Here is a 72,089-nt window from a genome sequence, read left to right as displayed (position 1 = left end):
TCACCTTCGTCACGAATTCTCTGTATAAACATAAATTCGCCCAATCAAGATTTGCTTATACTTTTCTGACAAAACCTGTGTGGTCTAAAATTCAACACCCATGGCTTCTGTTTACAGTTGTGCTGAATGCAATAGAAACTTGAATTTACAAACAATCAATCTTTTTCCATCTGATTTCTATTTCGAGGCAGGTAACAAAGGAACTTTATCATTCGCAGTGATTGATGAATCAAAACTGAAGCTAGAAAAAGAAGACAAAATCAGACCCTTTTTTGAGACTGTTAATTACTGGGGAATTCAGAGGAAGAGAATCAAGATGAAGTGCAAAAACTGTAGATATCTACTTGGGTATGTTTATGATGATGGACCTCCACTTACAAACAGTACTGGACAGTTTCATATGGGACCTAGCCAGGTTATTGCAAGGGATCCAAGGTTTAGATTCAAGACCAAAGCTCTCAAGATTACAACTGAAACTTAGTTATTTCTTCTTCTTTTTCTTTCAGTTGTTTGGTATGGTGTATATATGGAAATACTACAGTTTCAGTTTGTTTTTTCCTCTCTCTGGTGTTATTTTTTTTGGTTGTGTACTCTGATTGCCATCTTTGTACTAGCAAATTGTTGAAATTTGCTATGGTATTTGAGGAATTTGCATTGAGATTTTGGTGCTAGCAAACACTTTTGGTATGATTCTGTGTTGATTCTCAAGTTTACATGGTTCCAACTTCCAACTTAGCTGCAAAATCTAGTAAAAATCTGAGTGTATGTAGGATAGAAGATCAGAAATTTTGGTTCAACCATATAGCCTTAGGTAATGAGATTTTTATCCCCCAGACGGGCCAGACCCAAACAAATTTGGCTCAAAACTACTCCACGCAGTTGTTTGCCCTGCAAACTTTTGGTAAAAGTAACAACTCCCATGAGAATGAGAGTAATTACTGGAATTAGCCCCAGGATTCAGGACAGTTCTCATGTTGGGGGAAAGAATCCGAATATAGCAATATCATTTACAGGACAAACTCATAATCATACTATCTGAAGTTATGACCTAATACTTGGTACAGATGTATAAAATGCAACACAACGTGCATGAGCCAAACCAACCAAACAAGCACCATACTGTTTGAATGTTAGGTTGGATCAGTAGGTTTGAAGATATGAAATCCCCACCATCAGCACCAAAGAAAATCTGGTGAACTTGAGAACGGAGACCAACATCTAGTTAACTAGTTTATTCACTAAGAAAGACAACAAATAGGTATAAACAGAACTGAACATCACAGTTCGGAGATATGAAGCAAAATCTTGAGAAGAAAACTAGCAAAGAGAGCACATGGATGAGTACACCACCACCACCTCCTCCACCACCACCAGTGCTAAGATACTACTGCTGGCGGACACCAGCATCTAGTACTTGGAGTGCCACGAACGAGGAGATTGCACGGTTTTGGAGGCAGAAGAAAATAAACGAGGAAGATCACTTCCTCGCTGCTATCAAAGCTGCTGCTCGTATTAGAGCTCGTAATCTGAATGTACCTATATTCCTTCCCTACTTGTTCCATGACTTCAAATTTCATTCTAGAACCATATTTCTCCTAGTTTATTTGGTTTCTAATAAACATTGGCTGTGTTAAGGTTCCATAAAAGTTGCAATCACCCAATTGATTATACTGTCCATAAACCAATAGTGAACACACTCACCAGCTATTCTACTGTGAATACTATGTAGGAAGAAGACTACAGAAAGTTTGAAGAGTCATTAAATGAGGAAGAGCACGACGAAGAAAACAAGATGAAAGAAAACAACAACAAAATGGAGGACGATTCAATGAACAAAGAGATACGCGTTGGAATAAAGGACTGGTAGGTTGCATTTGTCCTCTGTTTCATCGTTCTTTTAGCTGATGCGGGTTTCTAAGATCCAAATGATTATTAATTTTCTTATTTTTTTGCAGGTGGACAAAGAGTAAGTATGCTTATCTGAACCAACCAGCAGAGGAATCCATGAAAAAGCCGAAGAAAGTCTCAACTTATGTACCAAACAATTTGGTCTTCTATAAACCCCTTCAAACTCAACCTCTAGTTGCTTCCTTTGGCATATACTAGATATCTTTTCTTCAGCCACTGCTGTTTAAGATTGAGTGTCCTTTGTATCGGAATCCCACTGAGTTCCAATGGAGCTTGGTCTTGTCTGAATTTTAGTCCACCTGGACGTGATCCTGTTATTATTGTAATTTGTAAGAGTACTGTAATGTTGCTCTAGTGTTTGCCTAAAGCCCTGTAAGTGTGATATTAAGTTCTACCATGTTACAACCAATTCTTGCTATCAACAATTGCACTATGAATTTACGTAAGTGTTACTGTGATAATGGTGCTACTGTAATAATGGTGCTCTAGTGTTTGGCTAAAGCCCTATAAGTGTGATATTAAGTTCCATGTTACAACCAATCCTTGTTATCGACAATTGAACTATAAAATTTATGTAATAATGTTACTACTGTGTCTGATCTAGTTATTAGGAGGTTAGGATACTCTTAAATCTCCTAATACATGAAGAGAGAGATATGATATGCTGTATTTAATTTCCTTGCAGATATGATACACTTGAAAGCAGGTTTCACTATTCCTTACTATGCTAATGGTTTAAGATTTTCAGCTTCTTTGGGCTGAAAGACAATACAGGCATGAACTTCAGTTCATACCCTCAGGGCCTCAAGCACTCGAGGAAAACAAAGCCAGCTAAGCTTATCAATTAACACATCATATAACATCGAATCAAGAAGGGAAACTCACAATCTGAAAACTGAAAATTTTTAATTGCAGTGCAAGACAAGTTCCCTGAAACCATCTAAGAGAAATATGACCAAGACAATCTGAATTAACTCAAACTACACACAAACTTTTACAGGAAACAACAAAGCCAAATTTCTACTGCAGCAAACTGAATACCATACATTGCTTAAAATGAAAATTCTCTTTACTCTGTCAACGTGACCATGAACAGACTCAACCTGCCAACCATGTATCTGGAAATTGAATTAAGATCATTGATCAACTAGATTTCGTTCTTCCTCCAAAAAGAGGATAACAATCCAAATTTTTACATCAAGCTGAGATCTCATAAGAATTAAATTTCAAGATTCAAAATCCCTTTAGATAACTCCTATTCTACATTTCTGCTCCTTGTTGTTCCTTTATGTCTATTACAATGCTTTTCTGGTTTATATCACATAAATGAAACCTATACTAGAAAGAAGCAACCTAAACAGCCAAAAGCCTTGACTTAGCAGTTAGCACTCTACAAGTTATTGTTTTTCTAGAAAAATAGCAATGAAAAGGTTCTCTAATCTCTACCATTTACACATACCTAAACAAGAGTACTTAATTGCTCAAATCTTTTCCCAAATAGAAATCCCTAAACATCCAATTCCATAACTAAGAATTAACAATAACCCCAATGCAAAGAATTAACAATAACCCCAATGCAAAAATAAAATAAAATAGAATTCATATGTAACAAAAAAACCTAATTTCATTGAATTATGATATATCATTGAACAACATTACATAATATCTTTAACAAAAACATTTTACAGAAATCTGAAAGGAAAAAGAAGAAGAGGAAAACCATTACCTCTCAAAACGAGCTTCAGTTCTTAATTTATCCTTGAAGATCACGATTGCTCAAGCCTTCAATCCTCAACTGAAACCCCAATTGTATTATCAAAATTTATCTATCACGATTATTATAATTATTCTGATTTTGTTCCTGCTTCAAAACCTCTTGTCTTTGTTTCTCAGCAAGCTTCTCAAGAGCAGATTCAACAGCATCTCGACCACCAATCAACAACTTAGTAATAATTTCAGGATCATTTTCAAAACGAGATTCTTCAAATTCTTTTCTAGCATTTTCTCTAAGTACATCTCTCCATAATACACCTTTCTTATCAACCCAAGCGAAAAATCTTGTTGCTCTGATAATATCTCTGTATAAACTTAGAGCCTCTCTTTTCATACTTGTAACACGTTGTCTTGATATAGATTCTAGTTCATCATCACTAGCATAATTGTTTTTCACTTTCTTTACTACATGTCTATCTAATAACTCTTCTACTGTATCTGGACCTTCGTGTAGGAATCTTTCCTGAAAATTGAAGGACATACCGTTTTTGTTGATGATGTTGTTGCTGGGAGTTTTTACAGAGATTTGGATTAGTTTTCTGCATTTGTTCATCATCGCCATTTTTTAGTTCTCAGATTCTCTCTTTCTTTATTTTGGTGATGCCGTAGGACTTTTGTTTAGAACGATTTTTTTTTTTTTTTTTGGGACTATGGTTTTTTTGGGACCATAGTTTTATTCTCGGTAAAGACATTAGAAGTAAATCTAGGTCATTCTTTATCTGGATATTTATATTAATATCTAAATTACCCTCCTAATTAATTTTGGGTGATGATTAGTTAGTGTTAATAATAGTTAGTGTAATGATTAGTGAGATAATTAAGTTAAAGATAATTAGTGAGATTAAAAAATCAGATGGTTTTTTTTTTAAAGAAGTAGAATTATTGAGAGAGTAAAGTTAGAGAAGATGAAGAAGGAAAACATGAAAAACGATGGATTTTACCAACCACAACCGGAGGAAGGGTATTTGGGTACCCAGGTGTGCTTCAAACTTAGATAATGTTGGTTGAATTGCTCCAAACTTTCAAAAAAAAATGAAAAAATTTATGTAGATTTGGGTCAGTTCGGTTACCATATGTCAAGAACATGTAACCGAACACATCTGAAAGTGTAGTTCGGTTGCGTTTTCCAAACACGCAGGTTACCGAACTCGCTCGTTAATGGAGGTTTTGGTCGTACAATGTAATGTTCGGTTACCTAGGATAAAATGGTAGGTAACCGAACTTTGAACTTAACAATTTATTTGGGTATATCTTGTGTGTTCGGTTAGTTTGCAAACTTCAATGCAACCAAGTTTCCAACCGAACTGCAGGTTAAAAGTAACCTAGGGTTAGAAGTTCGGTTGGTTCTCAAACTTCAACATATTTTGCGAATCAACCGAACTGGGCTTATATATGCATATATGCAATTAGGCAAACGTTCGGTTATTACGAAAGTTCGGTGATATCCTTATTTTGTGAAGGAACCGAACTTATGGACTTATGTTGTTCTAATACAAGGAGTTCGGTTAAAAGTATTTTTTACGAATCAACCGAACTCTATTGGCTAAGTTCGGTTACTTTGTAGTTTTAAAATTTTTTGCGAAAAAAACGAACTCTATTGGCTAAGTTCGGTTATTTTGGAACTCAAGATAGTGGCCACAACAACACAGTTTGGTTAGACTGGATTTTTTTTCGGTTCTAAGGGTGGAGTTCGGTTACTTTGTAGTTTTAAAATTTTTTGCGAAACAACCGAACAGAGAGTTCGGTGACTTAGTTTTAAATCTAATAGCACCGAACTGTTCTTCGTGTTCTTCATTTTCAAGAAGTTCGGTTAGTAAAACCCTATTTTTGGAAAATCGTCCTAACCGAACATGGCTCTGTAACTCCTACTAAAACCCTATTTTGATGATTTCTATTTGATTGAAGCAATCAAAATCAAATTAAAGTGAAGGTTTGTTGGAAAATACCTCCGGAGTGATCCCATGGCAGAATCACGTTGCGGCTGGTGTCTTTTATACTCGATAAAATTATCATGTAACAAAACTTAATTGTGATTGCATTGATGTTGTTACATTTCTTAAATAGGCGGTGGTGGTGGTGGTGGTGGTGGGAGGAGGTGGTGGTGGTAATCGGTGGTTGGTGGTGGTGGTGGTAATCGGCAGTGGTGGTGGTAATCAGTGGTTGGTGGTGGTGATAATCGGAGGTGGTGGTGGTGGTAATCGGCGGTGGTGGGAGTGGTGGTGGGAGGAGGTGGTGGTTATATATATATAGGTGGTTATTAGGTTGGTTTTAAATTAAATTAGGTTAACGGTAGGTTAGTCATTTTAACGTTTTAGGACACCCCTTATCACTATAGGGAAGGTGGCCTAATAAAACCATGGTTCCCCCAAAAAAACCATGGTCCCCAAAAAATCGTTCTTTGTTTAACACCTGATGTTGTTGGACTTTAATTTGGGCCTATGTAGGCCTATTCCTAAAGGAAAAAAGAAATACATCTACATACCATGTGGCATGGTAAACCGGCTGCGCCATTATGGGGAAAGAATTGAGCAATAGTGTTTTTATCGAGCGATATTGACTATAGCACCAGCGATAAAGACTGTATTACTGGATTAATACACAATATCGCTCGATGAAAGTCTAGCGCCAACGATTAGTTCTCTGTCGCCTATAAAAAGGTAATATTTAAGCTTATACCAAAATTTCTACTAATTTTTTTTCTCTATTTCTCTCTTTCTCAATTTCTATCTTTTTTTCAAAATTTCTCATATGGAAGAATTTCAAACCCAACTTGATTCGGCAACCATCTTGATTTTTATGCAGTAGTACTTGAAGTTGTTAAGAAGATATGTGATAGTTATAAAGAAATAGGTTAAAAGCAAAGAAGTCTTTCAGTTTAGGATATTAACTAACTCAAACTTGCAGCTAAGAAAAGGAAAAGAAGACAAGGTAAGGAAATCGATGCAAACATTACAAAGTAAATCTGAAGGCAAAGAAGAGTACTAGTCACAGAAATAAAGGAAACTTCGTCCATTAGCGTATTGACCGGAAGTTATGAAATGAAGAAGATAAACAAGATGAAGAACATTGTCTCGGATTTTTATTTTTAAAGTCTTTATCTTAAATTATTATTTTCTAATTTGACTATTAATAATTATTTCGAAGTTTATATCAAAAAGTGCACTTTGTTTATGAATTCGAAAATTAGAGTAGTATTATCGAAACCTAAGCTTAAAATCTATTGTTAACTCAGTCTTATATTTTAAATAGACATACATTTTAATTTTAACTAATAAATTAAGAAAATATTAACACTTATATTTCATCTTAGGTTGACAATGAAGAAATTAAAACATAAATAATAGGTTATATTTGGGAAACACTCTTGAAATCTCAAAACAACTTCCATATTGGAGGTCTTTTCCGTTGATGGGGCGCCAGTCCGCCCTACACCTTCGTTCGATGTCCATCATGATTTCACCACTCCTCATATTTTGACGTTTGCATTACAAAAACAACATACTTTATAATTTCTTTAGTGATTGCACTGAAGCGGTGACTCAACCCGCGCACATCGCGATTGTTGAGGTTTATTATTTCTTCTTGAAATTGCCAAATATGTTTTGCCAAAATGGTTGGCCTTGGAGTGCACCACTAATGACAAGACTCTCAATAAAAAAAACATAGTTTCTACAAATAGATTCATCTTTCGCAGTAGTAAATTTTGGATTTCACATTCTTATTTGGTTAACGGCTCTTCGATTTTCGGCAGCATATTGATTTCCTATGAACTCAGCCATGTTCATATTTTGAAAAATTATAAGAGTTATAACAAGTATGGAATATGTATGTGTTTGAGAAATTCTAGAGAGATTTAGAAATTCTGGTGTGAGTTGAAATGAATTTGAAATTGAGTATTTACAGGGGTGGGAATTCCTGACCGTTGGATGAGAAATAACTGAGCAATGATCATAGCACCGCTGCGCTGGATTGACCATCGATGGCTGAAATGACCATCGAGCGATGAAATCTTTATTGCTCGGTAAAGACTCTATATTATATGCCTAAGAGGTATATTTGACACTTAAAAGCTTATGTTTGCCGCTTTGTTATGCTCATAGTGGTGTTAAAGTGGCAATCTACTTGATATGTCATATGCATATGATCAGTATTATATGGATTACTATATATAACGAGTATGGGTGAGCGTGGTTCGGTTTTAGCCCCATCTGCATTCAATCCAAGAAATAACGAATTTCAAGTTCAGCATTTGTGTCCGATTTAGCATCCAATGGAGATGCGGACAATAAATTTTATTTTCACACATACTAATATTAATAACCACGATAACAAAAAAATAAATCATCATTACAAAGGAAAAAATGCAGTTATTACATGTTTTCTCTGTGCCTCTCAATTTCAAGCCATAAGGAAGTAAATGATCAACAAATAAGATGAATATACAGTTATTAAGAGAGCATCCATATCAAATCCAAAATTCATTGGATCCCATAAGTTACATCCGCATCCAATCCATTAATGTAGGGCCAGATATCCACCGGCAAAAAATGGTTAGTCCAGATCGAATCCACGGATCCGATCTTAAATGCTCACCCCTAATAACGAAATAAAACACGTTAATAACGAGGTAAACCTTTAATACCTTTTTCCATCTGATTTTTTGACGCACAAAATACATTTTAGACTTTGCTAGGTTAGTAGGGATTTAACCTAGTTGATTACTTAAAAAACGTTAATCAAGTTTTTAAAAACCTAAATATAACGGGTCAAGAATAAAACCCAAAATAATTATGGTTCGTTAATAATCCTTCAAAGTACCTGAATCAACATGGTTTATTAAAATTTCTTATTGATTTTGATCAAATATTAAAAGTCTACTCATAAACGTTCAACTGTTATTCAATTTGAAAAGTCGAGAGTATCCAAATATACCACACTCTTTTAATATCAACCTATAAATCTTATAACTTGTGTGATTGTTTGTTGATACGCGTCGTTAACACAACAAATTAATTATCTTCTTTACACACTATTAACTGGTAATATAATGGCAAGGAGTTCGTTCCCACGAAGAGCAGGGAGTTTTTAGTTGTTAAAAGTAACCGAAAGGGGGGGTTTTAAATTTTAATCACAGTAGTTGACAAAAAAAAATATAAAAGATTTGTTGTAAATAATAAGAAGAAAGATGACTGGGGAATACTTCGCCGTCACTGAACTGAAACTTAATTGAATACAAGTTTATCTATTGTTGAATTTATATTGTTACCAACCGTAGAATAGCAATAAGCTCTGCTATCCCCCGGATTCCGGTTGTCACTGGATACGGAAGCGCTCGACTACCAGTTTCTATCCAACTAACCCACCAAGAATAATCTCTCAAGGTGTAGACTAACCGAATGTTTTACACTCTGTGAATCAGGTTGATCCTAGCATCAGACGCATAGGCTCAGCCTGCTTACTAGTGTTATCTTTATACACAATTTCTTAACAGAATCCCTCTATCAGCTCTTGCGATTTACTACTTGTGTAAAGAGTTGATGTGACAATTACACGTATCGCACAACCCTAAACTAGTAGAAGAAATATTGATTGGTTAATTTAATTGATCACTTTAAATAACCCTTCAATATTCTAAGACTTTAAAAATAATAAAGATAATCAACAAATAAATAAAACTTCAAATAAATTTGGTTTAAGAAATTAAAGCTTCATTATCAGGACTTTGAAATCATCCCTAATCAATAAGGAGTTTAGCTACTCATAGCTAATTAGTACTAAGATAAAGAAAGAAGAAATAAAGAAATTGAAACTAAAAATAAAAGCTCACAGGAAAAGCCAGGGAGCAAAACTTTATTTCTCTCTTTGTTTTTATCTCTAGCTACAAAGGAAATTATAAAAGAAGAAGTGATTTTCTCTCAAGTTTTTTGCTGCTATTTATAGATATCAAATACCCTAGACGATCCACAAAACTCGTACAGGATAGGTAACGAAAGTCGGTGGAGTTTATCCTGCTGATACTTCAGTGCAGCGCGGTGTATTCTAGTAACGTGCATATGGCTTCTAATCCGTCCGATCCTCTGAGGAACCATTTGTATCTTCATCTGCACCGTCGAACTATCCAGCCTCGATGATGCGCGGTACACATAATCATCACTAATCCTCAAAACGCGTCAAAGTTCTCCACCACGTGCTCTTCCTGTTCCCTCCTCTAACTTGTACGAGTTTATCACAACAAAAGTGGGTCCCTGGATGACGTCACTTCTTCCATCACCATTAATGGCAGCAGCAGCCACAGCCATGTTGTTTCAACGAGTAACCATAACTCCGCAAACTCGAGAACCGACAAAGCCCCTTCATCACTGCCATCCTTATTCCCTGCTCGACCCATCTTCCATCAAACACCATCGTCTCTTCTATGCTAGCAAACTTTATCGAGCAGCAATCATCAAGAACGTCTTTCTGCTTCAACTCGATCATCAGTCATGATCAATCTCTGATCAACACAACAGTAACTAATACTCGAGCTTTGCTGACTTGAATCCCTTCACTAAGCTCGATACTCTTCTCTGCGTCTTCTTCTCGATTCATTTCGTCATCCCAGCCAACAACTCCATCAATCGCCGGTGATTATAGCAGCAGCCATGTTCCACTGCCACGCTCTAGTTTCGCTGATTTATCGAAATCAGGTTAATACCCATGCTTTCTATCGTCCATAGAAACCCAATGGTTCCATTCGAATCCAAAAACCCTTCTTCTGAAATCCATCGCAATCATGATCATCATGATGACCACCATTAAGAACAGCTCACGTTCTTCATGTTCATATTAAGGAAGAGGAAGAGGTGCCCTGAGTAATTAGGTGTCTGCCTTAATCATATTTAAATTTCTTCCTTCCCCTTTGTAAAAGACCAAACTGCCTTTAGCAGTTCCTTTGAACTTGACTCCCCCTTAACAGAATGACTACCCCTTAACGTATCGTGGGGGTGCCAATAGCATTTGGTCCTGTAAAATGACCATTTTGCCCTTTTAGTCTTCTAAGTTCTTGTTTTGCTCATACGAACTCAGAATGACTTCGTTCTTTCGCCATTGTCTTGGTCTTCTCGTCCTCTACACAATGAAAAGTAGAAATCTTGTACTTGAGCGAGTTCCAATAATTGGTCTTTGGCCTTTCTCCACTTGTATCTAGCTTCTTTCCTTGCACAATTAAGTGCAAATTCACTTCTTTTGGATGATTTACCTAACAAAACACAAAACAAGAGAAAACAAGCGTAATATACAATAATTTTCAAGAAAACCAACAAGTACTAGCATGGAATTGACACCAAATATATATGAAATATGCACTTATCAAATTCCCCCACACTTACCTTTTGCTAGTCCTCGAGCAAACTAAACTAAAAACTACAACAACTCCATTTCGCCGAGGATACGGTCATACTTAGCATGTGTAACAAGACTTTAAACCCCTAGGTGTCCCTAGTGGACGAGTTATAGTCTCGTGAGGGCTTACGAGAGGTGTACCCCCAAAACCTACTCCAACTTCAAAGCGTTTCAGCGTCCCAAGTATCCAAAGAGCTATGAGGACATAGAGTTTCTTCATGCTAGTAATAAGAAGTTAGAAATACCAAAGAACATATTCATTCTTAAATCTTGAGTGAGAAATAACCACACCATAACGAGAGAATGCGTGTTTGAGAGCGATCAATAAGCATTTCGCCTCGACTTCTGCCTCACTTAAAAGGATTTTATGATAATTGCACTAAAAAAGACGGCTTTTTTTATGGGTCTCACATGTGTGCAGGTGAGAATGAAGAGAGAAATCCTACACACGTTGAATGGTGGGAAGGAAACCTTCTGAATTATTTCTGGAGACCCCACAAGGTCGTGGGAAATAAAAGACTTTTTCTGATGATCTCTAAGAAAGGAAATCAACCATTATTTTTAAAAATAGAGGATGAGAGTACTTACCACATTCACATCCGATTGCAGTGATGACAACACCACTCTCACATCATCCAATAGAAACGTCTTCGATTGGCTCGTCTTCTTCATCTTCTTGGTCTTCGTCTTCGGTCTTCAACTGCTGATGATAAACTCTTGAACTTCGTAGAACTTTGACAATTTGTAAATCTTTTCCTCAATTTCCTTGTTGCTTGAAACTTCTTTATATATTTTTCTTCCCCATGACCTTATTGAATAAATAATAACCTAAATGCAAATCTTTTTGTATTTTCTCTTTTTTTTCTTTTGTCTTTTTTTTTCTTTTTTTTTTTTGACAAAAAGATTGCAACTACAAAAATAATAACAAAATTAAAATAACATATAAAAGAAGTACTTTACCACTTTGTTCTTCACAACTTGTATTGTGTTTGTATCCTAAACTTCAATAACTCTCATCTTTTTATTTTCTTCGCTCGTGCAAATAAGTCTTCAACTTTGATATAGAATTCCGCTCCTTGTATTGTAAATCTTCAACATGTATTTAAAAATATGCTCATTGTATGTTGCTTTACTTGGATATGAAATATGCTCTTTCTTGTATTGTTGCTTGTAAACCTCAAACGTCTTCAACTTTCCTTGTAGATTTTGATATCGCTCCATTTGTTGATGATGATGTGTTTCTATGGACCTGTTGTTGGCGAGAGAGAGAATGGTGCTAACTGCAAATCAAACTACAAGAAGGTGGTTTTCATCCAATAGACGTCACCCTCATGATTGACAAAATAAGCACTCAAGAGATCAAAGAGTAGTGCTTCTATTGGTGGGAGGTTGGGTAGCTCACCATTCTACCCGGAATCAACGTACGGTGACACACACTCAAAAGAAAGCTCTTTAGTCAGCTACAAAGAAAATTTGGTCTGGTGCCTCAGTTGATATGAAAATAGGTAGTCTCCACTAATTGATCAACAACTCTAATAATGCATTTCTCCCTGCTCCTAATTTGCATCAGCGGCATGATTAAATCCATTATTTAACACTTCAATTCGTAAGAAATCCGAACATAGTTCCCTAACACTTCCAACTTCAGTTATGTCGGTCAGAATTCTCTATGTAAACATACTTAGAAGTATGCTAGTGACTCTAAAATCTCTAAAAGTTGGAGGTTTTATGCAAAAATTTTGAAAATTTTCAATCCAACTATATGCAAAATACTCCCCCACACTTAAACTTTACATTGTCCTCAATGTAATTGACTCATCCTAAGTAAAATCAAGGTGGTAAATCAAAATATGATATGAAAAGCTAAGAAAAATAAAATACAAAAGATAAAGATAGAAAACCGATGGGTTGCCTCCCATTTAGCGCTTAGTTTTATGTCCTCAGCCCGACTTGGCATTCTCCAAATTACTCTTCCAGAGGGAGAAAATAACGAATCTCAATCTCATCAACATCCACTATAGTGAAGTTCTCGTAGCATGGCTTCAGTCTATGGCCGTTGATCTTGAAAACTTTCCCAGTTTTAGGACTAGTTATTTCAACTACACCATGAGGAAAAACATTAGTAACAACAAACGGTCCCACCCATCGGGACCTTAGCTTGCCTGGAAATAACTTAAGACGAGAATTAAATAAAAGAACTTTTTGTCCCACAACGAAACTTTTTCGAGAAATCATTTTATCGTGGAATAACTTCGTCTTTTCCTTGTATATACGAGAGCTCTCATAAGCATCATTACGTATTTCCTCTAGCTCATTGATTTGTAGCTTCCTTTGTTTCCCAGCTTCCTCATACTCCATGTTGTATATTTTTACCGCCCAAAAAGCCTTATGCTCAAGTTCAACCGGGAGATGAAAATCTTTGCCATAAACCAACCGATATGGTGACATACCAATTGGTGTTTTATACGCCGTTCTATATGCCCAAAGTGCATCATTAAGCCTGAAGCTCCAATCTTTTCTTGTAGTATTGACAGTTTTCTCCAGAATGGACTTGATTTCACGATTTGAAATTTCAGCTTGCACACTAGTTTGTGGGTGATACAGCGTGCCAACCTTGTGAGTAATGTTGTACTTCTTGAGGAGAGCACGAAAGGATTTCTTGAAGTGCGATCCTCCATCACTGATAACCACTCTTGGTGTACCATGTCTAGAGAAAATATATTCCTTCACAAACTCACAAACAACTTTAGAATCATTAGTAGGGGTGGCTTTAGCTTCCACCCATTTAGAAACATAATCCACGGCAAGAAGTATATAATATTTTGCGTTCGAATTAACAAAAGGACCCATAAAATCAATACCCCACACATCAAAAATCTCTACATGAAGAATCGGTGTAAGTGGCATTTGATTTCGAGCACCTAGATTGCCCATTCGTTGACATCTATCATAAGATTTGCAAAAATCATATGCATCCTCAAATAGGGTAGGCCAATAAAAGTCACTCTTAAGCACTTTGAGAGCGGTACGTTTAGAACCAAAGTGACCACCACAAGCATAAGAATGACAAAAAGATAGAATTGATTGAAATTCAGAGTTTGGTACGCACCTGCGGATAATCTGATCAGCACAATATTTCCACAAGTAGGGATCATCCCGCACATACTGTTTGGCTATTTTTTTAAGCTTGAACTTTTGAAAATTAGACATCATACTAGGTACTTGCCTTGTAACCAAATAGTTCACTATATCAGCGTACCAAGGTGTTGATTCTTCAATTGAGAAAAGTTGTTCGTCCGGAAAACAATCTTGTAGGGGAAGTTCTTCTTCGGATACAACAAGTCTACTAAGATGATCCGCAACAGTATTCTCGACACCTTTCTTATCTCTGATTTCAATACTGAATTCTTATAGCAAAAGAATCCATCGTATGGGTCTTGGTTTGGCCTCTTTCTTTTTTAATAGGTACCAAAGTGCTGCATGATCAAAATATACAATCACTTTTGTACCCACTAAATAAGCTCTGAATTTTTCTAATGCAAATACTATAGCGAGCAACTCTTTCTCAGTGGTGGAATAATTGATTTGAGCCTCATTAAGGGTCCTTGATGCATAATAAATCACATGTGACCTCTTGTCCACTTTCTGACCCAAAACAGCTCCGACTGCATAATCACTTGCATCACACATTAACTCGAACGGAAAACTCCAGTCAGGTGACTTAATAATTGGCGCAGTAGTCAACATCTCCTTCAATTTGACAAAGGCATCCTTACACTCCTGATCGAAGTTAAAGGCAACCTCCTTTTGCAACAATTTGCACATCGGCATTGAGATTTTGGAGAAATCTTTGATAAACCGCCTGTAAAAACCTGCATGACCAAGAAACGAGCGAATCTCCCTTACCGAAGTGGGGTATTGTAAGTTTCTAACCAAGTCTATCTTTGCTTTGTCTACCTCGAGCCCTTGAGAGGACACGATGTGACCAAGCACTATACCATGGTTAACCACAAAGTGACATTTCTTCCAATTTAAAACAAGATTAGTGTCTACGCATCTTTTAAGAACAAGTTCAAGATTATTTAAACAAATATCAAATGAATCACCATAAACACTGAAATCATACATAAATACCTCAATGATGTTTTCTAGTCAGAAAATATACTGACCATACATCTCTGAAAAGTGGCGGGCGCATTGCAAAGACCAAACGATATTCTTCTATATGCAAATTTACCGAAAGGAGAAGTAAATGTAGTCTTCTCCTGATCCTCCGGTGCAATAACTATTTGATTGTAACCCGAATAACCGTCCAAAAAGCAATAATGTGATTGTCCCGCTAACCTCTCTAACATCTGATCAATGAAAGGCAAAGGAAAGTGATCCTTGCGGGTAGTCGAATTGAGCTTTCTATAGTCTATGCACACTCGCCATCATGTTTGAACTCTTGTAGGAACAAGTTCATCATCTTGATTTCTAACAACAGTGACACCCGATTTCTTAGGCACCACTTGTATCGGACTAACCCATTTGCTGTCAGAAATTGGGTAGATTACCCCCACACTTAATAATTTGAGGATCTATTTCTTTACGACCTCCATCATTAGGGGATTAAGCCTACGCTGAGCATCACGTACCGTCTTGATATCATCTTCCATAAGGATTCTATGCATGCACATTGATGGACTAATGCCTTTGATGTCAGCAATAGTCCAACCAATGGTCATTTTGTGCTCCTTCAGAACCCGAAGTAGACGTTCTTCTTGTATGGCAGTGAGGTTCTTTGCAATAATCACCGGAATCTCCTCTTTATCACCCAAGTAAGCATACTTTAAGTGGTCCGGAATAGGTTTCAATTCTAGCTTAGGTGCCTGCACAATAGAAGGTAAAGGAACCTCATTAGTTATGGGTAAAGAAATATAAGAGATATTACCCGTTCGAGCTTCTTGTAATGTTGTTAAAGCACCACACATCTCCACTAGCTCTTTGACTAATTCGATGTCCAAATTCGGCTGCCCATGAACGTTCAAATCAATGCTATTTCGCAACACAACTCCAAGTTCATCTTCATTGCTCAAATCAAATATTTGTTGTGCTAACGAATCAATAACATCAATAGAGAAAGCGGAGTGCACATCACTAGGATAACGCATGGCCTCAAATATGTTTAAGCGAATGATCTCCTTATCAAATTCCATAGTGAGTGTACCATTGTCCACATCAATTTTCGTCTTTGCTATTTTCATAACGGTCTCCCAAGTAATAACGAAGTAAATGAAAAATTATCTCCATTATGCATATCCACAATGTAGAAATCAACCGGAAAGATTAACTGATTCACTTGAACTAATACGTCCTCCACGACTCCCTTAGGATATATATTGGACTTGTTTGCCAATTTAATAGTAATCTTCGCCTCTTTCAAAGGTCCAAGATTCAAAGAATCATAAACATCGGCTGACATAACACTTATCGATGCTCCCAAATCAATCAAAGCACGCTCAAATCGCCGTTTACCAATAGTAATTGGCACTGTGAAGCCACCCGGATCTTCACACTTTGCAGGCATCTTATTTAGTAACATGTAGCACTTTCTCCTACCTGAGTAATTTGATTAACAATCAACATATCCTTCCTTTTACACAAATCCTTCAAAACCTTGGCATACCTGGGTACAGTTCTGATGGCCTCAATAAATGGAATGTTGATTTGTATCTTGCTGAAAATGTCCATAATTTCCTTGTCTTGAGCTTGCTTCTTTGACTTGGCAAAACGACTAGGGAAATGAGGTGGTGTGGTAAAAGTGGGAACCGTGTCCTTAGGTTGGTCGGTTGAGGTTGGATTTTCCTTAAGGACGGTTTCCTCCTCTACTTCCTTTTCAATGTCGTTATTAACCACTTGTTGTTTCTTTGGCTCTTCAGTTTGTCTCCCACTTCTTAGAGTTACTGCATTAACATGCTCTCTTGGGTTCACAAAAGGTTGTGATGGCAACTTTGTTGAAGATTGCGCTTTCATTTGATTCATATCTGTCGCCATTTGCCCCATCTGAGTTTGTAAATCTCTAATGGCGTTATCGGTTTTTAACTGATTCTGTTCGGCATTGTGTATGAATTGATCAGTTTTCTGTTGACCCTGTTATGGAGATGAGTGCTTCGACTTGGATTCATTATTCTGAGGTTTTTGTTGTTAGAAACCACCTTGCTGCCCATACGGATTAGGTATTGCTGCTTGCTTGTTGGCATAACTGAAATTAGGGTGATCTTTCCAACCAGGATTATAAGTATTATAATAGGGATCATACCTTTGTCTCTGATTAGGAAATATAGCATTTACCTCGGCATCCTCTTCATATGAAGGAACCACTGCAGATGTTATACGTTGTACCATTTTTTCCATATTACTCATTCGTTGTTCCATGTGTGAGGAATCTCCCATCTCGCTAACTCTTCTAACTGTTGAAGAATCTCGAGTGTAAAATTGTTGAGTGTTTGCAGCCATGCTTTCAATCAAACTAGTAGCTTCCTCGATAGTTTTATTATCCAATGCACCACTGCTAGCCGCATCAATCAAGTGTCTCTCATGCGGTAGTAACCCCTCATAGAAGTGAGTAATGATAAGTTGTGGTGGTATTTGATGGTGTGGGAAACTCGCCAACAATTTCTTGTACCTCTCCCAGTATTCGTACAAAGATTCTCCAGTAATCTGCACAATTCCACTGATTTCCTTACGAATAGCTGCAGATTTAGAAGCAGGAAAATACTTCTTTAAAAATAGCTTTTTTATTCCGGTCCATGTGGTAATACTTCCGGAAGGGAGATAATATAACCATGATTCTGCTTGGTCCGTTAATGAAAACGTAAAAGCTTGTAGAAAAGATGTATCATCATCATCATCGCTCTTTTTCATACTTTTTACTGTATTCTGAGACTGCTGCAGGTGTCGATTAGGATCTTCACCCGGTAGTCCCTTGAACTTTGGAACCCAATGAAGAAGGCTTGACTTAAGTTCCACTGTGTCAGTTAGAGTAATACACAGTGGTTGAGATTCTAAAGATGGTGATGTTAAATCTCTCAACGTCCTCCTTGTTGGAGGTGGAGGTTGATCATTCGCACCGCCCACCATCTCTGTTGTAGACGGTTCTGGTTGCAACTGCTGACGTGCTTGAAGTACCGTTCCTTTACGGGTTTGAATACCGCACCTCTGGTATTCCCAGTCTTTCGGTGCCAGATATTAAGTACCTAAAGCAAAAAAAATCTAGAAAACAAAGTTAAAAAACTAAAAAGAAATCTAAAAACAAAAAGAAAAATCTAAAGCTACCGACTGCTCCCCGGCAGCGGCGCCAAAATTTGATGCGCGTCGTTTACACAACAAATTAATTATCTTCTTTCCACACTATTAACTGGTAATATAATGACAAGGAGTTCGTTCCCACGAAGAGCAGGGGGTTTTTATTTGTTAAAAGTAACCGAAATGGGGTTTTTTAGATTTTAATCAAAGTAATTGACAAAAGAAAATATAAAAGATTTGTTGTAAATAATAAGAAGAAAGATAACTAGGGAATCCTTTGCCGTCACTGAACTGAAACTTAATTGAATACAAGTTTATCTATTGTTGAATTTATATTGTTACCAACCGTAGAATAGCAATAAGATCTGTTATCCCCCGGATTCCTGTTGTCACTGGATACAGAAGCGCTCGACTACCAGTTTCTATCCAACTAACCTACCAAGAATAAGCTCTCAAGGTGTAGATTAACCGAATGCTTTACACTCTGTGAATCAGTTTGATCCTAGCATCAGACCCATAGGCTCGGCCCGCTTACTAGTGTTATCTTTATACACAATTCCTTAACAGAATCCCTCTATCGGCTCTTGCGATTTACTACTTGTGTAAAGAGTTGATGTGACAATTACACGTATCACACAACCCTAAACTAGTAGAAGAAATATTGATTGGTTAATTTAATTGATCACTTTGAATAACCCTTCAATATTCTTAGACTTTAAAAATAATAAAGATAATCAACAAATAAATAAAACTTCAAATAAACTTGGTTTAAGAAATTAAAACTTCATTATCAGAACTTTGAAATCATCCCTAATAAATAAGGAGTTTAGATACTCATAGCTAATTAGTACTAAGAAATAAAGAAAGAAGAAATAAAGAAATTGAAACTAGAAGTAAAATCTCACAGGAAAAGCCAGGGAGCAAAACTTTATTTCTCTCTCTGTTTTTATCTCTAGCTACAAAGGAAATTATAAAAGAAGAAGTGATTTTCTCTCAAGTTTTTGGCTGCTATTTATAGCTATCAAATACCCTAGACGATCCACAAAACTCGTACAGGATAGGTAACGAAAGTCGGTGGAGTTTATCTTGCTGATACTTCAGTGCATCGTGGTGTATTCTAGTAACGTGCATATGTCTTCTAATCCGTCCGATCCTCTGAGGAACCATTTGTATCTTCATCTGCGCCGTCGAACTATCCAGCCTCGATGATGCGCGGTACACATAATCATCACTAATCCTCAAAACGCGTCAAAGTTCTCCACCACGTGCTCTTCATGTTCCCTCCTCTGACTTGTACGAGTTTATCACAACAGAAGTGGGTCCCCGGATGACGTTACTTCTTCCATCACCGTTGATGGCAGCAACATCCACGACCATGTTGTTTCAGTGAGTAACCATAACTCCGCAAACTCGAGAACCGACAAACCCCCTTCATCACTGCCATCCTTATTCCCTGCTCGACCCATATTCCATCAAACACCATCGTCTCTGCTATGCTAGCAAACTTTCTCGAGCAGCAATCATCAAGAACGGATTCCTGCTTCAACTCGATCATCAGTCATGATCAATCTTTGATCAACACAGCAGTAACTAATACTCGAGCTTTGCTGACTTGAATCCCTTCACTAAGCTCGATACTCTTCTCTGCGTCTTCTTCTCGATTCATTTCGTCATCCCAGCCAACAACTCCATCAATCATCGGTGATGATAGCAGCAGCCATGTTCCACTGCCACGCTTTAGTTTCGCTGATTTATCGAAATCAGGTTAATACCCATGCTTTCTATCATCATAGAAACCTAATGGTTTCATTCGAATCCAAAAACCCTTATTCTGAAATCCATCGCAATCATGAGCATCATGATGACCACCATTAAGAACAGCTCATGTTCTTCATGTTCATATTAAGGAAGAGGAAGAGGTGCCCTGAGTAATTTGGTGTCTGCCTTAATCATATTTAAATTCCTTCCTTCCCCTTTGTAGAAGACCAAACTGCCTTTAGCAGTTCCTTTGAACTTGACTTCCCCTTAACAGAATGACTACCCCTTAACAGAATGACTACCTCTTAACGTATCGTGGGGGTGCCAATAGCATTTGGTCCTGTAAAATGACCATTTTGCCTTTTTAGTCTTCTAAGTTCTTGTTTTGCTCATACGAACTCAGAATGACTTCGTTCTTTCGCCATTTCCTTGGTCTTCTCGTCCTTTACACAATTAAAAGTAGAAATCTTGTACTTGAGTGAGTTCCAATAATTGGTCTTTGGCCTTTTTCCACTTGTAGCTAGCTTCTTTCCTTGCACAATTAAGTGCAAATTCACTTCTTTTGGATGATTTACCTAACAAAACACAAAATAAGAGAAAACAAGCGTAATATACAATAATTTGCAAAAAAACCAACAAATACTAGCATGGAATTGACACCAAATATATATGAAATATGCACTTATCGTTTGTAGACAAAGTCGAGACAATACGACAACAAGATATTTACTTGACAATAGTTACGGTAATAAAACCGATTGACTATAGGATCAATGTCAAGTAATTCGGATTAACGCACAATAGTATCATTTACTTAATTATAGTAACAATTATAATGCGGAAGTAAAGTGAATAACACAACACAAGATTTTGTTAATGAGGAAACCGCAAATGCAGAAAAACCCTGGGACCCATGCCAATTTTGAATACTCTAATAATTAAGTTGTCATACAAAGAACAAAAGCCAACTTTGTATAGTTGACACCAAGTAAACTACCCCTAGTTACTTAGTTTTCTCAGTATCCCCCGCGTCTTCGACCTTTTGGTCACACACGTGGATCCACGACAGAAGTCACTATCTCAAGTTGCTTTACCCAGTAAAGTCTTTATGTACTCAACTTCTTTAGATCGTATTCCAAATAGTAAAGGAATAAATTATTTGGTAACCACTTCAATTATCTTTACTATTAAAGATATGTTGAGTACTCGACAAAGGCTATTCCGTTTAATCTAATAAACTCCTTTGTCGGGTAAAATCAATCTGAATCAGTATCTTAGATTCATATTCACAACTATCATATTCGGATATTGAAAAATACCACCAAACGATAGTTACCGATCTAAATGATTTTTTGATTAGATAAATCTAATATAAGTCGGATCCTAGCCGATCAAGATGTGTGCACAAATTCACAAGATACGAAAAATTAATAAGAAAATCTTCTTTGTCTTTAAATCTTCAATTGCCTTCTCGATAACCTGCACAACACAAACTTGAATCCTCTTGTGATCAATCACTCACAGAACGAAGTCTGTTAACAATTGATTATCATAAGATGTCTTTAGATCTATAAATAGTTCTAAAGATCTTGTCGATACTTTGATCTAGTTTGAGTGACCCTTATGTCAGAAGAAAAGGCTCTCAAGAATAATCAAACTAGGTGCAATCAAAGTTTCAACAATCGTTAGTTAATCAAATCAATAATCGAAAACTAAAATAACAATGCAATTATCTAGTTTCCCACCAACGGTACTCATAGAGATTCTTGATCCCACAACAGTATTTAAACGGGTCCAGAAGAAACAACACGAATGAAGTTTCCCTGGCTCTTAGGATAGTTTGCAAGAAATGCAAACTCAAGTATTTATAGACCAAGGATGTTTGGACAACAAGAAAATTCTAAAACCGAAAATGTTCTCAAGATATGCATTAAAGTACCCAATTTCGGTTTTCCTATTTCCAATTAAATGTCAACCAATATTTCCGAAATCTCTCTTAGAAAATTTATATTATTAGTTTTAGCACATTGACTAATAACCTTTTCAAGAGAATATGCTTTAATTGCTGGTAATTAAAACATATATATTTGAAAATCATAATTAAACGCTTTTCAATATTTCGGTTTGGGATCACTTTGAGCACCAAAGAATATCTTTATAATTAATGATAAGAGTTATGTACATATTCAAATAATGTCGACATCTAGAATTTTCCTATCTTAGCAAACCCTAATTCCAAATTCACACACAACATAGAGAAATATGTGAACATTGGAAACTTGGTTTTGCTCTCGGAATCGGTTATACCAAGACTCACAATATAGGTTATGATCGGTTATACCATGTTTCCCAATGTAGGTTGTGACCGGTTACACCTTGCTTCCCAAAGTAGGTTGTGATCGGTTACACCTTGCTTCCCAGTGTAGGTTATGACCGGTTATACCTTGATTCTCAACATAAGTTAAGATTGGTTCTACCTTGTCATCTTGCACTGTCATTGAAATATTATTCAGTCAAGAACTGGACCAATACACTTATGATTTCCCTTTCGATTGTGAAACAAGTTCATACATCTACTTCCTTAAACCAATGTAACAATACATAGTATATCCCGGACATAATCAAGTAACTAAATACTATGTTGATGTCGTATTTACGAAGTTCAAAAGATAAGTGTTATACTTCGTAGTTAGATATAATTCCTTGATACTTTGATCATAATGCTATTACCAAGTATAATCACTAGAGTGTCATAAATATAGCTTCGCATGTTATGTTTTCAATATAAAGAGACTTGAAAGATACGTTAGGAATGGAAACAAGATCAAGTCAATATACTAACCTCAAGTGGAAGGATGATGTCTTCGTTGTAGTCGTTACTTCTTCACATTCTTCAGGTCTTCAGAGTAATACTTGTAAGTCTCAACATTCCTAGACTTTCTAGTCTAACCTAAACGAAGTTGACTCTAGTAAATAATCAAGTGACTTTAGATAAGTTTTGATACTAAAATATGACAACCAAACTTGACATACCAACGCTTGGTGGGTTCAACCGAGCTATGCTCTAACACAATTCCTAACTGATTGTGGAGACTCGGATGGGTAACCTAGCAAATTATGATTCCGTGTTCTTCAACAGGCACATAAATTTTTTTTGGTGTGGGCGTTGTCTCAGACCACAAAACAAAAGTTAGCGCCTCCTAGGACCCCTTGTACTAGAAAACAAAATACGTAAAAACAAAAAGTAAATTACTACTCCCTCCGTTTCAGAAAGAATGTCCTCTATTCCATCTTCGTCAGTTTCAAAATCCTCCTAATAATTTTAGATAGGTTTTATTGCTAGTATTTTTATTAAAATAAAATAGATAAGTAACTAAGAGTAGTCAAGTAAAATACTATGGTCTCCTTAATATTTTTTGAAACGGATCGACTAAATTAGATTCTCAAAAATGTAAAGGGAGTAAGGTAATTTAAAAAAAGAAAAAAAGAAAACTTAGTCTTTTTGAAGCCACTATGACACGTCTTATCCCGTTATCCTAGAATAAATGTTAAACATCCCCTAAAATAACCCACTTAGAGCAAAGACAATGGAGCGAGCAAATGAAAAAAAATTCACGTTGCCTCTCCATAAAGGTATGAATAAAAGAACAAATATAATGGATAATTTGAGAATTTACACATCTCGTACAAGTTTGAATCGATCGGTTCAATCTTTGACACGCAGTTTAAACTCAACTGAGCGGCCAAATCCAAACCGATAACCGCTAGTTCATCCAACGGTCGTAGATCAATCACCTATATATATCATTTTTTTCTCATTTCAAAATCACACCTTCTACACCCGTAATCTCTAACAATTCTCTTACAATCTCAATATTTTTTCAGTTAATTTTATATTAAAAAGATTTATGTGAGCCTAAATCAGCAAAAAAAAAATGGCAGGTACGTCATAAAATGCTTAGTTTGGAAGAAGGTATTTCTATTTGCAGATTTTATGTTCTTTTTACACTTGATCCTATTAATGGTTTTCCATAACAACATAACACGCTTTGGAAGAATTTTTTTAATCAATTTTGTCGGGAAACTGAGAATCCATACAGCATGGTTGTCAAGTTGGTATGATACAATCAACAAAGACATGAATAGTTGGGTAGCTATGATGATGCAAATGAATCGTTGCAAAATGAGCCGTGAAACTAAGTCGATGTGGCAAATCGTATTTGCAGCAACGTAAAACTCGAGAGGTATGACAAAAACCAAAAAATACGGATTTCAAGTAAAAAACATATTTCCACGTCCTTACGAAGATGAACCGATATAACCCTGATTTGTTGAACGTATATTTGTACCAAACCAATTACCATACGAAGCTACAAATGTTTACCAACCACTTGGGTTTCCTTATTCTTCACCAGAAATAAATATATAAAGCAATCACGAGACTAACAATTAATCTGCTGAAAAGCTCAATAGTGAATATTTCAAATGAACATGAAAGTCAAACATATTGCAACGATTTTGAATTGTTTTATTGAGAAAATTCTTATAAAGTACTTGGGAATGCCAGTGGGGGCTACCTACAAAGCAAAAAGCATATGGGATGTGATAATTGAGAAGTTCCAGAAAAAGTTAGCCCGACCCATGGGGAAGAAGAATGTTTACCAAGGCATGTAAACTAGTCTTAATCAAGAGTGCATTGGCTACACTACCTGTCTACTTCATGTCCATATTACCCATGACAACATCAGTAGAGAAAAAAACTCCATCGAGAAAGGTGATTCATGGGAAGGTACAATGCGAGGAAATGAACATGTAGCCAAAAGATTCAACTGCTCCATATGATAGAGGTTTCTGGAGAGGGATATAACAATCCAATCTAATTATAAAACGGAACTCAACAATAACAATCAATAACGGGGCTTCAATAAAATTTGGAAAGGAAATACCAGCCCAAAAGAGCATTTCTCCGATGCTTTCGAAAGGCATTATACAAGAACATGAAATTGCAGGAGATGATTCAAAATGGAGTTTGGGATATACACTTTAAAGATCGTCGTCTCTGCTGGTTGAAATGCAAGATATAATGAACTTGATTCTGTTGATTGGCTCTCCACCAGATCTTACTCAGCTATAAGATGAAACAGTCTACAATTTGGGGATTTCTTTCCAGCAAAAGAAGGTTATAACTGGTTATGCACTCAAAACTCCTCCATATCGCATCATCCTCTATTCTCTCACATATGTATATGTATAAAGCATGTACCACCAAAGGTACAATTATTCATGTGGAAAGTCTTGCAAAATGCAGTTCCAATTATTGCTAATTAAAATAAAAGAAGATGCTTGATTCCTAATACCAAGTGCAGTTTATGTCTGCAAGAAGAAGAATCAATATATCACGTTTTTCTCCATTGTTCTTTATCCTCAAGTATTTGGAATTACTTCCTTGGAAACTTCAATGTCAAACGGGTTGCAAGCAGGGAACATGGAACAACAAATCTACTCCTGGAAACTTTGAAGAGATTTTGGTTTTGTGGAACGAGAGGGATAGAAGGGTAATGGCAAAAAAAAGAAAGGAAGAGGAGTGCAAGAGATTATAGATGAGATCAAGAGCTCGTTATTCTTTTGGGTTTCATCCACAAATTAGTTCAAAACTATACAGTTCAGATTTTTAATATCTTATTGGAAGATTCTATTAGAGGAAAAATGGAACTGATTTGTAAACATATTGGGAGAGTTTTTTGGTCTTTGAACCTCCTCTTTGTCTCTGTAACTCTTATTTTTATTTTCAATAAAATAATAACCTTTTACTTGCAAATTCTTTTTATATTTTCGATCTATAGGCTTAGAACTATTATTTTCAATCTTCATCAACGAAAAATTATATAAAAACATAGTTTGATTAGTCAAATCCCTTTTTTAAATACTAACTGGTTATTACATTGTCATTTTTTCATCAAAACTTAGCAAAGTGAAAGAGAAAAAAAAAAGAACAAAGAACAAAAACAGTTGTGACTCAACGTCGAGGACTGAAGTTCTTTTTAGCAAATAATCGAGGACCAAAGTTGTTTCACTCATTTTATTTTTTGAAACCTGTTTTGAGACATACTGATTTTTTTAGGCATACTAAATAATTCCAAAATAAGGTCACTAAATAAAAAACAACATCACCCCTTATCCACTCTTTTTGATAATGGCATAATTACCCTTACATAATTAGTGTTAATGATTATGATTAAATTTGATTAATTAGGAATTTTAAAAATTGATTAAAAATTAAATTATTAGTGGTAAGTTAGTAGAGAAATCAAATTTATGTGAGAGATTTGGGATTTTTGAGAGGAAGAAGAAGTGAAAAAAAATGGGTTTTAAGATTTTAGTGATTAGAAGTGACCAAAATGTGTGATTCAAATCAGAGGTAGACTTTTATACAGGGTTTAATGTCCTTTTTATAAGTTGAATCTGTCAAAAATTGAATTTTTAAAACACAGATCTACTGACCAGATGAACGGTTCGGCTGACAACTTATCAGCCGAACTTCACTCTGTATCTGACGAATTTTAGGTTCCGCTGATTCGAACAAAATCTAGCAAAGTCGCATCAGCCGAACATAGTGTTTCTCTAAATCATACACTAGGTTCAGCTCAAAATTGATATTCCAAAATCAGCCGAACTGATCTTCTGAAAATTAAAACGAAAAACAAAGCTAGGTTCGGCTAATTCGAACAAAATCTAGCAAAGTTGAATTAGCCGAACATAGTGTTTCCATAAATTATATACTAGGTTTGGCTCAAAATTGATATTCCAAGATCAGCCGAACTGATCTTCTGAAAACCCTAATTTCATCTTTGAAATCATATTCTATCGATCAAACAAAATAAAATCAATCAAAAACAAGATGGGTTTGTTACAAATACATTCTAAAATACATCTGAGAGCAATTGAGATTTGGATTTCGCACTTCAATATCGCTCACTTCGATTCGTGTTTCCTTTGTTTGATTAATTTCTTAATTGAATTGGAGTCCAAGATGTTTAAGTTTAAAGGTTATTTTGATTTTTGATTTTAGGTTTTTGAGGATAAGGGCACTCTGGTAATTTAAATTGTTTAAGAATATATAGGTAATTGCACTACCTTTAGACACCCCTTATAAACCCACCCTAGATGGAATAATGAATGACTATGCCTCAAAAAAATTCAGTATGCCTCAAAACAGGTTTTTAAGAAATATATAGAAAAGGGGATAACGGGCCTCCCTACCTCAAACCTCTTAGAGCTAGCACTATGGTGGAGGGCATCCCTTCCTTATCCCTCATATGTAGGGAAGGGATGGTACAAGGAAGCCAACCTTGCTATGGTGGCGTGTTATCCCTTCCCTACATGATACGGCTACTCAGTAGCCGTTTTGTAGGTTTAAGTCATCAGAAACCAGCTCGGGCTTCCCACCTCTTCTTCTTCTCTAATTTTTCATACTATCAAAACCCTTTCAAACCCCTATTACCCCCTTTCGTTTTTCATATTGATTCATTGCGATTCTATGGCTTAAATTAAAAGGGTTTGATCGTTATTCCAAGGTGAAACAAATCCATTCTTCAATTTCGAATTTCATCAAAAAAATCATCTAAGGTGAGTGATTCTAATATTAGGGTTTCAAATTAATTTCATTTTGATTTCGAATTTGATTCTGATGAAATTGTAGATATTAGGTTGGTTAGGTATGTAGTATGCAATTCAATAATGTAATTAAAACATATATTTAGTGAAAAATCCATGATTAATTGTTGTGTTTGTTGATTTATGTTGAATTAAATGTTTGTAAACTAGCATATCAATGTAGAAAATTGATTAACTTGTATTTATGTATGATATACACAAATTGATACTGTTTTTGTTGTTTGCAAAGGTGCATAATGAGTCTAATGCGTTCTTATGTGAGAGTTAAATATGGAATTTATTTGGATTCCTCTAATGATGAAGAAGAGAAAGCTTTGCTAATGTTTTACACAACTATGTTTGGATGAATGATTGCATATTATTAGACAACCTGTACCAAGGGAGGTACAGACACGTGGTGTAATAACGCATGATCGAGTGTGGCATGATGCCAAAATGATGAATGATTATTTTACGCCTGAAACTGGTTATACCTCAAGACAATTCAAACAACGTCTAGGCATGAGGGAATACTTATTCGAGAAATTGTTAAGAAAATTGCTTGAGGTTGATCCAGAATGGCACCAACGTCCAGATGCAACCGGTAGTATGGGGCATTCTCCGCATATGAAATTAGTTGCCGTGATGAAATTTTTATGCAAAAGTACACCTGCTGATAGTGTTGATGATTACACTCGTATGGGTGCCACCACAATATACAAGTATCTAAAAAGATTTTGCCACACCGTTTGCAAGACTTTTGGAGAAAGATATTTTCGTGAACCCACTCCTGAAGATGTTCAGAGGTTGCTACAAGAGAATGCGGACCGAGGTTTTCCTGGAATGCTTGGTAGTGTTGATTGTATGCAATGGACATGGAATAATTGTCCAGTAGCTTGGAAAGGAACTTACCAGGGTAAAGATAAAGAGAGTAGTTTGGTATTAGAGGCGGTGGCATCGTACGATTTATGGTTTTGGCATGCTTTTTTGGAATGCCTGGATCAAACAACAATTTGAATGTGTTGGCACACTCTCCCCTTTTTGATAACATGTTAAAGGGTGTAGAACCTCCATGCAATTATGTCATCAATGGTCACCACTACAATATGGGTTATTTCTTAGCCGATGGTATCTATCCAAAGTTGACTACAATTGTACAAGCTTTCTCTCAGACATTGGACATTCCCGACTATGTGAGATTCAACAAGTATCAAATGGACAAAAGAAAGGATGTCGAGCGTGCTTTTGGAGCTCTCCAGGGTAAATTCAGAATTGTCGGATCTCCATGTAAGTATTGGCATCAATCTGACTTGAACCTGATTATGAAATGTTGTCTTATTCTACACAACATGATTATCGAGCATGAACGTCGGGATACGGATTGGGGCAGAGTTGTTCCTGTGCTGCTTCCGGAACCTACCAATAATGGTCGTGTATTTATGTCATCTCTGAAAAACCTAGAAATGCACCTACAACTAAGAAATGATCTTATCAAGCACATTGTTGCGCGTCCTGGTAGAGGAGGCCCGACAGGGGACATGTATAGTTTGGAGGTTCAGATATGGAATACGTGGTACTTGCATCATCAGAAGGATATTATGGTGATAATACAGACTTAGAATAAGAATTAGTTCCTGGTCAAACCGAGGATGGAGCATTTGATTATTATGGAGATTACAATGATCAAATTCCAGATGACTTTGAACATGCAGTTGAACATGTATATGAAGACAGACATATGGGAGACGAATATGAACATGATGGAGATGAAGATGACTCATTTGACGATGAGGATGATTATGATGATGAGGATGAGGATGATGACGATGAGGAGGACGATGAGGACGATGACGATGAGGTTGCGTATGATGATGCGGGTATTTATGATGATGATGATGTTGAGGCATAAGATGTATTTCAATGTTGTGTTTTAAGATTTCGAATGTTACATGCATATGTATTACATACTTTACATTATTTTTGTGTTTCAATAATTCGTGAAATAATTTAAATCTCCTTGTACAGTATATGGATATGCATACATATCCGTGAAATCTACTTGTACAATATAAAGATATGTATATCATTTAAATCTCCTTGTACAGTATATGGATATGTATACATATCCGTGAAATCTCCTTGTACAGTATATGGATATGTATACATATCCGTGAAATCTCTTTGTACACTATATGGATATGTATACTGGCCATGTATAAATGAATCGCATTCTCTTCACCAATGAACACATTAGTTCCATCAACCACTCTATCCTCCAGTTTTAGAAATTAACACTTATTTTTGTCCAAATTATTATCTATAACACTTTAGTTTCTTAATTATGGTGGGTTATATTCCGGTGAAATACGAATTTATAGTTAGTTTATGGGTTGATATTCATCTAGAAAATGAAGAAGAAGATGAACAACTAAATAAAAAAAACCTTTTGGAGCAGTTATTGCAAAGATTGACTATACATAACGGGAATCCGAATGAACGAACAGTTAAGTATCTGAAAACAAGGTTAAACGTTATCACTTCAGACGTCAAAGTGTATGTATCCATACATAGATCGTTATATTTATGGAGGGCTCCAGTAACTTAGGAAATCGTAAGAAACTTACCGGTTACCTATCCAACAATTTTTTTGTGTATGTCTACTTAATTGTTGAATAATTTAATTCTAAATTGATATTGTTTTCTTTTGTTGTAGGAGAAATTTTCTTTGGAGAGTTACCAAAAAAAGGAGGGGAAACCTTTTAGATTTTTTAACTGCTATGTGATTTTGAAAAAACAGTTTCTATGAGTATAACCCTTCACCCTTTGAAGATTCATCCTCTGAATCGTCAGATGAAGAGTATAGAATTTAAATAATGATAGGTTTTGTGGGTATATCTCTCTGTAAACCCTCACGAGACATAACTCGTCCAATAGGGTCGCCTATGGGTTTAAATGCTGGTTGCACATGCTTAATGTAATCGTTAATCATATGAACATTAAAATAACTATTATTATTTATTGTAGAAGCACGTTACATCGTGTTGATCACATTTAAACTCTTACAACAACACATACTAATTATAAAAAAGCACATTACATCAGTTGGTATTCAAACTCTTGATTAAACTAAATCGTAACAACACTTATTCAGTCCATGCCACCGTTTCACAGTCAAGGCATTTACAGTAACGTTTTCCATATGTTTTCTTTGCACTTGACCGGTGCATTTCCATAAAGAAATTACAACCCTCAGTTTCACAGGGAATCCCCTTGGTGCATTCAAACTCCACCTTTCCTTTTAGTTTGAATTTCTTGCAGAGTTCGTCAACTTTTTCTTGTTTGATTTCATCTTTCATTGCATCCTCCAAACATTGTGCTTCTCCCGGACATTTAGCATACTCACATTCCAAATACCTTATCTTCTCCGGTATCGACCCTTTTACCTTCCTTGTGCCAGTGCAACCACGTTGGGGACGTTTTGTATATAACCATGGGCATTGAAACAGACTATGATTATCCATGAAACAACATGGTCAAACCTCTTTTGCTTCCACACATACTATTTGTTTTCCTTTTCTACTCGAACTGTTAGAATACATGATTGAAGTTTATATTTGAGAATGAATTGAGATTTATGTTGATTATAAAAAATGTTATATATTTATAGAAAGAAATATATAGCTGTTGGACACGAGTTCTAAGAAATATAGCCGTTGGGCACGATTTCTAATAAATAGAGCCGTTGTGAACGTTTCCTATATAAGGAAGATAACCCATTCTTGATGATATTTTTCAATGATGTTGTAGTAATGAGGTTCAAACTCTCGGACTTGTGAAGATTAAATTTAAAGATTTAGTAAAATTATATACAAAAATATTAACAAAGTGGGCGAGAGGTATGAGAAAATAACCAAGACACTGATTCCACTATTGCACATGAATTAATGATGGTAAATAATCCAAAACTCTAATTATCTTTTAAGTCCTTTATATCTTAACTCACTAATAATCAAGCAAATTCTCAAACATCAATTGTATCCCTTAAGCATAGATTATCTAAACAAAGCATAACCTATCTAATTGAATCACAACTGATTAGGAAAATTACGCAAACAATTTAAAACTCTGCAAAAGCAGTGATTGAGTGAATTATAATTAAATATTAGAGAAAATAAAATAGTTACCAATTATTCATGCGTAAATAGCTTCCTCATTGCCTTGGGGTTGGGAGAATTATCCGCTCATCATGTTGGAAACACGCTCAAAAATCATTATTATTGCTCAAAGGGTGTTTACAAATGATGAAAATGGAGAAATAGTTCAAAACCGGGTTTGTAACAATTATATTTGTTACAAACCAGAGAACTACGACCCACAGTATGTGTCACTGATATTGTTGCTCTAAGACCCACGGCTCTGTGTCGCAAACGCTGACAAATAAGTATGCCTCTGATGTACGACCCATGGCTGTGAGTCGTTGTTACTGTTGGAAAACGACGGTATTGGATGGTCCGTTCTTCGTGTTCTTCATGTTCATCAGCAGAAGTAGCAGCAGAAACCGAGTTTGGGAAAACTCGAATTTCTTCTTCTCTGGCTCTCCTCATCCCCCAGACTCTCCGTCCTCACTCTACTGATCCTCCACGACTTATATAACCTCACTGCCCCCAAATATCCCCTCATAACTGCATATAATTCTCCATTGATTGCGATTATTCTCAATTGCCAGTCACGGGAATAATTTCCTTTTACAGATCCTTCACGCGTTATTTTCTCTCTGGCATACTCCAAACACATTATTTCACGTCCCAGCTGGAGTATAACTCTGTTAATACACATGTTATCTTCTAATATGCATAGGAAATCCCATGAATATCTCGTGTGAATATTTCTTCACTGTTTTGTATGTTGACACGATTTCTCCCTGTTTTTGCGAAACTAAAAGACTTATCATTCTTGTTATGGTAAAACATGATATTTCCACTTAAATTTCACGAGAATATCTCATGAAATCACTACCAAATTAACTCCGGAATATTACGCAGACACAAAGAATATTTTCCCGCCAGAAAGAATTTTTGAAATGTTGAAGATGGTGTCCCCCTAACCAAACTGGGGGTGCGAATAGCATGTGCCCAACTGACGTGCCCCTTATCCAAATTGAGGGTGCCTTTAGTACTTTTCTCCGGGAGTCCAAATAGCACTTTTTGAGCAACTTTTTCCACACAAGTGTATTTCTCCAAAAACACCTACAAACACACAAAGCATCAAAATTAGTACAAAAATCGAGCACTAACAATAGAGACATTGAGTACAATTTAGACAAAAAAATGTGTCTACCAATTCTTCTTTTCAGCATCAATATACCCATTCTTCTTTGCAGTAACAATCTTTGAGGTGTAAATCAAACCTAAACATCTATTCAATGGCAAATCAAAAGCAACTACCAACTCAGTCAAAGAAATCCTTTGAAGATGCAAGCGAACAACCCAATCACTTGCTGCAACGGAAAAAGAGATAGCCAACAAGGCAGATCATTCTAATATGAAAGCAACATCATCGTCATCACCAACCAAATATATTAATCGGATTGAAAAAGTGTTAAGCAAACGAAAATCCACTCAAGAAACCAAAGATTCATCATCGGCTGCGGCAGAATACGAAGAAAAGCTCAAGGCACAGAAACGAGGTCAAGAACAAATGCAACTGAGGGCAAGGTTAAAGGATGTTGAAGAAGAGACGGAATGGATTAGAAACTTTTACCTTCTCAAGGATGAATTTCCAGAAGATCCTAAAGATCATACTGTATTTTGGATTAATGTTGGTTGGGGTCCTTTCGTTAAACCGACGGGAAAACAACTACACTTTGATTATGAACCATCCCACATTTGTTCAAGGACATATCATGTTAGGAAATTATGCATTGCATACAATGAGTTTCTACATAGGTACAAAAGGGACAGGCCCGCTGCACAAGCTGCATATAAAACCTGGAGAGGAGAACCGTTTTATCATATCGAAGCGGCATTGATCGTTGAAGAGCACACCAAGAAAAATAATAACATGTAATGTATTCAGACCTATCGTGCACCACGTTAAGAAACGAGGTCAGAGCAATACCCGCCTAATGAAGTGATAATGAAGTTAGTAATTTTAATCGAATGATCTCTTGTAATTTCTTTTCTACGTTATTAATGAAACATTAGTTTAATGAAGTGATAATGAAGTTATTTCTTTGGAGAATATATAAAAATCGTTTCGTTACAACACATTCAAAAAATTTATTAATTCAAAGAACAATTTAAATTAATTTAGACAACACTTTTAAGATAACAACAATACTAACTACAAATTTAGGACAACACTTTTAATTTAAACCTAGATTAGAAATTAAAAAACTAAACTCAATAAAAGATAAAACAACTAGAGATGGATTACATCGTCATCTTCTGAATCTTCAACGCTGATTATATTCATCCCCTTCAAGATCTCCTTTTGCTTGCGTCGATAATATCTTTTTTCATTGGGAGCTAATCGACTAAGGTCCACAGACATTATTGCATTGTCTTGATATAAATGCATTTGTTGTTGATGCATTTGATTAGTCCGTTGATGAAGCTGTTGCAAATTGAGTTGTTCTTCTATTTGATAACTCGGTCGTTGAGTATACTCCCAAATTGTTTGGTATTGGGATTCTTGTTTCATTTTTATTTTTTCCTTCCTTGATCGTGTTTCCTTAAGATACTCCAAAATACTAGCACTTTATTGATAGATCCTATCTTCTTCCATCTTAACCGAAGATGTTCCCTCATCACCTTCTCTAAATATACCTTGCTCACGATGTCTGGCTAGCATTTTGGCTTTTTTGGCTCCTATAGGACGTGCATTCTCCTTGTATTTCCAACGAGTCTCTCCATTAGGAAGAACTTCAGTACCATCTTCGTGTGATACAAATTTACGATGATTATTAAATAACTCACTGTTTTGGCTTACAGTGAGTTCATAATTATATCCAGGGACCTTTTCTCTAAACAATTCATAACATGCATCATACTTGAATGGTTGTCCTGTTTGTTCCTGAAATTGCTTCCGACCATCTTTTGTCTGAAAATTTATGTAACAAACATTAATTTTATTACTATTATCACCAACTATATGTAAAAACTTAATAAATAATAGAACTTACCAAATCTTCGTGGCTCGCACCGCTTTTGGTTTGCCGATATATAGCATTAAGAATGGACACGAATTCTTTGACATCTTTTTTTATATACTTCATCTTGGTTTTTAAGGCTGACCAATCTCTTTCATATGGATTGCTGTTGCGTTGGACAAAAATTAGGTGAATACGTATCCAAAACATAGAGGTTTTTTGTCCCGAACCCACAATTTCATCCATACTCACATAAATAAATGCAGTAGTAAGATCAATCTCTTCTTGTTGAACAAAATTTAAAACCATTTTGAATGAAACTAAGATATAAAAACTTGAGTACTAGAAGATAAATATAAAAATCAAAGAGGTGTAGTATGAAGAAGAGAAAGAAGAAATCAATTGATGTAATAAGAGAAAATAAGAAATCAATTGATTTGGTGTGTTTTGAGTAGAGAATTAGAGTGTTATTTATAGAGGATTTTGAAAAAATGACCGTTGGGATCCGACGGTGAAGAAGATAGAGCCGTTATTAATGATGGATGGTTAGGATCGAGTGTGAGAGAGGTGTAAACGAAAAAGGTCAAACAAATATTTTTTCTGATACGGCTACTGAGTATCTGTAAACCGTAAAAAAATACGGCTACTCAGTAGCCGTGTGGTTTCCCTTCCCTACAGACGGGATCAGATGTAATCCTCCGTGTAGGGAAATGAGTGAATATCCCTACATGAATAGGGATTTGGGAGACCATATCACATGGTTTTTTGGGGTTTCGAGGGATAAAGAGCTTCCAATTTAAGAGAATTGAAAAGTGGACGATATAGACATTTTTTAACCCATCTTAAGGGCTACAACCTATTTTGCTCGTAACTCAGATCCAAATAAGACACACGGACTTTATCATAAGCCATCTCCGCATCTAACTTAAACACTCAAATTGGGAATTCCAAGCGAAAATAACCCATCTTAAGGATTAGTTGAAGCTTTCTTCACAAGCGAAAATAGCCAGAGGATTTGTAGGATGAGAATTCCAGTGTCTGGATGTGACACTCTCATTTGGCCTTTTAATAAGAATGGCATTTTAATAGTTAAATATGTGTATAAGCTATTAGCTAATGAATTGCCACATAATTCTACACCTAATCCATATTTAGAATTACATAAGGCTCTCTGGAAGACTCCTCTTTTGCCAAAAACTCAACTCTTCTTATGGAAATGTGTTGAAAACATTCTTCCCACAGGTAGTAAGCTTTCTAGTTATAACAGCAACCATGAAAACAGGTGCAAATCCTGCAACTCTGGAGCTATCGAAACTCCAGAGCACATGATTCTTCATTGTAATTTTGCTAAGAATGTCTGGTCTAACCTCCCTGCTGTCAGTCATGTTATTGCTCAAGACTTGAATAGTGATATTAGCATTAAGGACTGGATTTCTAAATGGCTCTTCGCTAAGAATCTGTTAGATAAATCTCATATTGTGTTCACTACAGCTTGGTGCATTTGGAAAGACATGTGTTCTAAAGTTTTTGACAACAAGATTTTGAATCCTCGGCTCACTGCCAACACTGCTCATAGTTTGGCAGATGAGACTGATAGCTCTCTGGTCACTGCTGTTATTTCTAATCCTAAAACTGTTGCTGTTAATGAGGATAATTTTCTTAATAATACTCCTCAGAATAGTTTACTTGTCTTCTGTGATGCTTCTTTTGACAAGGATACTAACAACTCTGGTGTTGCCATTGTGGCAATGAATCATGCAGGTTCTTTCAAGGGCTGTAAACTAGTGTCTGGTGCTGCGGCTAGTCCTGAGGGTTCTGAAAGCTTGGCCATTCTGGAGGCAGCTAAATGGATCCTCTCCAAAAACCACCAAAACATTTTCTTAATTAGTGATGTCAAGAATGTTATGGCTTATATGAATAATATCAAAGGACAGACTAGCTGGTCCTCTTGCTCTGTTTTAGATGATTGTCTATTTAAAAGATATTCACTCCATTAGGTACAAACACCTTAAGAGAAATCTTAATAGTATTGCAGACTTAGCTGCTAAGCATAGTCGTATAGAGAAAGTTACAGGTGAATGGGATGAATCCAGTATTCCCTATTTTCTCCAAAATGCTGTAAACCTATTTTAATCAATGATATTTTCCTTTCCTAGCAAAAAAAAAAACACTCAAATTGGGTGTTGATATCTAGTTCTCGAGTTTATGCACTCATCTATGTCTTTTCGATGTATAGGTGGTTGAACCATAATTTTCGATCTTCATCAACGAATACCGAAAAGGATACCACTAGAAAAAGAAAAATACTACTCCCTCCGTTCCTTTTTAATAGGCTGGTTTCTATAAATAAATGTTTCAAAAAAATAGGATGGTTTCCTAATTGGGAAAGTCAAATGTTATTTTAATTTTCTGGGACCACTTTTCTCTTAACTTCTTTTGATGACAAGTGTCATGTGGACCATTTCACTTTACTTATTTTGCCGACAAGTGTCATGGGGACTATTTCACTTCACTTCTTTTATTGACAAGTGTCATGAGGACCACTTTCAATGATTAGTTCTCTTAATTTCTTTAAATTTCTCTAAAAACAAAACCAACCTATTAAAAAGTAAATGTAGTATTATAAGGTCGTTCTAGAAAAGGAAGCGATAATTTTATGGAATAGAGAACACTTATAAATACCGGTTCTTCTTTTACGTGGCGTTCATTACTTTTTCATCCGACAACTTCTGAGAAATTGGTCTAATGGGGAAGCGAGAGGATGAAGCCCTAGACGAAGCCATTGATGAAGCCATAGCGGCTTCCGTAGAGGCCTTAGATAGAAAAATTGCGCCAGCATATAATATTGTCAAAACGATTCTTATAACTTTCACAGCAGTTTGTCTTATGATATCTGCTGATGAATTCATAAGACTGTTCTATTTTGATAGGGTGGGGATACTAGATCACAGCAACTTTTCCATCTCAGTCAGCTTCTTTACCACATGTGATAAACATATTTTAGAATAGTCATAAATTTATTATCCCGGATGCTGCATCAGATAATTGAGGTAGGACGGTAAGGACCGTAATATGTTGCCAATGATAAAACAGTACATAAACATGATCTGGTTGAAAGAAACAAAGAGTACAAACATGATATACATGAAAATGATATGCACACAAATTGATCATAAAAAGATACATTCCCACGAACTTGAGCAAAATAAGACACATTCCCACAAAAAGAAAAAAAGATATTCCCCACGAAGAAATATATCTACTAGCAACTCGATCAAAAATACTATATGCTACTAGCTAGTCAAACCAACAAAAAACGACGAACAAAGATGGCCAAAACTCTCTAGCACCCAAGTGATACGACGACTATATCACCGATTTTGATCATCTTGCCGGGATTTGTTCTAAAAAATCCATCCAAAAACACGTCTAACTATCTCAACAATCACGTCCTTCAGGAATGCAAAACAACCAGGATTCTCTAATTCATTAGAGCTCAAACTTCTTTCGAGAAACCAATAATTGAAAAAACTTTCATCACCAATACCAGACTCTTGTGTTGTTAGTTGATTTATCTTTGGATGTAAATATGCTCGAGCAGCTTGTTCAACCAGTCGGGTTTTCATCGGAACCTTCTCATGAACACTCTGACTTGAGGATGAAGCTGACGACGAAGAAGACGACGATGGCAGCGGCAGTGGTACTTGTATAATTGGTGGTAGTACATCTCTTAAACTTGTATATGACTCGGATGAACTCATCAAACAAATTTAGTAAGAAAGAAAAAGAGTAAACAGAGTACTCTGTTATGCTAAATTTGCTTCAATATCGATAAATCTCATTTTTGGTTAAATAAACCACCACCCTTAGTGGGCCCAACTTTTTTAGGGCCCACCAGTCGAAACTTACACTCTTGTTATATAAACATCGCTTTGGGGGTATAAATAATACCCGAAAATACTCGGCCTGCCTGTATCCGCCCGAGCCCGCATGTACCCGAAGTAGCCCAAAGCCTGTTATGGCCCGTCATGGATCACCCGGCCTGGCCTGGATTAATTTATTGGGCGGTCTCGGGCTTTGCGATTAATTATGATGCCTGGCCTGATACCCGGCCTGGTGCCCGGCCTGAAAGCTTTCTATGTGCCATTAATCATTTAATATCCTCTTAAAAAGACTTAAAAGTTACAATTTTATAATTGTCAATTTTGTGTCAAGAAAAATAAAATACATAATTGTTTTTTACTTATAATTAACCTTTTCAAAACATTAATGGTAATATATTTTCTTATTAGAAAGTTTACTGTACTCTAATTAATTATTTATTATGGGCTAAAATTAAAAATTTGTCAGTGTAATTTAAATATAATAATACTATCACTTACGATATGCGATGTTGGAAAGGAAAGGATATTGTATTTAATACCGTTCATTTGAAAATTTAAACTTAAAAAAAAAAAAAAAAATCAAAATAGTGGCATGTCCGGCCCGATCTGGCCTGCCCGTATAAAAAGCGGGCTTTGGGCGGTCTTTGAGTAGCAAATTATCTATTTGTGCCCGGCCTGTCCGGCCTGAATTTGTTTACGGGCTCACAAATATTAAGCCTGGCCTGTCCGGCCTGTCTTAGTTTTTGGGTCGGGCGGCCCGGCCTGCCCGTATTTACACCCCTACATCGCTTCCTCGTTAAAAACCTTCGAATTTCCTCGAAACTTGTCAAGAACAGTAACAGAGTCGGCCATGGCTATAACCAAATCCAAGATAAAGTTACCCTTTATACTCTCACCTTTGTCTAAGCTAAGTTTCAAACCCAACTTTTTCTGTTCAGCTACAGATATTCATATTGATGAAGAAGAGTTGAACGACAATGAAAATGAAAAAAGTAATCAGAAAAAGGAAATATCTCCGGCAGAAGCCCTACTCGCAGAAAAGTTTCATTCCATAATCAAAGATCATCACAGGAAAAACCCTGACCCTGATTCTAAACACCCATCACCTCTAAACCCGAACTTCACATTCCCAAACCTAACTTCCGATTTCTTCCAAATCTCCGAACCCATTACTCCTGTTGTTGTCACCCAAGTAGTTGAAAAATGTGGTGATATTCGCTATGATACTCCGTTTCTTGAAACCCTAAGCTTTTTTAATTGGGTAATGAGTCGACCCGAGTTTGAACAAAACCCTGAACCCTATAACGAAATGATTGATTTAGCTGGGAAACTTCATCATTTTAATCTCGCTTGGGATTTAATCGGTTTAATGAAGAATCGGAATGTTGAAATCACGATTTCTACATTTACGGTTTTGATTAAACGCTATGTTCGTGCTGGATTAGCTGCTGAAGCTGTACATGCGTTTAACAGAATGGAGGAATTTGGGTGTAAACCTGATAAGAATGCGTTTTCGACTGTGATTGCTCTTTTTAGTAAGCAGCGAAGAGCTGAAGAAGCTCAGGCGTTTTTTGATCTCTTGAAGGAGGAATTTGGAGTTGATGTGGTTATTCATACGAGTTTGATTTATGGATGGTGTAGAGCAGGGAATGTGTTGCAAGCAGAGAAGGTGTTTGCGGAAATGAAAGACTCAGGGATTGAACCTAATGTTTATACTTATAGTATAGTGATTGATGCTTTATGCAAATGTGGGCAAACTACCCGTGCACAAGATGTTTTCGCGGAGATGATTGATGTAGGTTGTGAGCTGAATTCGATTACGTTTAATAGTTTGATGAGGGGTCATGTTAAAGCTGGTCGTACGGAGAAAGTTTTGCAGGTTTATAATCAAATGAAGGAACTGTCATGTCCTGCTGATATAGTTACTTACAATTTTCTTATAGATACTCATTGCAAAGATGGGAATGTGGATAGTGCAATTAAGGTGTTAAATCAGATGGTGAAGAATGAGTGTGCTCCAAATCCGCATAGTTTCAATCCCATTTTTAGGCGTATTGCGAAGAGGAAAGATGTGAAGGAAGCTCATAAAATGTACCAGAGGATGAAGGAATTGAATTGTAAGCCGAATGCTATCACTTACAATATATTGATGAAAATGTTTGCTGAATCAAGATCAATTGATATGGTTCTTAAATTTAAGAAAGATATGGATGAAACCGAGGTTGAGCCGAATTTGTACACTTACAAAGTGTTGATACCACTCTATTGTGGACCTAGGCATTGGGACAAAGCTCTTCAGCTCTTTACTGAGATGATTGAAGAGAAAGGCTTGAAGCCACCTTTGCCCCTGTATGAGATGCTTCTCAAGCAATTGAAGCAAGCAGGGCAAATGGAGAAGCATGAAGAACTTGTGGAAAAGATGGTTGGTAGAGGATTCGCTTCTCGGCAGGTCAGCCCTTGTAGGTAGGACTAAGGAGCTACTAGCTAGTTAGATTTGCATTTGAACACCAGAGGAGATAATTTATTTTTATTTTTCATTATCATTAGGGAATTTGCTTCCAATGTAACCGTTGTTACAGTCTTAAGAAAAAGCAATCCATTCAATTTTTAGAAAGTTCTTTTCTTAAAAAATTCAGGCATTTCTCTTCTCATAAGATTTCTTTTTGTTCCTTGTGAAAATAATTGCCGGGGGTATTGGGATTTAGCAGTGAAACTTAATTCCAAAGCCTTGTTAAAGTGGCAGGACGTGACGGTTCTTTTAGGTCGTGTTTGGTATCCTGGATATCCCATCCTAGGTTGAGTTACCCAGTGAAAAACGGTTAAAATGTGTTTGTCTCACAGCAATTCCAATCTTGGATAAGGATTACTAAACCTTCCTTGATTTTAGGAAGCTAAAAAGTGAGGTTATGGTATTCTTCCAAAAACCTGGGATACCTGTATCCTTACCTGGGTTAGACAGTTATTTTCCTTTAAAATAACTAGTTGTCTAAAAAATAATTATTTATATTAACCTATTTCTGGAGTTAAACAAACAGAAGTTAACCTAACCCAATATATGATAGAATTTCAGACAAACACCATTAAAACTAACCATTAACAAGGTTATCATAAATTAAATTAAGATAAACTATTTTAGGATATGTTAATACCGTTTCCAAGCTCCCAAACAGACCCTAAGGAAAAACGGACACTTCTTAAAGAAGATAAATGGGATAACCATTTGTGCCTATGACTTCCAGTTTATTTATGGCTTCAGTAACTTCCCCCTCGGAAGTATCTCTTTCAACTGCTACAACTTCTTCATATATATATAGTTGAAATCAAGATCCTCGGCAATTGGTATGTTCCGGAAAAAGTTGTTGCAAATGATTCATAACTCCATCTACTATAAGGTGCCTGACTCTATTTGATCTTCTCATGTATGAAGCAGAAACATGAAAGAAAGAGGTCTGGATATGCCTAATTTTTTCCCTGTATTTCGACTTCCGCAGAAACCTTAAATCATTTATTCCTACATTGTCCCATGGCTATTGGCAGCGGGTGAGTCAACATTTTGGTATTGATATTCTTATTCAAGAAGTGAATCTGGATTGTGTAAATGCAATGTTCAAGCTTTCTTCTCGGTCTACTCCTATCCAACGGAATTATGTTTTCCCTTTTCTTTTATCAGTTTATGGTATATGTGGACTTGCAGGAACAAGTGGTTGTTTGAACGACAACCTTACGTCTTTACTACCATTAGTCAACTGGCACTTTCAAAAGCTCGAGAATGTGCCTCCTTACTCCAGGTGGATGGTCCAGTCCTCGCATAGGATTTTTGTGAAACTTATCGTTGATGGTTCAGCAAATGATGACGGGTTTGCAGGCATCAGTCGGCTTATTCGAGACACGTATGGTAATAAGTTTGAATGATTTTTTTAGGGACTATGGTTTTTTTTTGGGACCATGATCTTATTAGGCCACCTTCCCTATAGTTATAAGGGGTGTCTTAGAACTTTGAAATGACTAACCTACCCTTAATCTAATTTAATTTAAAACCAACACAATAACCACCTCTCTCTCTCTATATATATATAACCACCACCTCCTCTCACCACCACCTCCCACCACCGCTGATTACCACCACCAACAACAACCACCGATTACCACCACCACCACCACCCACCACCGCCGATTACCACCACCACCACCAACCACCGATTACCACCACCACCACCACCCACCACCTTCGATTACCACCACCACCACCACCAACCACCGATTACCACCACCACCACCTCCGATTACCATCACCACCACTATATATATAGCTTAATTTAAAACATTAACAAAGATATTCTCACAAACCCATTACTTGTCATTTGTTTTTGGTTGAATAAATGAGAACTAATCATCAAAATGAGTTGAAAATGGAAGTTCCAGAGAGGTTTAGTGGAGTTTTTTTTCAGTAAAAAGTTCGGTTATCACAAATTATTTTTTTCTTAACCGAACTCAAAGTTCGGTTGATTCGCAAAAAAAATACTTTTAACCGAACTCCTTGTATTAGAACAATACAAGTCCATAAGTTCGGTTTGTTCGCAAAATTATTAAGTTTTCTTTGTAACCGAACTCTATCTATAAGCCCAGTTCGGTTGATTCGCAAAATATGTTGAAGTTTGCGAACCAACCAAACTTCTAACACTAGGTTACTTTTAACCTGAAGTTCGGTTGGGAACTTGGTTGCGTTGAAGTTTGCGAACTAACCGAACACACAAGATGTACTCAAATAAATTGTCAAGTTCAAAGTTCGGTTACCTACCATTTTATCCTAGGTAACCGAACATTGCACTGTACGACCAAAACCTCCATTAACGAGCGAGTTCGATAACCTGCGTGTTTGGAAAACGTAACCGAACTACACTTTCAGGTGTGTTCGGTTACATGTTCTTGACATATGGTAACCGAATTACACTTTCAGATGTGTTCGGTTACATGTTGTTGACATATGGTTAATCGAACTGGCCCAAATTTACATAAAAAATTTCATTTTTTTGAAAGTTTGGAGCAATTCAACCAACATTATCTAAGTTTGAAGCATACCTGGATACCCAAATACCCTTCCTCCGGTTGTGGTTGGTAAAATCCATCGTTTTTGATGTTTTCCTTCTTCATCTTCTCTAACTTTACTCTCTCAATAATTCCACTTCTTTAAAAAAAAAAACTCATCTGATTTTTTAATCTCACTAATTATCTTTAACTTAATCATCTCACTAATCATTACACTAACTATTATTAACACTAGCTGATCATCACCCAAAATTAATCAAGAGGGTAATTTAGGTATTAATATAAATATCTAGATAAGGGATGACCTAGATTTACTTCTAATGTCTTTACCCAAAATAAAACCATGGTCCCCAAAAAATCATAAGTTTAAGACGGGGTTCTACTTCTCGCGCTTTATCTTCTTATGGGCCATTAGCGACGGTTTGCTCTTAGCTCTTTCACAGGGTATCAAAAACTTAGAACTTGAAAATAATTCCATTTACATAGTCCAGCTTTGTAAAAATATGTGTTTAGTCCCTTGGTACTTCTCTAATCTCGTGCGTGAGATACCATTTCTGAGTACTCTATTGATGCTCTTTTTTTCACTCACAGATATGGAGAGGCTAATATTGGGGCAGGTATTCTAGCCAAGTATGACGTTAGTACATGTCTTTGTAATGTTTGGTTAGATAACCCTCCCTCCTTTTTGGGGACTGTTCTGTGGGAGAATATCTCGGGGAGGGCCTTCCCCGTTCTATGAGGCTAGAGTAGTTTCTTTTGTAATGAATGACTGTTAGCCACACTGGACTCTTGAATTTTACGTGATACATCTTTCCACCATGAGTGTTTTTCATGGGTGCTAACAGGTGCAAGATTATTAGGGAGGGTATTAAAAGGTCCAAAACTCATACGAGATAAAGAAATTTCTATTTTGTTTTATATGATTTTTGGTGCGCACCCCAGTAATCTAGTATCTCATTAGCAATGTTGTGTTATTTGCTCAAACTTAACCTTCGATTTTAATTTAAATACTTTTGCTCATCATTAGATTTTTGTCTTATTACCATAGATATCTTTCCAACGCTTTTTCAAATCTTTTACGAAAATTCTAGTAAATCAAACTTGTGTAACACCAAGTACATCTTATTCTCTTAGTTTAAGAGTGGGTAAATTCAAATTTAATCTTAGTTCGAAACGATATCAAGCAAATCCTCACCAACCTTGTTTTCTTGTTCGAGGTTTTATAAGCTTGTTGTTGATGGTTGAGAGGAGTGTTTTGCTTTATTGTGTTATCTTTTGTATCTTTTATTCTCATTTTAATAAAATTTCTTTTTACCAAGCAATAAAAATATATCAACCCAATCATTTTATAATAGAGCTACCACCCTTGTACGATGTCAATACCAAGCAATCATTATTACAAATGAAATTAATAGCAAATAAGCAAATTAGGTAAGAATAGATGCGACCAACACTAATAGCAAGTCATAAGTGAATAATTTACATATTTTTAGCGTCCAATCTTGCTTATGTTTGTTATAATTCTTGCATATTACTCTTGTTTTATGTTATTTTTCTTAATTATGGTGAATCATCTGAAAACGAGCTGAAAGTACTACAATGAGCAAGGAAGTGAAGTCTAACAATGGAGAAAGACCAGAGACCAAGTGGAACTTACTCAAATCCAGGATTTTATACCTCTATCATATAGAGAGCGCAGAGACGAAGCCGAAAAAAATAAAATAAAGTCAATCGGACGTTGGACAAAGAAGCGATGAGCAAAATCGTGAAGTGTAAAAAGAATATCCAGAAGCACTTATGGACATGTTTTGTTCTACTCGACCTAGATGTAAGTGGCTATGAAAAATCATTAAAAACTTCAATTTTCAAGAGTCACCTACAGATAGGCCGATTGTGATTGAGCCTAGCCGTAAAATACAAACTTTTATCTTGCGCTTTACCTTCAAAAACAAGGAAACTTGGTCCTAATGGGATTTCAAACCCCAGAAAGAGAGAATACTTGAAATACAAGCATTGAAGGCTATAAAAGAAGATATCTAATTAAGGCTCAAACAAACATCTTTAATCTATATCATATCTTGTACATCTCAAACCTAAGTTTTACCCATTAGGGGAAACCGTTTTTACTGTTTTTCTATTTCTTTGTAAGTTCAGATGCTATGATACATTGAGCACTTATATAACCATTATCTTTTGTTATTCATATTGATTCCTTTAATACTCAAGAAAAGAACCTACTTCGATACAAAGAGATATTTATATTGATTACTTCATGTTGACACCCACCGCAAAGCATATTAAATTGTATCCTTATACAATAATGACTAGTAAGTAATGACTAGTAAGACCATATGTGCGATGCACATGCTTGAATTTGATTCTTTTAACAACACCAAATTTGATAATAATGAAGAAAAAATTTCTTTAAAAAAAATTATTCTTATTTGTACTCATTACATAGATAATTCAAAGACCTTTCAATATATATTAATTTTGCAAAAACCCGGTTTGTATTTTGAAAGATATCTAAATTTTAAATTTTTGATTTATTTTTAAAACAATGACATTCTTATGAATATACAAACATTGATTCAATGTACATTTTCACCCTTGTATACATATGTATAGTAGTGGTTGATATTTAAGGTCATATTAGTAATATCAGGGTGACACCAAGCTATTTTGTCTTTTTGTAACCAACCAAAAAATAGGCTTCACCAAAAAGGGGTCTTTTCTTTATATTACTATACTACTATAAGATAAGATAAGATAGTATAATTTTTTTTATATATAACAATATCAAATTGAAAATTATGACAAAGACAACATATATTGTAAGTTCAACGTTTAAGTCAGGAAGTACAACTTTTAAAACTTGGAATCCATGGATTCTGTGAGAATCCATTAACATCTAACACATATGTAACCGATCAATAATCCTTCAAGCAAATTCTTAACATGTATGCAACTGACCTATAATTCTTCAAGCACACAATTATCATCAATCTCATTAATCTTAGTTTGCAACTGTGTCAACCCAATCTTTTTCTAATAGAGCTACCAACTACTAATCGTATGTCGAGAAGACTAAAGCAATCATTATTACGAACAAAATGAATTATAAACAAGGAAAAATTAGATGTGACAACACTAAGATCGAGACCCTTAGATATTCCCACAACGGCACAAATGCACACAAAAAAGTGACAAAAAAGAAGGAAAAAAAAATAGAAGGCACACCATAGTACCTTAACCACCGTCCACATCCGTAATATGTCAATTAACTTGAAAACTACCGCAACAATCAAATTATAACTTATCTTATACCATATTTAAGGTAAACAAAAAGAATAACTTCACATCTCAGGCGAATATAAGAATAACTCAAGAACACAAACCATCTCAGTGTAATGCTAACTCCTTAAAAGTGATTGTGTTATCAATGCTTTTATATTACTGATTTTGAACATAAAACCTATTTAAAGATTATCCAATGCAACAATTTTCGGAATAAACTCAACCCAAAAAAGATATTTACTTATCAAGCATTACAATTTATTAGGTTATGAATAATTACGATCATTTTTGGTTATCATGAGATTCTCCATGCAAATGCAAAAGGCAACTTGTATGGCAGAGTATTAGAGCATTGCTCGGTTGAACCCATAAATTTTTCTATCTGAAGCTTATTGTCAATGTTAGGTGACCAAAACTATATCTTGATCTCTAGTCTCCTAAGTCAAGTTTCTTTACGTTAGCATTGTAGTTGAGTATCAGAGATCACCTTGAAGACTGAAGATCGACGAATACATTTGGAGAACTTCTGCATCAAGTATGTGAAGACTAAAACATTCTATTTTACTCAAAATACCATCATTCTATTTATTGAGATTATGTCGTATTACGTATAATAGAATTGCAAAGAAGATGTTTTGAGTCAAGCTTGTCTGGTAAAAAATCTCGAAATATGATTTAGCAGTTAGACGTTCAAAGGTCCTTAACAATATTATTTCTATGAATTAATTTGTGGATCAATTTAAAGTTGCCCATTCAAATAATTATATCCCTTGGGAGTGTTTCAAACATCATAAGAGAGAAATATGAACTTACTAAAATTTCTGCCCAGGGTACGTTGGTGAACCAGTTCACAAACATCTGAGATATAGAAGTACAGGAAGCTTTGAGAACCGTGGTGAACCAGTTCATTAAGCTTAGCCATTATATTTCGAGAAATTCGTTAACTACATAAATAGTTCTCGACTCGAAATTCTTGTGTATGCATACTAGTCTAATTAGTTTTGCAATATCGTCTCGGATGATAGAAAAGTGAATATAACTTGAGATATAGTGGTCCAGTCTTCACTTACCTTTTGTTGATGAAGTTCTCCAAAAGCTTCGATTGATCTTCGCCTTCAAATGGTAGAACGCAATGATGACTGTTGCGATCCTCAGTTTCTCAACTACATTTCTATCCTAGTCCGAGACTTAACTAATTGTAGACTAGAAATCAAGATATAGTTTTGAAAAAAAGCTTGAGATAGTAAAACTTGTGAGTTCGACCGAGCAATGCTCTAATAACAACTACTCTTCCCAGTACATTCTTGTTAAATATATCTTCCTTCGACTCTTCAAATTTAGCACGAAATACCCTAATTGTTAAATCAGGTCTATTTGATGCAAATTGACCGACACGTAACTCAGCTACAATCTTGGGCATAATGGATTGCAAGTCATTGTAAAAAATATATCAGGCTTCCCATATTTCTGTACCAATGCCATTGTATCTTTATATCGTTGGTACATATCACGCGGCCCACCAATGTATAAAGAATGTAGGACCATCTTCTTGCCTAGTTCGTCTATTGAGACGAAAAAACTTATCAATAATTCATACATGTTTGGTGTACTTAGGATATAAATTTAGAAACATACTAAGTGTTTTGATTTCTTTTAAAACTAAAGTGAATTCTGAAGCTTTGAGTTTGAATTTGAATTTAAAAAAAAATCAGAATGTACATATGTATTCTACTTATAACTTTACCTACGTTGGTTTCGCCCACTCTTTGTGCATCTTGTAATCCTTCGTAGATTTATTCCCTTATTTCCTTTTAATGACCATCTTAGTATAGTGGAATCAATTTTAATCCAATTATCTACAACGTATTGTTGCAACAATCACCCACCTCGAAGAAAAAGTGAATCAAGATTGTTTGGAATTTGTCGTACAATTAAAATATATAAATACCCAAAAATTGAATAAAAGATACTTAAAAAATGTGAGTTGGGTCTTGGGATTTATAGACTGTGTTACTTGATATGATGCAAGATATAGTTAACGATGTGTCATAATTCAGGAAAAACATGAATTCAAAGATAATTCAAAATTATAGACCCTATTAATATATGCAAAATATACGAATAGTATCCACGACATGACATTTGTCTTCCGTTTTGATATTTTCTTTCTATGTCCCAGCCGTAGCTTCCATAAGGGAGCAAAATCGAATATTGCGTAAGATCGTAATTACCACTTATCTCAAAGACCTGTAAGAGATTCCTAGCTATTGTTTGCACTATTATTTCAAGTTATGTATATTGGTAACTTTCATCACCTAATAGCACAATGGACGCAACTTGGGAAACACTTGGAGGAGTGTACTGCAACTGATTTTTAGGTTGCTCTTTTATAATCAACTGGCAATCCAAAAGGTCTTCTCGTTCTGCACCTTGACGAAAAACATAGACAAAACTATTGTGTTTATTCAATATTTTCCTTAACAGCTTCAACACATATTTAACCAACACATCATTACCTTCTTTCATCTTCCACTCAATCTCTTTGTATGTGTCGTAAAAATATATCTGCAGGTATCGTAGTCGAGAAGCATTCTATGAAGGGAAAAGACTACCAATTTTATGGAAAATTAGGCCTTGTATATGAAAGGTGTACACTTCTTATGTAGCATCAACAAGATCCTTGTCAAAGTAAACGAAAAAACAACGATTGTATGATTTGATGTTGTTCCTAAAATCTTTCTCACTAATCATCATATAACTCCATAAGTTATATAGGTGGATCAACAAATGGTAAAGATATCTTTCCATTACCACAACAGAAATTCTCTAATTCACGATGGAAAAGCTTCGCTTGACATTTTGGACATGTTTCTGATGGTGGCAAATGGTACTTTACAAATCCAACTTGGTAAGTAAGCCCTCTTCCACAATTATGGAACGAAGATCTTCCCACAACACTTCGACGTGAACGACCTATCCGTCTTCTGATCTGACTTCCTTATGGATTTACTGAAAATAAACTGGAAAAAACAACAACTTATAAATGTGCAAATGACTTAGGGGGTTTGGTTATGAATGTTGATTGACCAATAATATTTCAACAATTATGCTTATATATGCTCATACCTGTTTGAAAAAATTATATACACCAATTTCAGAAAAGTAAAACAAGCTTACATATTGTATTTTGTGCGTGTTGAGATTCTTGAGATTGAGCATGTGCCATGAGTTTAGGGCTTCTACGAAGGTTTAATGCAAGATTGTCATATATTGCCACATACATTGAGTCAATGAAAAGTATCATTAGGTTGTCCCAAAAAGACTACGAAAAAATACATATACGTAGATAGGGAAATGAGAAAGATAAGACTATACAGATTGCATTATGTGTACGTGATGGCTCTCTATGTTGAGGTTGTTGACTGAATCTTGGCCCGCCTTCACTAACAACAGTTTTGGCAGCAGGTTCCGCATTAACTCGCTCATACATCTCGTAGTATTCCCCATCATCATAGCTGATATCATCTGTTGAATCATGGTTGATGTTTTAGTGGAACCAATAACTATCCCCCCACTGTGTTTCTACCAGGAAGGTAGTCGATTTTTGCTCGGTGTTGTTTCTGTTTACAACAAAAAAAAAAAAAAAAAAAAAAAAAAAAAAAAAGTGGCTAATATAGTTATCATGTGAAACAATAGTTCTGGTGATGAATAATGACACAAAATTCTATAATCGACGTAATCTCAATAGCCTAAGATAAAATTCATATCCTTTTTTAGTTATTTGAAAGGGAAAGAGAACCTAGTTTGGTATGTCAAAAGGGGAGTTTGTACATAAACATGTAGTACACTACAAACTTTTCAATAAGAAACTGAATTGCATCTACTGCTAATAACAATACAGATGGAAAAAAAACAAAGTATTAGATAGGAGTCTATTATTGACAATACGGGATTTCATCTACAAACTTTTTAGATAATATTAAAAAGTTAAATTCAGACCCATACATGCACAACATACGTAGGAGTTGTAGATCAAAAATGTTATAGGAGTGATAGAGGAGGTGTGGAAGGGTCAGGATGTGATTCTGCTAATAATTGAAACATGTTTAGAGTTTAGAAACAAATTCAGAAACATGCGATATTGTGACTAAGTTTTATAGGTACACATACCTGGTACGACGCAATCGAATTTCCCTTTCTCTTTCGGGATGTCGGTGTGGCGTTCTCATATTGACGCTAAACTTGCTCAATAAATCTGGGCCTTCGGTGTTGTTCATGGATCCGCTATTTTTAGTTAAACTTCGTCAATATATGCCAGGTTTAGGTAGTTTTAACACCAAGGGTTAAAATCAAACTCATTGAACGTGTGTTTGCAGTTAAAATAGATGCCAGTTGTATATGCAATATAAGATACATACCCTTTTTATGAAATCTTGTCCACTGGAATATGTAGATAATGCCTTACTGGTCTCCGTGTTAGTTCTAATATGTGTTTCCATTTCCTTCCCAGTTCCATCAACGACATGAATAGGTCCAACCTTAATTTTGAAGACATCAATTAGTAAAACATGGAGAGCACTTAATGTAGACTTTTATACTATAGTTAAATTTTAGATAGTAACAAACAAAAGTTGCTGGTGTACTTACGAAGAAATCTATGCGATCATTCTGGATCCGGACTTTGATTGTCGTAATCTGAGATAGAGGGGACCTTAGAGTTAGAAATAGATCTTTAACAGCTGGATTAATCTCCCGATAAACTTAAGTCTTTGGTGGAACTTGATCAACTGCAAATTGTGCAAGTATGGAAAGGATAACACATATCAATGACTAAGTTAGCACTACAACAATGATTAAAAATTATCATAGACTTGTTCCAACTTACTACTACTTGTTCTTGCTTCTTGGTCATTTTTTCAACCCCATGCCGATTTTTAATTATCCGTTTGTTATAAGCGGCACGACATTTTTCACGGACCTGTATTTTTTCATTTTGAGTTAATGAAGTTCTTTTTCCACTTTCTTTAATACGTCGTCGCTCTAATTGTAGATCCTGAGTTTGCAGGAGGAACCTTGGGCTACGGTGAGGATTGAAATACTGAGTTGCCATAGGAATTTGTTCATTTTTCTGCATTTAAGAAAGAATTATACCATGAGCCTTACAATATGTTAGTCCAACACATTAAAGCAAAGATATCTATACATCTAACCAAGAAAAAAAAGAACTCTTTTTCTGAAACCAATCAAATTATGATGATCGATTTTCATATTGCACCCAACCTGTCAATAATTTTAATGAATTTTCCGAAACAAAAACTGACACAAAATTTAACTATGACAAAAAATAAACATATGTGAATTAACTTTTTAATGGAAGTCGATAAAATGATATCTACGTCAATTTGGGAAGTAAACGTTGAAGATGTCGAAGCAACGGGAGAACTTGTTTATTTTAAATATTAATTCCAATTGTTTTCTGCTTCCGCTCACGGTAAGCATTACGACGACGTTCAAGATCTCTTTTTATTTCCTCTCCAGTCACTGTAATTCTCTTCTGTCTATCACAGATACGACATTGCTCGAACTTTAATGTTTTATCATTCTCTGACATAAAAGTTTGACGTATTCTTTCATAAGTATGACGATATGTTTCCTGCCTTTTTTTTTATCTTCTAAATGTTCCAGTTGTTCACATTGATCTTACCAGTATGTTTGAGCCAACAAATTTTTAAATTAAAAACGTTACCTGAAAATTTTGAAGTAATTTGAGATGGTTATTTTCCTACTTATTCATTCACTTGCTGAAAACCATAGTTATCGTATTCTTTTCGAGGTAAGAAATAAATAAAAAGAAAAAACACTCTGAGAATAATAAATTATCGTTTTCGCTTTTTTTTTTTCAAAAACAAAAAATAAAGAAAAAATGTCAAACATGTTATCCAGTTTTATGTTTTTAAAAACATAAAATACTTTTTAAACACAAAGCAATCACGTCTTAAGAATATCATTCTTATTACCCTCTACAAGATATGTTATATATTCTGGACCATAATCTTTCTCTACTCTTGCTTTGTTACTCCTCATGGGTTCGATAATTAAATAGGAACTAAAGTATGTTCGTCATTTGGAGTAGGAGCATAGTGTTTATCATTGTTATTAGTCTTTACAGGTTCTACACTAGGTAACAATGGACTTTAAGACATGGGTTGATTTTTGGAACTGCACCTAGTTAAATTCTCAAAATATTCTACATCCACGGATTCTGTAATCTCAAAAGTGTGAAAGGTTAAAAATCTTTAAGAGATTAAGCGAATAATCTACAAAAGCACATTTATAAGCCTTGTTTCTAACTTTGGTCTTCTAAAATTAGGCTTCCATATATGCTAAGCAACCCCAATTTTGGTTTTCAAAATTGGTTTCCCTTAAACCACAATTGATTAGCAGAACGAAATTCTTTTTCAAAGAAACTCTATTCGAGATGATATAACATGCAAATAACATAGCTTCACCTAAAAATAACTAGGTAATTAAGAACTAATAAGCCTAACATTAACCATTTCTATCAAAGTTTTATTTTTTCTTTCAACAATACCATTTTGTTGAGGTGTATATGGTGCGGTAAATTGTTGAACTAAACCATGATCTTGACAAAAAAAATCTAAATTTAGTATTAAGTATTCACCATCACGATCAGAATGTAAAATCTTAATTTTACGTCCGAATTGTGTCTCTCCTTCAGCTTCGTAAATTTTAAATTCATCAAAGACATCGTCATTGTTTTTCAGTAAGTACATGTAAACCTAACTAGTACAACCATTAGTAAAAGTGATGTAGTATTTGTTTCCACCACGAGTCATATGACTCTTAAGCCACCAACATCATTATGTACTAATTCAATTAAGGCAGAATTTCTTATTACAGAATTGCACCCAAATTTCACATTTATGAACATTATCAAAATTTAAATCAAGCCTCGTCCTAATTTTTCCATGTTTTCAAGGGAATCATAATTCCGATGTCCTCATCTATGATGCCATAATTAACAAAGTCAACAATAAAAGCAGAAGATCATTTATTAAACTAAACTTGACCATCCCATTACAAAGGTATCCTTGTCCAATGAACATACTGTTTTTTAAAAGTACAAACTTATACTCATAAGCCACCTTGAATCCATCCTTGTTAACAAGGAATCAGAAAAAAGGTTTTTCACGATGTCACAGACATGTAAACGATTATAAGAGTAGGAGTCTTTTTCGAAGTAAACGGGAGTTCTACATTTCCTTTGCCTACAAATTTGCTGCTTTAATTGTTCGCTGAAGTAACTTAGTTTCCTTTTCCATTAACCTGTTTGTATGTCTTGTAAAGATTACCACCTTCCACAATTATGATTAGCAATAATATTAACATATGGAAAGAAAGATGCTCTAAGGTTTTTGATAATAAGTTTTTGGAGCCTCAAAAACTTATTTATAGGATTTTTACACTAACCTTAGAGCATGTAACACCTAGAAAAAAAACAGCTCCAAAGCTTCTCACTAGAGAAGTGAGAGCCAACTTAAAGTGGACTCATCCTGGGCAGGGTGTTTTTACTGTTAACTTAGATGGTTCCTTTAATCATTCTTCTAAAAATGCTGGCACTGGACTAATACTTCGTAATTTTACAGGTGCATCAAGGGGAGCAAAATGCACCTACATCGGCAAAGCTCTAATTCCGGAGCGTGTGATCTGCTGGAAGCTGTAAAGTGGATTCAGCAGCTGAAGTTAGATGCAGTTAACTTTGAAACCGATTCCATAATTCTGGTGGAAGCTATCACTAAGGGCCAGTTCAATATAAACTGGCAATTTCACAACTTTATTAGGGATATCATTTTATGTTTTAAGAATTTCAAAAACTGAAGTTGTTATCATGTTCCAAAGGAACAAAATAAAGTGGCAGACATTCTTTGTAGAGTAGGTCATACTGAGAAGCTAACAAAAGAATGGTTTGATATTCCACCTAATTGTATGTCAGATCAAATCCTTCTTGAAATGAAGGGGATCTCAGTTTAATCAATGAACTTTCTTTCATATAAAAAAAAAGAACTACTCAAACAAGTTCTATATTTTTATCGACCGCATTTACTTCGTACTTATTTTGTTTCTTTCGTTGACGATGGTCATGAGCATAGTGGTCGGGGTTCTTGCAGAAGTAGCAATCTTCCTTCTTTATATATTTATTGGTAGGATTTTTCTTTTTAAACTGAGAATCATTCTTAGGTTTCAAGAATTCTGTATCTTCGATTCTTCCACATCATTAACCTTAGATAATATTCATTTGCTGACTATCTAAACTTCTCATTCACGAGAGTTCTCTTTTATACGAAAACGACATTGTAAACCTTCTAAGCATAGTCATTTTCAGCATGCTTAAGTTTCTTTTTATAATCATTTTAGGAGGATGGGACGAGAAATTATAACACCCACAACTAATAAGGATACAATATCAAGCTTCAACATCCTTAAGATGATTAATAATGCGTAAAAGTTCAATGACCTTTGAGTAACTGATTTACTGTCAATCATCTTAAAGTCTACAAAGTCGCAGATCAGGAGTTTCTTGTTACTTATTTAGGAAATTTTGTGTTTATTATCAAGCGTAGTCTATAACTCATTTGCAATCGTAGTATGATAGGTGTGGTAAACGCCTTGAAATTTATCTATTGTTTATACTTTCTTTGCGAGTTTTCTTGTAAATTACGTATCTTATGATTGCTTTTGAGTTTATCAGGTGCAATGGAGTCATTAGAGCAAAAAGAAGTGGAACTAGCTCAAATCCAGGATTTCTTGATATCATCTCGAAGAGCATGAAAATACGAAGCCAATGGCGAAAGAATGGAGTCAATCCGACGTCGTATGAAGAATCTGGAAGCATATGAAGCAAGCCGAAGTTGTCGAAGACTTGAGAACCTACAGAACTGTTATAGGCACCCACTCCGTTTACTCAGGGCACCTCCCTCTTTATAGGTCTTAACAGATGAAGTAGTCCATATTTCTGCGATCTAGAATTCCAAATCTATGTTGTTGCGACCACTTTTGCACAAACCAATTTCTGCAACACTTTTTCTTACCCGACTTTAGATCGTAGTTATGATCCTTTACCCATTCAAAGGGAAGAGTCATGGGAAAGAGAACTATTGTAGCCAATGGTGGTAAGCGTGTGAACGTTAGAAAACTTGCACAAAAATTATACAAGTTGGAAGATGATGGAAACTCGGAAGAGCTTGTCGATGAAATTAGTAGGACCATTCGTATGGAGCTTCAACGGCGTCGTGATAAAGGATGGGAAACCGATGAAGATTCTTATTATGATGAGTCTGAAAATGATGACGAGGATGATTTTGTTGAAAATGGCCAACCTTTGGAGATATTTGATGACACTAGTATAGAGGACTCAACTCTTGATATTTATAATGATCAAGCACCTATTCAAAAGGTACATGAGTATGATGCAACTAGTGTTTTATAGAATTTCGTTGCAACAAGGTTTGAATCTAATGAAGACGAAGAGGAATATGATGACAACAGTGTAGCTTACTCAAGCCTTGATCTTTATAATGATCAAGAACCTGTTCAAAAGGTAGAGCTCGAGGATGATGCAATGAGTGTTCTAAATAAATTCCTTATGGACAGAATTGCATCCGCAAAAGTGTATGTGCCTTACAACAAAGAGGAGTGTGTTAAGAATGAAACCGATATGACCAATATTGTGGAAGACCCAATTGATCTTGCAAAGATTTGTAATGAAGATGTTGATGCCGAGACTTTAGTTAAGGTAAAAACGGATGAAGAATGGTTGCAAGGGTTGATAGAGGACCATGATATAAAAGAGGTGAGTAATTCACTTGAGTTTTTCAAGAATGAAGAGGATTATGTGATACAAGAGATTGTGTAAGGTTTGTCTAACCTTTTGCATATTGTTTCTTCTCCTTTACCTCTTATTGGTTTGAATGTATGTGCTTCGAGAATATTGTTGAATGATTTTGTTTCTCGATTTCCGCCATTAGAGATATTTGATTCTCATACTATGCAGGTTTTGGAACAAGAAACCGTGGTAGTCCCTAACTTCTATATTCTTTATACACTTCCAAGTGTGGACAAGAATAAGTGTGGGGGAAATTTTTATCGGTTAATAGCTTCGTTTCTATTTTTTTTGTGCTAATATGTGTGCGGAGCTAGTGTTTTCAAAACAGGTGTTATGGGTGGATCCCCAACTTTTCAGATTATTGGTGTATGGGGAATTCGTCTTGCAAGTCGGGCTAAAAACGTTAAACTAAGCGCTAAATGGGAGGAAACCCACTGAGTTTGTATTTCTATCTTTTGTTTTTCATATCATATTTGCATCCCCATGTTTAACTTCTTTGAGTCCATAATCTATTTTAGAAGAAAATGATGACGAATACCTTTTCGTCAGAAAATTTCAGCCTGCGCGTAGTTAAGTCCAGAGACCATAACTGTTAGACCGTTTATCGAAACACTGTGCCTTTTGACACTGTGTAGAAAAGACGGAGGCGAACAACTTTCGTGAAATAGTGGTTTGCCAAATTCCTTACCAATTTGTACAGTTTTCGTGTTTTTTCTGCTGGTACGTCAGAATTCAGAATTTTCAGTGTTTCACATTGAGGACAATGTGAAGTTTAAGTGTGGGGGAGTCTTTTGCATATAGAGTTTTTAGCCTTGTTAAGAAAAACTAAAAAGAGAAAAGAAGAAGAGAAAGTCTAGCAACTTGTGCCTTACACTAATGGAACATCGTGGTTGTAGGAGTTGAGGAACCCATTAGTAGAGTCTATTCATGTGAAAATGAACAAAATATAAGAATAAATAATATGTTAGTTGTCACCATATCTCGGAGTCGTCACCATATCATGTTTTATTTTTATTTTTCCATATTTATCTATTGTTTCTCTAAGTGAATTGGTGGGGGCGCCAGCATCGAATTGTTATCATTGCTAGGATGAAATAGAGTGATTGAGTTACACAAAAAAAAAAAAAAAAAGACCGACCAATTGACCAAAATGAATTAAAATGACACTTGGATAAAGCAATATGTGTGTGTTCTCCCTATCTCCGTCGCCTAAGCAAGCGTGAAGTGCAAGATCCAAGGGAACTATCATGTAATCTGCTGACAAGAAACATGCGCTTGGATCCACAAGATCCAATCATGATGTCAATGAAAAGAAAAAAAAAAGGAAATGAAAATAAAAAAAAAAGATATATTATTATTGTGTTGAATAAAATCGATCGTTGGTTCCCTTGTATATGCCAGTGAATTGATCTAGAATTAAGTTTGTCGACCGCTGGTTCCCTTGTATATGCCAGTCGTGTTGATATTAGAATCAGACCAGTAGCTCAATCCGATAGGGTTTTTAGGTTTGTTTTGGCAGTGACCTTCAGACAGATATGGGAAACATTGTTCACCTTAGTCAATAGTTCACCACCATCTACTTTATATATCCATCTTCTTAATCTTTTCATGTGATTGTGGTTGATTAGATTCCGAGTATTGTGGTTGTGTTTAACTTTCCGAATAAAGATGTATTAATAATTTATGAATTGGATTTGAAAGTGGGTACTTCCTCCTGTAATCATTGATTGTATGTCATCGAATAAAAAATTTCTTTAGTGTCATTAAATTGTCACAAGTAGCTGGATTTTGGAAGAAAAGGTTTTGTAGGTAGACCTCTTGTAAACCTTCACGAGACTATAACTCGTCTACTAGGGACACCTAGGGATTTAAAGGCATGTTATTCATGCTAAGAGTAACCGTATCCTCGGCGAGACGGAGTTGTATGTATGTTTTAGAATTGTTTTGTTTGATTTTCTCGAGGACTAGTAAAGTCTAAGTGTGGGAGAATTTGATAGGTGTGGTAAATGCTTTGAAATTTATCTATTGTTTATACTTTCTTTGCGAGTTTTCTTGTAAATTATGTATCTTATGATTGCTTTTGAGTTTATCAGGTGCAATGGAGTTATTAGAGAAAAAAGAAGTGGAACTAGCTCAAATCCAGGATTTCTTGATATCATCTCGAAGAACACGAAAATACGAAGCCAATGGCGAAAGAATGGAGTCAATCCGACGTCGTATGAAGAATCTGGAAGCATATGAAGCAAGCCGAAGTTGTCGAAAACTTGAGAACCTACAGAACTGTTATAGGCACCCGCTCAGTTTACTCATGGCACCTCCCTCTTTATAGGTCTTAACGGATGAAGTAGTCCATATTTCTGCGATCTAGAATTCCAAATCTATGTTGCTGCGACCAGTTTCAGGCAAGTTCTTTGCCTTGGCAGCCGAACCAAGTCAACTGCCATGAATCTCATGGGTCCATCGATGTGGTATAATACCCGCAGGAGACTTCAGGCCAGGTAAGACAAGCACAGAACAACAAGAGGTTGTAGTTCTCATGTTTTATGAGAAAACAGGTTCTGATGGTGATTGTTGCCATTTGAATTCGGAGATAAAGAAGGAGTGGGATTTCAGAAGTGCAATGAGGTTTAGAACTATGGGTTCGTCCCAATTGCAGGGAAGGAGATGGATAAAAGGGTTCGAGTCAGCAGAGAAGTCATCTTCTTCACCACCAAAAAAACTGCACACAAAGTGCTAGGCTAAACGCCTGAACGATGGCACGAAGGCAGTGTTGTTGCTGCCGATAGGAAATGATGGAAGCTCGATAGTCTTTGGCAGTAATGAACGGCAAGAGTGGGAAGTAATGATGGTGATACGGACTGAAATGGAGCTGAGTTGTTGTTGTGATTCGCTGTCGACTGTTAGTGATGCAGAAGGCTGGGTGATGGTGGCTCGAGTTTTCTCGATGGGAAATGATTGTCGTGGTGGCTGTATTTGAGACAAGGCATGAAGGAAGTTCTGCCAGTGAAAGTGGGTGGTGATGATCGATAAATGTTTTGCTGCAATCGGTTAATGGCAAGGAAGGAGTGAGTGTTAGCTGCCAGTTGATGGAGATAAACTCAGATGAAGAAGGCTGTGTTGCTGCTTGCGTTTGTTAGAAGCTGGAGGGTGTGGTGATCTATGGAGTGTGGTACATCGAGATTGAGAGTTACAAACTATTTGAGACTGGATATAATCGAGAATTGTGAAGGGTTGAGAGCTCCATTAGCAGCTGTTTGCTGGGGGTACGAACTGTGGTGCTTTCGACCACAGTACTCGACTAAGAACGGATTGGTTGGTCAAGTTATGTGTTTTGGCTTGTCAGAATTTGTTGTGATGATGAAGACGGACCAGTTAACAAGGAAGCAAGTTGAGACAGTTGAGGAAAGAAAGGTGTTGTGGTTGGACGTAAAATGGAGCGCAGGCAGAGATGGTTGCAGTCGTGGTGCTGTTGTTGTGAAAAAAAATGAAGCTGCAGTCGAACTGGTTGCTGTTGTTCAATTGAGAAGGTTCGATGGCAGTGATTGATTGGCAGCAAAGCTAAGTTCCGTTGGTGGAGCTGGCTGTAGAAGGAAATAAGTGAACTTAGCGGGACAGAAAATCAAGGAGATGTTTATGGAAGCCGTACACAGTGGTGGTTGTCTCGATGGTTGAACAACCGGTGGTGGCAATGGCTAGTTTGTTGGTTGGCTCGAGTTCATTCTGTTGAGTTCGTTATAGCAACAACGATGGTAGCAGCTCTCGAAAATCAGATGTAGACAATGATGATGATATTGCTCAAGTTTGGGAAGTTTGGTGGACTGTGGAATATCAACGACAGAGTTGATGTCATTATTGGCAGTCGATGAATGAGCTAGGAAAACAGGATGTTGTTTATGAATTGATGCCACTGTAATGCATGCTGGTAGAGACAATGGAGAAACTCGAGTTATTTGTTGCTGAGATAGAATTGAGCTGAACAGGGTATTACGTTGGTGTTTCTGTCATCGACGATGGTTGGAGGTTGACTGCAGCCATATGGATCTCAAGATAAGTCGAACGGTTGAGAGTATAATGAGTTCAAATTGAGTTTACGGGACTGCATGGCAGCGATGGTTGGCTGACGAGATGGAGTTATGCTGAGAAGACCGACGAAGAAGCTCGAGTTTGGAGTCTGCAGCTGAGAGTAAGAGAAACAGTGAATGGTGGAGTCGAGCTGTGGGTGATGTTGATGATGAAGACTGCCGGAACTTGATTGTTGTTGCTGGTGAAGCCGGAGATGGGTTTAGCCGAGTCGAGAGTGTGCAAGAAAAGAAGAAAGTGCTGTCAGTTCCATGGAAGACAGTTGAATGGACAGGCCAATGAAGACGTGGGCTGGGCTTCTACAGTTGCTGCATGAGCTCAATTGGCAGTTAGGCTACTTCTTTACACGAACAGCCTTGGACGTGTGATTTTGGCCAGAGTTTGGTGATCTACTTTGCACGGGACACAATTTTTAGGAGGTGCACTTTCCTATTTTTGCTAGGTTTTCTAGTTTTTTAAAGAAGAGGTTACAAAACTCTATATATAGGGAAGCCTAGAAATTTTGGGGAGGATCTTCTACTTCTACTTTGGTTCCAGGGTTTAGAAAGATGAAGCCCTTTCTTTTTCTCCTTGTTATGAACTCTTATGCCACGAGTAGTTAATCTTATTATTGGTTAAGGAATAAGTTGGATTTCCAAATATGGGTTTTCATTCAATAAATTAGTTTTGTCTCCATGTTTTGTCGATTATGATTCGCTAGAAATATCGCCATGTATGATTGATTGTTAGTTTTGTCAAGTTGCAAATTGGTAGAACTCGTAATCATATCTATTGCTAGTTTAGGGTTTATTATACGTAAACGTGATACACCTTGAATACACGTAGCATAGTTGTGATTATTGCTTGTAGTGATACATCCTAGTAGTCACATGTGGATCATAACCTTTGTTAAAACGGATTAGTGCTTTTACACGTTCGTTTGCATTGATTAGTCTTATTTCATAGAACTTAGTGCTCTTAGGGAGTTAAACTTAATTGTGCTTTTGCACTTTAGGTTGCTTTCTAGGTAGAATTCACATTCACATCTTTTAATGTGTTTGTTGATGACAAGAGGAAATTAGCGGGATATTCTTGCGATCAAGGTATCCTAGGACTTTTAATAAATTGAGATTAAATATCAATTCTAGTTATTGTTTCAAATACATGTTTGTAAATGAAAACCAATCCTTGACCAATATTATAATCTTATTGATTTTGTTTACCTTTATTGTTTGCTTTTATTTAGTTTATTATATAAAAATTAGAAAACCCCCCCATTGTTATTTATAGGAAACCGAAACAACTTGACAACCTAAGACCTCTCTGTGGGAACGATCCTTTCTTGCCCTTTCTATATTTTATATTTTGAGTAGTGAGAAAGTAATTTATTTTTGACGCATACGACAACGATCATAGTACTTCGATGGGCATTGTAAACACTAGTCTTTAGAGAATTTAGAATATGATCACGACACAATATTACTACATTTGGCCTTCAATTCAACATTATCCCCTGGAGTAGCAGCATGAATTTCCTTCGAACGATCTTCAAGAATGTGCCACAATTTGATGGTGACCAGAAAAAATTTGACCTTTGTTAGAGCACTGCTCGGTCGAACTCGCAAGCGTTGCTATCTCAAGCTTGTTTGTCAATGTTAGTGATCAAAACTATAAGTCTTGATTTCTAGTCTACTTATAGTAATGTCTCGGACTAGGATAGATTGTGTAGTTGAGCATTAGACTTCACGTCGTTCATCAATTGAAGACGAAGAAATACTAAGGAGAGCTTGTGGAACTTCATCAACAAAGTTATGTGGAGACTAAAACTCATCTATCACTAGGAAAGTCTATTTATACTCTATCTCTTATATTGAGACAAAAGTCGTATTATTATATAGTATTCGATTATGCACATTTGAGATTTCGAGCTGAGTTTAACTCGCTTACATATTTCTCGAAATATGTGTTGGTAAGCTTTCGCTTCAATCAAGTTCATCTTATATTATTGACGAAAGTCAAAAGATGATCATGTGAAAATCGCCGATTAACATCTTACATGGTTTGTGTGATACAATCATTTGGTGTAGACTTGGAATATTTCGTTATGATTATTTCAATAAATTGAAAATTGCTTTGGTGCTAATAGTGTGTGAAAACGGCTATTGTCATCCTCTAAGAAAGTTTCAATGATTGAAATAAGAGTTTAGAACTATTGGATTATGAACATAGTGTGCATTCTTGCATGTATGTGATCCATGACCGGAACTATAGTATGCATACCCGTATGCGTACTTGTAGTTGTGTAAGGTATATGTCCGGGAATTTATGCTGGGATTTGGAAGTGTACTAAGGTATGCGTACCCGTTCGCATACTGGCGAACCCAAACTCAGACCGGCTACTTAGGTATGCGTACCCGTATGCATACTTGAGTGGTTAAAGTTCTAAAATCGGTTTGTTCATGAACTAATACATTTATGAATTAAGGAATGCATTCTTTGCAAACCGTGTCTGTAATGTTCATGAATTGATTCGAGTGAATCAAACTGATTTTGCTTCAATTGCGTTCTTGTATACTTCTATGAGAATATAACAATTGAAGAACTCTTTAACTAGTTTCATTTGAGTCATTTGAACTAGTTATGGTTAAGATGAATAAGGTTGATATGAGAGTGTTTATATATCTAACCTCGGTTAACTACTGTTGAGCCAACATGGTGTATACGTTTAGGTACGGTTACTTAAACCTAAATGAAGGTACATTTAATTTGTGTATAACAAGCTAAGTTCGATCTAATGGTTGAAAGATATTAGCTTGAATCTAATTAGGTTTTCATTTAACAGTGAATATTGAATGCTTTGTTACCAAGGTAACATAGATTGCAAAACCTGATTTGAAAACTATATAAAGGAGAACTCTAACAACTGGAAAACCTAATCCCCACACCTCCTGTGTGATACTAGTTGCGACTAGAGCCGATTCTCCTTTAACCTTAGGTTTTCCACGAGACCCTGTAGGTTAACGACTTGAAGACTTCATTGGGATTGTGATGTAGGGTGGTAGCATTGAATAGAAATAATACTAAAACCACATGTTTCCGAGATACCACTCTCCAGGAAAACACCACCTATCCAAGACTGTTTATTATTAAAACAAAGAGCTCTTTATATAGATAACTCTTCTCGTATTTCCTAAACTATCAAAATACTTATTACGTAAAATAAGAGATATTTGTAAACTAATATTCTTAATAAATAAAAATAACTTAATTTATTGCCATATATCTTGCGAAATAATTGAAATAAATTAGAGGATAATAAAAATATGCGAGCATATTTTCTTTCCATAAATACTCCACCATTCTCCCCTTCTCAGAAAAATTCGTCCTCGAATTTTGATGGTATAATTCCTTGCATTTATGGTTCTGTGATAAGATTTGGATTTCAAGCTTTAATCCGGACTCCCATGAATCTCGCATATTATGTGCAAATCCTTGAAATCCTTCCTCCTTGTTGCCAGCGAGGTTTTTTTGTTCATCACGGGTCCTTTCCTCCACTCGCTGTGGGCTAGGGCCATGATGGGGTTCTTGCTGATGATGCATTTCATCCAATTGGAGGGTGAGCGCCTTAACCTTCCGTTCTAGATCTTCTATTACCACTTGCTCTTTCTCATCGTTGAGAGCAGTTCTTCGAACAACACCATAATCGCTTCATCGAAACATGATGCAGGAGCGTTGCCTGTCTCTGAACCAACTTATGCAGGGCAGCATCGTTGAATAGAAATAATACTAAAACCACATGTTTCTTAGATACCACTCTCTAGGAAAACACTACCTTTTCAGTTCATCCAAGACTGTTTATTATTAAAACAAAGAGCTCTATATATAGATAACTCTTCCCGTATTTTCTAAACTATCAAAATACTTGTTACCTAAAATACGAGATATTTGTAAACTAATAAAATTCCTACATAATTAATTATATTTCTAGAATATTCTTAATAAATAAAAATAACTTAATTTATTACCATATATCTTGCGAAATAATTGAAATAAATTAGAGGATAATAAAAATATGCAAGAATATTTTCTTTCCATAAATACTCCACCATATTGTGAAGCCAGACCAAACTATTTTATCTATAGTTGCGTGTTCTGATCTTGTCATGTTCTATCGTATTGAGTACTATCTTCTCTAAGATTTGCTCGAGATTGATCTCTGATAGGCAAGATAAAAAGTAGTCACAAACATCTTCGTCTCATTGTTTGTGATTCCACAATATCTTGTTTCGCTACCACAGGATTAAGATTATTGTGAGGTGATTGATAATACTAGGTTGTTCTTCGGGAATATAAGTCTGGTTTATCAATTGGTTCCTGTTCACATTGATTTATCAAAAGACGGAACAAAACCTGTAAGTACTTATGTTGGAGAAAGATTTATCTATTCCAGTAGACTTTTCTGTGTGAGACTGATTTTTTTACCAAGTCTTCGACTTTGGGTCGTAGCAACTCTTGGTTGTGGGTGAGATCAGCTAAGGGAATCAAGTGCGTAGTATCCTGCTGTGATTAGAGACGTAAGGAGCGCAACTGTACCTTGAATCAGTGTGGGATTGATTAGGGTTCAACTACAGTCCAGTCCGAAGTTCATTGGTAGTAGGCTAGTGTCTGTAGCGTCTTAATATTGTTCGGTATTCAAAGATGGACTAGGTCCCTGGGTTTTTCTGCATTTGCGGTTTTCCTCGTGAACAAAATTCTGGTGTCTTTATTATTTCTTTTCCGCATTATATTTTATTATATAATTGAAATATCACAGGTTGTGCGTTGAATCGATCAATTGGTAAATCCAACCTTGGTTGTTGATTGAAATTGATTGATCCTTTAACATTGGTCTTTGGTACCGTTCAAGTTACTTCTCATATATTCCATCGGGCTCGCAAATTCCTATTTGCTGATTACAGATTGAATTGAGAGATAGAGATATAAAACTCTTTGATATACTTTTCTTTAGATTGAGTCTGACTGTCTAGTTGATTCTCTTGAAAGTATATTGGAGTTTGTCTATTCAGATTGCCGAACAAAATATTGGGTGTGGTTGTTAGACCCCCGTTTTTCAACCTTCTCTTGCCAACGAGTAAAGTTCTCTTCATCAAAACGTTCCAAGAGCCTCAACATCTGATTCATGACTTGAAGAGATTATGCGGCAACGATTGTTGTACTTCAGGCTTTAAGGCTCAGTTAAGATTCTTTAAGACAATCATTTCGAGCACAAACGTGGGTATGTCTTCATGACACAATGAAATCATTTAACACCATAATACAATTTACGGTTTGCTAAAAACACACGGTAAGAAGGTTCCGATAGTGCATACTAAAAAGAAAATAAAAAGTTTTTGATGATTTAAAATCAAGTCACTACTTTTGTGCTATATTGCATCTCCAACAGATATCATCACACTACACTACGGGACTACTCGATTTTAAACAAAAACTGAATTAAGTTGGAAGAACATGATGTTATTGAAAAATATCCAACAAGGCTAACACCTAATGTTTAAATGAAGAGAATCACAAATATAAAGGCTAACATCTCATGTTTAAAAGGACACATAAAGGTGTTAACACCTTAATATGTCCATATTCTTATAGCCGGTTTGGAAAGCATATTAGAAATAGCTTTCTTCCATTTTTAGAAATTAAAAACTCAGAAATTATTTTGGGTGTCAAATTAATAATTTTTAGAAATCAAAAAGTTAACTTTCTCGGAAACAAGATAGCTTATTCTCAGCATTCATCATGAAAACACAAATTGCTTCAAAAAAGAAAAAAAAAATTAACACAAACTCATTTTCAGTCAGAGTTGCTAAATGAAACCCATTCCAACCAAAAGCTTCACTGATTTTTAATCTTCCTTTTTCATTGACAATAATTATTAGGTAACAACTAAGTAAGAAGCACCGGTGAAACATAGAAATTACAACAACAACAATAAGAAATTCATTCTTTCAATGAATTTCTCAGTTGCAAAAAAAAAGGGGATAATTACCATTGCATATATACAACAACATCCAGGGGCTTCTTTGAGTCTTCGTCTCCCTCTAATTTTTGTTTCTCCATGACTTTTTCATTAAAAAAACCATCTAGAGAACTTTAGAGCATAAAAAATTGCATTATAAAGCCGGCGATAATTATCTGGAAAAAATCGACGGGACTTTGACTAATCCTCTTCTTAATTAAGCATCTACTTCTGATGGAGGAGGTAAGTTAAGATCAAAATCAAGAGTTGCAGCTTTCTCAGTTGAGATGATCTGATTGTTGTCAACAACGCATGATGAATCAGAATCACTATGAACACTACCACTACCGTTCATCTGACGATGATATTGGTGATGAAAATCAGATACAGAAAGATCAAATTTTAGCGTTTGGTTATGGTTTTGCTGATGATCAGGTCTTAGAATCCCGTCAAAATAAAACAGAGGAAGAGCAGTTGGCACCACTCCATCTGGATTTTGAAGTTGATATTGAGGATGACCAAAAGGATACATAACAGCTCCAGATCCACCACCACCCATTATCCGACCACCACCGCTGCGATGAAGCAGACCAGGATCTAACGTTGGAGGATGAATAATCTGAGAAGAAGAAAATCTTTCTCGATTTGTTGATGATTCAACAGTACTACTCTGACTAGGACTATGATTGCTATTATTATTTTCCTTATTACCATTAGTATTACCTGTAAGATTGATAATCTCAGAAGATGAAGAATTATTAGGTTGGGATGATGATGGAAAGGGGAAATTAGTTTTAGCTTTTGATCCACGGAATTCTCTAGCAGCAGTATCATAAGCTCTTGCAGCATCTTCAGCTGTATCAAAAGTACCTAACCAAACCCTACTTTTTTTACCAGGATCTCTGATCTCCGCCGCGTATCTTCCCCACGGCCTCTTTCTTACACCTCTATAATGTACTTCTTTTACAGTTTCTCCTCCATTAATCTTTCCTTTAACACCATTTCCATTCACAGTTTTCTCTCTTGGTGCCATTAAAAAATCTTCTTTTCTTTCTGAGAAGAAGATAAAAAAAGAGGAACGGAAATTGAAACCTGCCGGAGTTCTGTGAAAATAGGTATATGCATAACCAGGGTAATGAAGAAGATTTTTTATATAGCGAATTTTGGAAAGAGAAAGTTTAAATGAAATAATCGTGTTGAAATCGGCGACCATAAGATAGTTTGAGTTTGACTTTAATGTTTGTTTTCTTACGAATAAGCCGCCGCCCTCGCCCTAAGCGATGGAAGCATGTCCTTGCTTTATGTGGCACGCGTTTTTTATTGACAGGAGTAGTCGGCTTTTCTTAAGCAGACGTTATAACCCCCGTGTGCAGACGGCTACTTGTGTTTGTAATAAAACGTTATTACCGGCATATGACGCCGTGTGTTGTGGATCAGAGAGAAGATATTGATTGTTTGCAGGAAATCATCATTTCATTTTTTAGCTCTTGAATCGGTCACACTAGACCGACAGTTGTTTGTGCAACCAACTAGAATCAGACACATGTCCTAAGCAATGTAGTTAATATCGGATATCGGTTCATATCGTCCAGGACCGATACACTGGTACGACTTTATATCGGGGATATTATCGTTTAAATATCAGTATAATATCGGTTCCAAATTTAGAGACTATAATTTTATAGCTACCATCATTCCCATGATGGGTCTCTAGCTTGCGTAGAAGAAGGCAATGAACCACATGAAGAGTTTGTGGTGTTTGCGTTGGATGCACTAGAAGAATCCATAATCAAAACCTAAAACAAAAAAAACAAAATTTGAATCAGTAACTATGTTATGGTTATTCACACATTTCAACTTTTTTCAAATCTGTTGTTTCAGACTTCCAAGTTCCGACTTCCAACCAATTATAAAAACAGAGGAATTAACCAATCAACTAAAACCTACCTTATTAAGTAAAAATTGATGACATTTTACAATGTTATGCTTCCCTGATAACATACAAACTATGTTATGCTTTAAGTAAAATACAAATTGATGGCATTTCCTATAGTTTTTCGAAACAAATTGATGACATTTTATAATTTGATGGGAAATTCTGAACAAGTACTTGAATAAAAAACCCAAATTTTTGTATTAAGAGAGACATGCAAATTAAACCCTACAAACCGCCTGTATAGGAAAGACATGTTACCCATACCAAAACAACCATTAATCACACACAAAAATCATAATCAAAGCAAACAAAGGGAGTAATTAATTATCAAAAGTTTCAAAACCCTAACCTTCTGTAAGCCAACGATCTCTGAAATTTAGATGTAATCAAAAGTTCCTTCTTTAGATTGAGATTCTCACTGATGAGATTGAGAAGAAGCACATGATTGAGAAGAAGAACTGATGAAGAACACAATTTATTTTCCTTTCACTTCAGTTCACTGATGCTTTTTTTCAACTGAAGAACTAAATTTTGGATCGAGTTTAGGGATTTATCCCTTCCCTTCCACGAAAAACCTAAAATGCCCTTATTCTTTACCTAAAACTACTAGAGGAACTGGTACCGGATTATCGGAGGAAATATCGTTTCGTCTAATATCGGACGATATTATCGCCAAGATATCGTATCGCCGATACAATGCTTATCCTACCGCTCCAAGGCCGATATCCGATATTTTCCCGATATATCGGCCGATACGGCCGATATTGACTACATTGGTCCTAAGGAAAGAAGACAAGAATAAAAGAACGAAACCCGCTCCTCTTTTTTCTCACTCTTACAGATAACAAAAGCAGTGGTACTTTCTGACAGCTAGGTTTTTCTTGCTTCTGGTACTACTTATTGCAGTACTACAATGTCCTTCTCCGCTGATGTTACCAAATTGTTCTCATCAAATAGTCTTTTCTACGGCATATCTTGTTATCCTAAACCTAATTTATTTTTTCATCGAGGGTAATTTTGTCTATTTCTGAAACAAAATATCGAAGACATGAGAAATGGGCAATACTGACAATACGAACGAGTCTGGATTCAGGAAAGTAATGAAGATGGTCATATAAGATTGACCAGCGATCAAAAACCGAAGTGCAATATGGTTTGCATCTCAATGGGATGGATGGTTGGTTGTTTCGTACCGTTACCACTGGTAGAGTAGGGATATGTGCACAAGACGGTACACAGCTATCCCTGCTTTTTATTAGTACACTTGATACAAAATTTGTACAATCCCGAATCTCATACCCGTCAACGGCCACTGAGCCTGCCAAACTAGTATACATTTGTTGGGATTCGGACAGAAGGTTAGAGAGGAGGACTATTTTGTTTTTGTTTCATCTTCATGATTGGTTATGGGTTTGTCACGAGGTTTGCGATGGTCCATTGTCTTTGGTATTGAAGATGAAATAGAAAGGGAGAGTGAATACAAAGGGAGATTGAATAATTTCCTTTCTATAACCGTCACTTAAATAGAATGAAGGAGTTTGTAACCGACGCATAAACTGGTATTAAAGATTTTATAACCGTCAAATAAGTGGAATAAAATAGTTTGTAACCGTCAAATTAGTGGAATGAAGGAGTTTGTAACTGCCACATAACTTGTGTTTGTAACAATCAGGATGCCGGCATGGAAAGATGGCACAATTGAATGCCGGCATTCTGACAATAAGTTTCAATTGTAACCATAAAACCGGCATAGCAAGCTGATCAAAGTTCAACGCCGGTAGTGATTCTTGATTCATTATTAACGCTTCTCCAAAAGGTATAAGTAAGGAAACTGACCCAAATTGGGCTTCATATTAATACTAAGGAAATAAACTAAAAAACATTAAACACATAAACAACGTTACATATAAACATTAAACACATAAAATGAAAGATCTCAAGCTAATTGCAACTAACATCATTTTTTAGTACGAGATTCAACAAACAACGCAGCTTCGAAATTTCTAAAAGGCTCTTTTCTTCATTTGGTATATGCGGCCTGAACTTGATACCTATTATCTCGGTATGTTGCGAGAAACTCGTTGTATTCGCGACACAATTTTTTTAGGGCAATTGTCTGATTCGCTACAAACTCATCCCCGTAATCCATTTTGTATTTCTTGCACTTACCGTCATATAACCTCGACATATAAGGACCATCCGCAATAAGACCCCAAAAAAGGTTTGAAAGCAAATCCGAAACTATGAAGTAATTATTAATCCATTCGGTTTCTTCCTCAACATCTGCTTCTATGTTCGCTTGTTTTACACGTTCGATTATCTCTTTAGTTTCTTTGCGATATTTTTCTTGTATTGCTTCCTCTTCTTCTACTCTTTTCCTTCTAAGTATCTCTTCTTCCATTGCGGCAAGTGACTTGGTCGTTTGCCCCTTCCTTTTAAGTTTTTCTAGTATCATGGGAATTGAGTTGGTGGTGGATGATGATTGATTCCCTATCGGAGTGGATTTTTTTTTTCATATAAAAATTCTCTGAAATCGGTAGTTCGTGATTTCTTTGCCATGAGAGAAATGTGTTGGAGCTCACCTATTTTTTTTTTGAGGTATCAACTGCAATAGGTGTATCCATTCCTTTAAATAGATGAGGAAACAACGGCTCTTTTCCACTTTATCATTCCGGCATTGTCAGTATCTTAGATCCCACGCCGGAAATAGTCTTTGCTGGTTTATGGTTCAAAAAAAAATAACCGTCATGCATTGAATGCTCTATTCCGGCAGTGTATGTTAGATTTTCGACAATGCCGGAACCAATTGCCGGCACGCTAATGTATATAACTAAAAAGCCGGAACATTGTTTATTGCACTCAGAATTTTGACACTGAATTCCGGCATACAATAATATAGAGTATATATAAGATCTACGCTGGTACCAGATACCGGCATGGAATTATGTAAACATAGAATTCCGGAAATGTAATTTATTTCAAATGTAATCCTTGTCGACAGAAAAACGAATGCACTTAGAATGTGCATCAAGCCTTTGAAC

General features: G+C 35.9%; 8 protein-coding genes across 8 annotated transcripts in view; 5 read left to right on the top strand and 3 right to left on the bottom strand.

Moving 5' to 3' along the window:
- LOC113330612 overlaps positions 1 to 687 on the top strand; it is a 719-nt gene extending 32 nt beyond the window's left edge. Inside the window, exon 1 of the mRNA XM_026577429.1 lies at positions 1 to 687. This exon is cut by the window's left edge and continues 32 nt beyond it. Within this exon, the coding sequence (XP_026433214.1) occupies positions 101 to 481 (381 nt within the window). The 5' untranslated portion in view covers positions 1 to 100 and the 3' untranslated portion in view covers positions 482 to 687.
- Positions 688 to 1,123: 436 nt separating this feature from the next.
- Positions 1,124 to 2,494, top strand: LOC113330604. Its single transcript, XM_026577419.1, has 3 exons — positions 1,124 to 1,532; positions 1,730 to 1,863; positions 1,956 to 2,494. Exons 1-3 carry the CDS (start codon positions 1,293 to 1,295, stop codon positions 2,104 to 2,106), a joined length of 525 nt encoding a protein of 174 aa, XP_026433204.1. The 5' UTR covers positions 1,124 to 1,292; the 3' UTR covers positions 2,107 to 2,494.
- Positions 2,495 to 3,512: 1,018 nt separating this feature from the next.
- LOC113330595 lies at positions 3,513 to 4,299 on the bottom strand. The gene has a single exon (XM_026577408.1). The coding sequence runs from the start codon at positions 4,241 to 4,243 to the stop codon at positions 3,731 to 3,733; it is 513 nt and encodes a 170-aa protein (XP_026433193.1). The 5' UTR covers positions 4,244 to 4,299; the 3' UTR covers positions 3,513 to 3,730.
- Positions 4,300 to 28,215: 23,916 nt separating this feature from the next.
- On the top strand, positions 28,216 to 29,668 carry LOC113340028. Its single transcript, XM_026585261.1, has 3 exons — positions 28,216 to 28,698; positions 28,818 to 29,360; positions 29,408 to 29,668. Exons 1-3 carry the CDS (start codon positions 28,216 to 28,218, stop codon positions 29,666 to 29,668), a joined length of 1,287 nt encoding a protein of 428 aa, XP_026441046.1.
- A 4,850-nt stretch (positions 29,669 to 34,518) lies between these two features.
- LOC113339933 lies at positions 34,519 to 35,218 on the bottom strand. Its single transcript, XM_026585187.1, has 2 exons — positions 34,943 to 35,218; positions 34,519 to 34,860 (listed from the first exon to the last, which is right to left on the bottom strand). Exons 1-2 carry the CDS (start codon positions 35,216 to 35,218, stop codon positions 34,519 to 34,521), a joined length of 618 nt encoding a protein of 205 aa, XP_026440972.1.
- A 713-nt stretch (positions 35,219 to 35,931) lies between these two features.
- Positions 35,932 to 36,906, top strand: LOC113339842. The gene has a single exon (XM_026585094.1). It carries the CDS (start codon positions 35,932 to 35,934, stop codon positions 36,904 to 36,906), a length of 975 nt encoding a protein of 324 aa, XP_026440879.1.
- A 2,732-nt stretch (positions 36,907 to 39,638) lies between these two features.
- On the top strand, positions 39,639 to 41,410 carry LOC113330584 (pentatricopeptide repeat-containing protein At1g20300, mitochondrial-like). The gene has a single exon (XM_026577402.1). The coding sequence runs from the start codon at positions 39,644 to 39,646 to the stop codon at positions 41,258 to 41,260; it is 1,617 nt and encodes a 538-aa protein (XP_026433187.1). The 5' UTR covers positions 39,639 to 39,643; the 3' UTR covers positions 41,261 to 41,410.
- A 25,546-nt stretch (positions 41,411 to 66,956) lies between these two features.
- Positions 66,957 to 68,364, bottom strand: LOC113291519 (ethylene-responsive transcription factor 4-like). Its single transcript, XM_026541044.1, has one exon. It carries the CDS (start codon positions 68,323 to 68,325, stop codon positions 67,330 to 67,332), a length of 996 nt encoding a protein of 331 aa, XP_026396829.1. The 5' UTR covers positions 68,326 to 68,364; the 3' UTR covers positions 66,957 to 67,329.
- Positions 68,365 to 72,089: the final 3,725 nt, after the last annotated feature.

The sequence above is a fragment of the Papaver somniferum genome, chromosome 1 (assembly GCF_003573695.1).
Source record: "Papaver somniferum cultivar HN1 chromosome 1, ASM357369v1, whole genome shotgun sequence".
NCBI lineage: Eukaryota > Viridiplantae > Streptophyta > Magnoliopsida > Ranunculales > Papaveraceae > Papaver > Papaver somniferum.
This window is presented reverse-complemented; position numbering and strand designations above follow the sequence as displayed.

What these genes read in the sequence shown, in the direction of transcription:
- LOC113330604 (XM_026577419.1), top strand. Translation starts at nt 1,293, where the DNA reads ATGAAGCAAAATCTTGAGAAGAAAACTAGCAAAGAGAGCACATGGATG. An exon ending in TTAGAGCTCGTAATCTGAAT is followed by an intron (nt 1,533 to 1,729) that starts GTACCTATATTC and finishes AATACTATGTAG; the next exon opens with GAAGAAGACTACAGAAAGTT. An exon ending in CGCGTTGGAATAAAGGACTG is followed by an intron (nt 1,864 to 1,955) that starts GTAGGTTGCATT and finishes ATTTTTTTGCAG; the next exon opens with GTGGACAAAGAGTAAGTATG.
- LOC113291519 (XM_026541044.1), bottom strand. Translation starts at nt 68,325, where the DNA reads ATGGTCGCCGATTTCAACACGATTATTTCATTTAAACTTTCTCTTTCC.
- LOC113340028 (XM_026585261.1), top strand. Translation starts at nt 28,216, where the DNA reads ATGATGAATGATTATTTTACGCCTGAAACTGGTTATACCTCAAGACAA. An exon ending in AAGATAAAGAGAGTAGTTTG is followed by an intron (nt 28,699 to 28,817) that starts GTATTAGAGGCG and finishes AACATGTTAAAG; the next exon opens with GGTGTAGAACCTCCATGCAA. An exon ending in ATCATCAGAAGGATATTATG is followed by an intron (nt 29,361 to 29,407) that starts GTGATAATACAG and finishes GGTCAAACCGAG; the next exon opens with GATGGAGCATTTGATTATTA.
- LOC113339842 (XM_026585094.1), top strand. Translation starts at nt 35,932, where the DNA reads ATGAGAATTCCAGTGTCTGGATGTGACACTCTCATTTGGCCTTTTAAT.
- LOC113339933 (XM_026585187.1), bottom strand. Translation starts at nt 35,218, where the DNA reads ATGGTTTTAAATTTTGTTCAACAAGAAGAGATTGATCTTACTACTGCA. An exon ending in GTGCGAGCCACGAAGATTTG is followed by an intron (nt 34,861 to 34,942) that starts GTAAGTTCTATT and finishes ATAAATTTTCAG; the next exon opens with ACAAAAGATGGTCGGAAGCA.
- LOC113330584 (XM_026577402.1), top strand. Translation starts at nt 39,644, where the DNA reads ATGGCTATAACCAAATCCAAGATAAAGTTACCCTTTATACTCTCACCT.
- LOC113330595 (XM_026577408.1), bottom strand. Translation starts at nt 4,243, where the DNA reads ATGGCGATGATGAACAAATGCAGAAAACTAATCCAAATCTCTGTAAAA.